We start from the raw sequence: 72,089 nt of genomic DNA on the forward strand, positions 1-72,089 counted from the left end.
TGAATTTACAGGCAATTACCCCTTTTTGAAAATGGCATAATTAATTGCACCAGAGAAAGAGAGAGAGAGAGATACATGTGTAAAAATTGATGATGCAGACGGTTGGTGTCGACGGTAGAGGAGATGTCGGCGGCGTAAGCTTGGTGCAAGAAAGAGAGGGAGGCGGGGGAATTGCGTTGGTGGAGACAAAGGATGGGATGCTGGGGAGGCGACGGGAATTGGGGGGGGGGGTGTTGGTGGGGAGGGGGGAGGGAGGGTTTTTGATATATTTTTTTTTTATTTTTAGTTTTTATAATTTAAATTTCAAACCTTTAGATTCTTGTTAATAAAATGGAATAATAGAGGGGTATTTTAGTAAGAGTGCTCACAATTAATATATTATTATTATTTTTGTGGTTATAATAAGCTTTTAGTTAAGTGAGATGATTGTTTTAATATTTGCCTAAGAAAACATGTAGTAGTTGGTTACGTGAAGTAGCTAGAATTTTATAAATCAACAAGCAAAATTATATTTTTATTTTTAAAAATAAAATTGGACAAATAAATATTTTTATATAAAAAATAAAAATAAATACAAAATAAAACCAAATAATAATAATAATAATAATAATAATAATAATAATAATAATAATAATAATAATAATAATAATAATAAAAAATAGTCGAGCAATAGTCAGACATACTTGACCTTAGGTCTGCCACTGGCCACTGCCTGGTTACACGTATTATTTGAAACTATTCCCTCCATTTCATTGATAATGACTCATTACTTTTCGGCACAATTATTAAAGGATAAAAGTAATAAAAAGTGGTGGAGCCCACAATTTGTGTGATAGAAGGTGCTTTCTTTTTTTGGAATATGTCAATATCAATGGAACAGACGAAAAAAGAAAGTGAGTTATTATCAACGGGGCGGAGGGAGTATAATATATAGAAATTTTAGTAATCTAAAGAGTTTAGTGTATGTGAGGATTATTTTGTATTTTTTCCAATAATAAATTTGAAAAATAAAATATTACATCATAACCTGTAATTCAGTGTCTTTACTAATTGAGAAGGTTTCCTCAAATCAAAAGTTATAGATTCTAATTGCGCTTTTATAGGTCTGTGTAATACCCCGTTTTCTCATAGCCAAGTTTAGAGTAATTTTGAACTTAGAAATTAAGATAATTCACGCCGAATAAAGAAAATGAATTTATTTTAATTCCAACAAATGATTTGCAAATTTTTTTGTAAATTTTGCTTATTTAAATTCTTATGCATTGCATATTTATTTAAAGGGTTAATAGCCGAAAAATACACGAACTATCACTGAATTTATAAATTGCACATGACCTTTAAAAATAGCTCCAAAATACATCACCTTTTAATTTTATTTTAATTTGCACACACGTTGACCAACACATTAATCGGTGTTGACGTGGCTCCCGGAATTTGCAGACGTGGACGACCGGCGAGGGTATTAATATGACGTCGTTTTGTCAATTTTTTTAAATAAAAAAATAAAAAATAAAGAAACAACAACAGAAACACACAAATTTGCAAACCCTATCTAAATTAAAAAAAAAAAAAAAAAAAAAAAAAAAAAAAAAACTACGCCGACCCGCCACCTCTCCCAGTCAAAATTCGAATTGTGGAAGGGAATCCTGAAGCAGTCTCGGAGGAAGGTGCGCTCTTCATGGATGAGGACGACGGGGATGGGGGAATTCTTGAACACATTGAGAAAGGCGATACAGGCGAGGCTGAATCGGAGGGCGAAGTGAGTGAGAGGACCGAGTCGGGGTTGAGGGGGCGAGGCGGCGGAAATCGTTGGGGAAGAGAAAGTTGAGTGAGAGGATCTCAGTCTCGTGCTTCGATTTCTCCGGCAAATGGACAATAATTAGTCTCATTTTTCCCCCAAAAACTCTAGATCCCCAAATCTGGTGGAGGGCGGCAAATCGATGAAGGAGGAGGGTTTGCAAGGGGGCGAGGCGGCGAAAATAGTTGGGGAAGAGGAAGTTGCGTCGGCGGGGCTGCTTCGGTGGCCTCGAATGCTCGGTGGTCGGGAGAGGAAGAAAGGTCGACAGAGAGATTTGCAATGAAATCAGAGGTCGCATGGTGGCGAAGGTGGCTTGATGCTGCTGTCGGCGCGATCTCCGAAGAATAGAAGGAGTGATGGCTGGGATTGGAGATCTAGGGTGGGTTTGGGAAAATGAAGAGGTGGCGCTGCCACTAGAGATACAGTCGGCGGTTAGGGTCTGTGCGTGTGTAGGTCGTGAGAGAGAGGGGAGACAGATAAGGATGAAGAGTGTCAATGGTGGTGAGGGGGACGACGGCGGTCGCCGCTGCTAGAGAAGAAAGGGGTGCCGGGAAGAAAGAAAGTGTCTGTGCGTGTATTCTGAATGTGTGTGTGTGTGTGTTGCATGTGTTGTGCGTGTGTAAGGTTAAAGAATGAATGAAGTTTCTCATGCCACCGTGTTAAAAATGCCATGTGTATTGGCACATAATTTTAATAATAGTCCATGTCATTGCCGGTCAACGCTAATTTTAATCGGATTTCTGACCGTGTGCAAATTGCAATTAAATCAATAGTTCGTGTATTGTGAAGCTATTTTTTAAGGTCATGTGCAAAATGCAAATTCGGTGATAGTTCGTGTATTTTTCGGCTATTAACCCTTATTTAAATTGAGTATTAAGCATTTAAATGAGCTATTTATTTAGCGAACCGTGAGAAATTATTTCATTTCCGATAATACAACCTTAAAGAATTTTATTTGTCCAAAGAACACTCAACTCACCTATACCATATGCTCCTATGAGTCACCCTACATGCCCCAGCTTTTGCCCATCCATTGGCAGTCACCAACCCCCCTAACGCATTGAGCTACACCTCGGCCAAATTTCCCATCTTCATTCCACACAATTTACTTCACATTTCTCTCTAGAATAAAAAGGCCCCATAGTTGATTATCCAAACACATTCAGAGAACCTAATTCAAGCAATCCGCCGCAACAAAGGCTTTGTGAATTAAGGGGATTAGCGCTGCTTTTCCAAGTTAGGTTTCTTTTTTTTTTTTGGTCAGAAAAAAAACTTGTATTAAAAATAAATGGGGGTCGGCACCAGAGATGCCAAAGATCCCAAAAAAAAAACACATACAGCACTACAATCCACCAAACATAAGAAACGTCTGAAGCCCACAAAATCAGAAGAGGCCCGACGAGATCAAAAGACAGAGAAGCTACATTTTCCAACTAAAACCATCTCCAAAGATCACGCAATTTCGGCTACTGACAGAAGCCGCCATCCATCCCAACTTCTTAGGAAAATTCCTCCACCTCTCTATCTGTTTATCATCCCTCCTAGAACGAGATGCAGTCTGCCAACGGAAAATTCCGTGAGCACCAGACATCAAAACTAACACCCACATCAACCACCTTAAAGATTTTAGCCCAACTCCATGATCTACCCTTCACCTCCAACACCAATCTGTTTACATCACACACAATACCTTCAAATCTACTCTTATTTCTTTTTTCGCACATGAGCCAAATAGTAGCAGCCCATAACATCTGTAGGAACTTGCGGCACTTCTTCCCTCTACCAAGATAACAGAACATCATGCAATGCTTCACAACACTCCTTGGCCGAACTGTACTAATACCAATCCAGCTTTGAATAGAGTTCCATATCATCGCAGCTTTCGGGCAGCATAGGAAAAGATGATCCGCCGTTTCTTCCGTTGAAATGCAAGCATTGCACCAAGTTTCTTCCACAGTCAACTTCATGTTTCTCTTGAGGAGGTTGTCACATGTTGCAAGCCTATTTTTCAAACATCTCCACACCGTTACTCTAACCTTGTGTGGGGCCGCCACCTTCCAGATCTTAACAATTGTATCTTGCGAGCCAACACTTGGTGTATCCTCCGACTCTTTTGTAGCGATGACAGCATAAGCAGATTTGATTGTGTATGTCCCAAGAGAATTTGCATTCCAGCGCCATCTATCATTCAAATCTGGTTGCAGCACAACACTTGAAATAAGCACCGATAAATCGTTAAGCAATTATTTCTCCCACTCGAACAACTGCCTTATCCACCTAAACTCACACACCCACGTCCCCTCCACCCAGTTCTCGGACTTCTCAATCGACACATCTCTATCAACACACAAACGAAAGAGCCTCGAGTAAACATACCTAAGAGGTTTAGCCCCCAACCATCTATCACCCCAAAATTTTGTATCTCTCCTGTTACCAATACAACGGGATAGATTTTGTAAGAACCAGCCCCTACTCGCTCTCCCTCCCAGGTTAAGTATCTTCGGCAGGGCCGGCCCTGGGCCTAGGCGAGGGGTGCACCCGCCTAGGGCCCAGGGCAAAATAGGGCCCCCAATTTTTATTTTTATTTAATTATTATATAGTAATAAAATATTTTCAGATATGTATTGGGCCCCAATTATAAAAAAATTTGCATTAGAAGTAGCCCAATCTCCATTTCCAATTATAAAAAAAAGTTGGCCCAGGCCCAGCCGCCCACCACAAGTCCACAACCATCTTTTCTTCTTTCCAATTTCACACGTTTCCTCACTTCTCCTCTTTTTTTTTATTTTTTTGACTTTGTCAGATTTTCTTTTCTTCTCCCCCACAACTCCCAACGTCTCTTTCACTCTTTGTCTTTGCAATCCCAAAGAAAAGGAATTAAGGAAAAGCCACCCCTGGTCCCCATCGATCAAAAAATTACTTTGCTAATCTAAATTATCTGCTTCTAATTTCTTGCACCGGCCGCGCGGCAACCACCAGAAAAAGGCGGCCCACCGCCACCGGTCACCACTGCTGTGCTGTGACAGTTTATTTTCTTTTATTTTCCAGGTTCCATTGTTCCTTTTAACTCCTCTAGTGTTATATTATTTGATATCAATTATAATATGTTGCCAAGAAAACATTTATCCGGAAGTGAAAAAAGAAAAAAAAGAAAAAGAGATGATGATCTAAGGAAATCACAACAAGGAGCTCTTGATAAATTTGTTTTGAAAAAGGATGGTTCTTCTTCTCATGATAATTTGAATCGATCAAGTGAGAATTTAGACAATGAGGAAAATAAAATTGATGATTCTATTGACCATAATTTTGTGCCAAATGTGTCTAATATTGAAGAAGAAGAATAAGAAGAAGAAGAATAAGAAGAAGAAGAAGAAATTATTACTCCTACTCAAGAAAAAGAGACCATTCCTCATATTGATATCTATGATCCTAGAAATTGGAATAATCTTGATACCAAAGCAATAGACATTTTAGTTGAAAAAGGCCCTATAAGAGAAATGAATTGTGAGTTTCCCGTAGATAAAAATTCTAGACATTTTTCATATGCATATTATTCTAGAAAGCTTAGTAATGGTGAGACTAGTGATAGAAAATGGTTGGTTTATTGCAAATATGTTGATAAAGTATATTGATTTTGTTGTAAGTTGTTCAAATCTATTAGTAACGTGAGTTTGTTGGCAAATGAAGGATTAAATGATTGGAAACATATTAGCCAAAGACTCCAACAACATGAACTTAGTGTTGAACATATGTCTAATATGAAGACTTGGAATGAATTGAGAATGAGATTGAATACAAATGAAACCATTGATAAATATGTGCAAGATGAAATTATGAAAGAGAAAGAGCGTTGGAGACAAGTTCTACATAGAATATTTTCTGTTGTGAAATGTCTAGCTAAACATAATCTTGCCTTTCGTGGTTCCAATGAAAAATTATATCAAGATAGCAATGGTAATTTTTTGGGATTGATTGAAATGATTGCAGAATTTGATGTGATAATGCAAGACCATGTTAGAAGGATTCAAGATCGTGAAATTCATTATCATTACCTTGGGCATAAAATTCAAAATGAATTTATTTCTCTTTTAGCTGAAAGTGTTAAAAGCTCTATTATTAAGATCATTAAAAAGGCAAAATATTTTTCAATAATACTTGATTGTACTCCTGATGTGAGTCATCAAGAACAAATGACTATTATAATTAGATGTGTGAATATGTCGGATAATAAAATTAAAATTGAGGAGTTCTTTTTAGAGTTTTTAAAAGTTGATGATACAACTGGACTAGGACTTTTTAATGAACTGCAAAATGTTTTGAAGTCCCTTGATCTTAATGTTGAAGATGTGAGAGGCCAGGGTTATGATAATGGTTCCAATATGAAAGGAAAACATCAAGGTGTTCAAAAATGATTTCTTGAAATAAATCCTAGAGCTTTATATATGCCTTGTGCTTGTCATAGTCTTAATCTTACTCTTGGTGATATGACACATTCTTGTGTTAAAGCTATTTCATTTTTTGGAGTTATTCAACGCATATATTCATTGTTTTCGGGTTCTACAAAAAGATGGAGTATTTTGCTTGATAATGTGCCCGGTTTAACTGTGAAATACTTGTCTAATACGCGTTGGGAGAGTCGAATTAAAAGTGTTAAAGCTATTAGATTTCAATGTCCACAAATAAGATTAGCTTTGTTAAAATTATATGAATCTTGTGATAATGATGCGAAAACAAAGAGTGAAGCAGAAAGTTTGGTTAATGCTTTAGAAAGTTTTGAGTTTTTGTTTGGCATGGTGATTTGGTATGAAATTCTTTTTGCTGTTAATATGGTAAGCAAAAAGTTACAATCTAAGTCTATGTGCATCGATGCTACTATGAAGCAATTGGAAGGTGTATTATCATTTTTTGAAAAGTATAGAGAAGAAGGTTTTATATCAAGTATGAATGTGGCTAAAAGTGTTGCACTTGAAATGGATGTAGAACCTATCTTTCCTATTAAACGTCGTATGATTAGGAAAAAGTACTTTGGTGAGAATAATGAAGACGAAGAAGATCATTCACCTGAAGAGTTATTCAGAACTAGATACTTTTTGGTTGTTGTGGATATGGCAATTGTTTCTTTAAAGAATAGATTTGAGGAATTGAAAACTTTTGAAGGTATTTTCGGTTTTTTATATGATTCAAATAAGTTAAAGTCATTAGGTGAGAAAGATTTAAGAGATTCTTGTGTTAATTTTCACTCTACCTTTTGTCATGAGAATTTATCTGATATTGATTTAGATGATCTTTACTCAGAATTGAAAGTGTTGCAATTGACTTTGCCTACTAATTTATTGTCTGCCATTGAGATTCTTACATTTGTCAAATCTGCAGATTGCTATCCGAATGTCTCGATTGCTTATAGAATTTTATTAACCGTTCCTGTGACCGTAGCATCTGCCGAAAGAAGCTTTTCAAAGCTTAAATTAATAAAAACCTATCTGAGGTCATCAATGTCACAAGAAAGGTTGAACGGTTTGGCAATTTTGGCTATTGAGAAAGATATGTTAGAACATATTAACATTGATGTAATTATTAATGATTTTGCATCTGCAAAAGCTCGAAGAAAACGCTTTTTATGATATTGACATTTTTGTATATATTTATTGTATAAAGGGCCCTTTTATCTTATTTTGCCTAGGGCCCCTAAAATGTCAGGAACGGGGCTGATCTTCGGCTACCCCCCCACCACACCCGGATTAAGTCAGAGTTTCCTTTTCTCCCATCCGTCGATTTTTCTCCGTAGTTTCTCTACAACGCCATTCCAATCAATAACACTATTGCTACGTCCTCCGACCATGACCTCCAGATATTTGAACGGTAGAGCAGTCACTTTGCAATTTAGCACCTCCGCCATTCGTCGTACCTTTGCGTTATCCAGCACTCGCAATTCATCGATCAATCGAGGTTCTCTTATGACCTAACACGTTGTTTGAGAATTGTGTACACTTGTTAGTTGTTTCGGTAGGTTGATCTCCATCGGGCACTAATTCATGTAAGAGGCGTTATAAGGTGCTTGGCTGGATGTGTTCCGGAGCATCTATCATGTAAGGCATGTCTGGGTAGCGTTCTAATCTCAATTCAACTTGTCTGAGTTACGTCTTCATGGCAAGTATCATGGGAGTAAGCTATTTGTCGGTGGCTAAAAGGTTCGGGATCACAATGAGTAACTAAACAGAGTGTGACAATGGCGCCAATGAAAGAAATGATTTTGCATGCTTAGAAAAACTTTTATTTTAAAATCTTCTAAGTTATGTTTCAAATGATTGGATAAACTGCTCTTAGGAAAATATGAAATGTTTTAAAAATGCTTGCCCTGAGTACATTAGTACTTAGCCTAAATATTTTCAAATATTTTCAGGTTAACTGACTGGTGCTGATAGAACTGAGCTGAGGCTAGGGTTGAATTTCCTATTTAGACTTCCGCTGTAGCAGTTGCTTTTATTAAATTATGTGAAATAAACGCCCGAAACCATTAATTCTCAACCGCATGTATGCTCACCAATTATTACTTGTAATTAACTTTCAGATCTAAAATAAGTGAAGTTTTATGAGTGATCATAACCCATTATTTATCATCCCTCCCATCATCCAAGAATTTCGCAAAGCGTCACCACAACTTCTATTATTCTTTTGTATGAACAACGGAGGCCCGAAGTTTACTCCACACCTGCGGGCCGTCCTTGAGCCCGAAAATTTGCTCGAAATCTACGCAAAGATCAGATTCCAAAGTGCCCATTTTAACTGCTAAACAACGACAACGACCGAAAAAAAAACTACTATAAGATTAGTTATACGAATTTCAGTTTTTTTTCCTTTTTTAGTTTCCATTCTGCAATTTGCACTTCCCCGTTTTCTCGTTTTCTGCATTCACAGCTCCAACAGAGAGAGAGAGAGAACGGATATTTAGAGAGAGAAAGAAGGGTTTCTGTGGGTGGAAGGAGAAAGTGCAAGAACCAAGCTCCTCTTTCTTCTTTCACCCATCTTGGAATACCCTGAAAGCCTCTCTGATCTCTGTTTTTTCAAAATTCTGTGCAATTGCTGAATCCATTTCTGTTATAACTATTTTTTTTTTTGTTTTTCCTTTTTTTAGTCAGAGCCATCTCTATTTATTGCTTGCGCCAGCATTTTGCTGGAATTTGTGAGTTGGATTCTGCTTTTTCAGCATTCTTCCTTTTGAGTTTCATATCTGAAGCTTATGGTAGATCTGCTAACCTGATAACTATAAATTCTACTTGCTTCTTACACTTTACAATTGTCACCAAAACATAGTTAGTTTTAACTTTTAGTATCCTGTTGTTTTCCCTGATTCCCGTTTACATTTGAAGTCCTGAGCCAAGATTTGGTTTTTATTGGTGTCTTGAAATTGAATTCTTGATACAGTTACAGATAATCATCTTCTAAATATTTTAGACGAGGCCCACAATTGGGGTTTGGTGGGCTTCGTCTTAGACAGTATGAAATCATTCTTGACGTAGATTCGGAGATCCCTTTTCCTCTTTTTTAACAAGGAGAGGGTGAAGAAGAGAGGGTTTTTTTAATATATATTTACTATACATTTTTTTAACCAGGCTCATTGCTTTCCCATTATTGGTGGTCTAAGTTTTCTTGACCACCCCCCTTTTAATATTGTCCATATTTATATATATCTGTGTGTGATTGGAGTCTAGATCCTGTTTGTCAAATGTTGTTCTTCTTGTTCACCTGCTGCTTCTCTTTCATCTTTTTCTATAAGTCACTTGCCATCAAGCCACTCCCACCATGGGCTCATGAGATGAGACTGCTGTCTCTCTGTTTTTGGAAGGACCTTTCATTTTTGCGGTTGATCAAGTCAATTAAAAGCACCATTTTTGGTGTGATTTCCTTACTTTTAGCTTCAAGAATGTCACCTAGGAAGAACTCTAGTCCAAAGGTGGAGAGCATCGAGATGGCATCAGACATGTCTGTCTTGGATTTGCCTGACCTTGTGCTAGAGACCATTCTTGAGAAGCTCCCTCCGGAGGGGCTTTGTAGGATGGCCACTGTGTGTACTTCTTTGAGAGAGAGGTGCATTAGTGATCACTTGTGGGAGAAGCACATGAAAAATAAATGGTCTAAAATTGTTGGCTCTGCTGCATATAGGGAGTGGCAATGGTATATTGTTTCGGGGAAAGGTCCAGTCTTTTCGAATCAAGGCAAACAGAACAGCCTTGTTGGCTATCTAACTCAGCTATGGCCAATCATGTTGATCCGGTCCAGTTTTAGCAGTGGTACCAAGAAGAGCAACTTCCTTCCAGTTGATTCCACCATGTCTTGGTATATTGCGCTTGAGTCTGGCAAGTTTTGGTTCCCCGCGCAGGTCTACAACCGTGAGGTATGGATGTTGTGAATAGTCGATTTCTTATTTGAATGCCTTTGGTGGAGAGATGATGATGAGGTTTTGTAGAAATGAACTGTCTGTTGGGCATGATTTGCAGAATGGCCATGTTGGATTTATGTTATCATGCTACGATGCTGAGCTTTGCTATGATCAGCGAACCAACACTTTCAAGGCCAGGTAAGCGGAGATACGTTCACCAACCAAGCATAAATGTTTCACATATTTGATTAGACTTTGGCATTTAACTGTCTTAGGGATTCTGTCGTTAATCTTATAGAGTATAAGGGAGATATTTTTTATCTTGCTGATTTTGGAGTATGTAGTTTTTGTTCACATTTAAAAAGTTCTTGGGGAAGACAGCAGTTTTTGTGTGATCTGGAATTGTCAATCTTTGTTTTTTGGGATTATTTTATTTTCATATTGTTAAAGTTTGTCTAGATGTTGATGAACAGATATCCGCCACATGGAAGGAGAGCAAGTCCAACAGAAAGTGGTATAACATGGGATAGGCTTCGAGCCCCCCCTGTCGATACTTCTCCACATGATCTTCATGTATCTGATTGTTTACATGAGTTACGGCCTGGGAATCACGTTGAAATCCAATGGAGAAGAAATAAAGAATTTCCATATGGTATTGTTCAGACTATACCTAAATAATACTGTTCTTTAATTACACATCCACTCCATATATGAGTAGTAATGGCCTATGCGTTTGTTTGTAGCAAGATAAATCCAATCTTTTCCCTCTATTTTAAAATGCTGTTAGTGGGCTTCTCCATTTTCTTAAGAGTGAGGAACTAGGTGGAGCATTAGATTGATTTGGGTTGTTCAAAATCTTCTAGCAAACTTCATGAAAGAAAACCTATATATTCACAAGATCAAAAACTGAAAAAGCAAGTGCATTTTCTTCCTATAAAAGTTCCATTCCTCAAAATTGACTTTTTCCTAATGATCTTAGCACCTATATTCTTTGTCAGATCTTGGAATTTAAAACACTATTAGTGAGATTACACCACTGTCTTAAAATGGAAGGTCAATATTGGTTCTTGTTCGATAGAAATTTTTGTCAACTTTGGTAGGTTGTATAGTTTTCATAGTATAATCTCTTCTTAATATATGACCAGATCCATTGAATACTTAAATCCACTTTTACTGATGTCTTACCTATATACAGGTTGGTGGTATGGTGTTGTAGGCCACTTGGAAACATGTGATGGGATTCCCAATTACTGCCAGTGTCATGATAGTGGTGAGTTGCTACTATGTATTCCATGAAGAAGTTGTCATTTAATATGATGCGATATATCATGTTAGCAATTGAGGATCCAATCAAAATTAGACAAACACGAGGTGGGCGGTGGCTGGTTATTGTTAGTTTTGCTGACCTTAACCACTTTGGAATGAAGCATTTTCTTTGATTTAGGAATGTGTTCATACATTTATCATAAAAATATATTATCCACTGTAAGTAGGCCCTTTCTTGACTCCCATTTTTTCGACATGCGGGTCTACCTATTACTCACAAATTTGTCATATTCTCCTCCAACAAAGCCAGAAGTGCTGCTAAAGTAGCACTTTTACTACCAGCCAAGCAGAAAAGGACTTAGTTTTACTCAGCAACGGGCTTAAAAGATAAACGAAACTTCTTTTACCATCGGTATTGAAATTCCAAGTTATCTACATCTGCAGTTATTTGCTTTTTTCAACTGTTTGATTCACCTCTTAGTGTTCGATACATACGTGCTTTATGTGTGTGTGTGTGTGTGAATCTTCATCTTTGGTTTATTTAGTGTTTGAAACCCTTTGTGATATAGATCATAGTATGAAACTATTTGAAGTGGTACAAGTAAAAGTGACCTCAGATATGTGGACTGCCCTCTTCAATATTTATCATAATACAATTGTGTCCATATGGGATGTTGGCTCGTGATAGTGGTAGAAGTGCATGCCTTAGTGGTTTGTGATGACATCTAGCAATGAGGGTTTGACTATATTTTCTGATTTCTTAAGGCTTAACGGACTCTTTATTGGCTACTTTGCTGGGGAAGTAGAGAGCAACACAAGACACTCAGAAAAATTTCTTCTTTATATATGGTGCCTATTGTCCAGTACCCTTGGTTGTAATTTTGTACTGCTCGTTTTAACCAAAGGTTCTTTTGAATAATGATTTGTGCTGCAGACACGGTGGTGCTGGAGTTCAATCAGTACAGTCGCGGCTCGCGTTGGAGAACAACAACCGTAGATAGGAAACACCACAGGGAAGAGGGAAATGAGGCCGATGGATTTTATGGTGGGATCCGGAAATTGTGCTGCAATGAAGAGATATCGATGTGGAAGAAGATCTGGCCTACTGAAGTATTGGAATAAGAAACCTTATTTTCAGCACTCGACGAGGGATTTTTGCTAAGTAGCAGGGTCCAAAACCGGACCAAATTTTCCCCCTTCTATTTCAAAGGAAATAGTCCCATGAAACGATGGATAAGCTGTTGCAACTGTGCATATTGCCTCCATTTGATTACAGATAAATGTCGGATAAAAGGCCCTCAATACTAAGCTTGTTTAGGCTCCTTGTAGGAAGCTTATATTTTTGTGAACTCACCCTCACTTTCATTGGGGGCTGAAATGTGCATCAAAGATCATAAACAATGAAGAATTGGCAAATGTAATTTGAATGGTGTAATTTTGTTCCATTGTCATTTATATATTAGAAACACTAATTTTTTACAAGGGAAAACTCAGGAAATTACAACTTTCTGGATTTGAAGGTTATAATTGATTGATATCTGATACAGTGAAGGAGAAAGTCCGATGAGGGGCGTCTTACCCTAAGCAAAATGCCATGGAGGGCTTGTACGGCACGACTGCCATCTTCGCATTAGCAGGTATCTTCTTCTTTGTATTGCCATGGCCATTTCCTTTAAAACTGAAGCTCAATCTGCCAAAATAACTGAGGCTCCGCGCTTCTGTGCTCGTCTTTGTCTGCTTTGTTCCACTGTTTCCTCTTCCAAATGATGCATACCTCACTAGTAACCCTTTGAGTTTCTGGACTTTACTTGCCTCTGCATTTCCACGTTTCTTGCCAACGTGTTTTGCTGCAGGTAAAGGAGGCTTGTCCGAGCCACTCGAAGGTCTAACTGGTTGTCTGAAGAAGAAACTCCCCGAGCTCTTGGGGCTGAGCCCGTGCCTGGTCTGGTCTCGGACCCATCTTGCATACGCTGAGCCCTTGAAGTCCAGTGGTCCGCTGTAGCTTGATGTAAGCGCTGGCATTGGCTCCACGAGGCTGTTTCCACATGAAAGATTTTGACTATGACTCTGAGCATCATCATCAGTGACAGTAGTTGAGCTTCTAGACAGAGCCCTGAACGGGGAGTATGATCTCGAGCGCCTGTGGTGGCTGTTTCGTCCTCTCTTTTCCTCCTTCACCTTCTCCAGCGCCACCAGGAAAGGATCAAAATCGTCGTTCCATGAACTCTTCCGTGCAAACGGGATCCTGCACACCGTTGTTGGGGACCTAGGCGACGAGAGAGGGGACTTATGCAGTCTTGGAGGGAGCTTGAGGGGCATGACTAGGCCATTGAGGAAGAGCTCATCAGCAAATGCCATGGCAGGAAGTGAATCCCCACGGTCGTGGCCATGATCACCACTCACCGGGGACTCACTCCCCTCGCTCAACCGCTTGCTGGTTCCAAACTCAAACTCATCAACGCTTGAGCTCAGATAACCGTCACCGGCCTTGAACACAGCCCGTCGGGGGCTGGCCGGGGCGCTGTAGTACAACTCCATGCTGTGGCTTCTGCTGTTTCCACTTGGGCTGTTTGGAGCAGTCATATAGAGGCAAGGTGAGTTTGAGGCTTCATTTTTGAATTCCATCTTTTTATTTTTATTTTATTGTGCTAAATCTTTTAAAACAGCACACAATTTGGAGAGTGGAGGAAAACAAGAAAGTGATTTTTCCTCACAACATGAGAATTAGTGAGTTTAGCAAAGTGTGTTTTGGTTGTCCTGTGTTTCTGGCCCTGAATTTAAGGGGGTTTTTTTTTCCAACTCACATGTTTGACTCTTTACTTGTAAAATAATCTTCAAAGTAGGAATCAAGCTCCTCAAAAAAAGAAAAGAAAAAAATAGAGGAAAAATGAAAATTATATACTTGTTTGTGTCCTGAGCAACCAATGGCCAAAAAAGTATTCCAAAAGTAAACATCATTTTCACTAGTGGGGTGTGACATTTAGAATTTTCAATCCATGGACTAAGTAGGGAGTAGGGGCTAGATGCATTGGATTAATTTGTTATCTTTCTATGGGTTATCCACTTAAATCAATTTATCGATGTGTAACAATCATCATGTGACACATACTTGTACAATTTTAGACCTAAATCACCGATGCTATGGGGTTGATTAGTCAATTCTTGAGCATTGTGTTATCTCTTACTTATTTAATTAATTGTTACAATAGTACTGTTATCTCCTATTTTGACTCTATTAACATGTGTATTGCCTATAAATATCATTTTATACAAGTGCTATATATATATATATATATCGATAATACGAGAATATGTGATAAAACAATATTTTATGCAAGTATAATATTGAATATTACAGTACCTTGACTTCTTTCCTCAAAGTATATGACCTTATGTTTGTCTCCGACTTGACTTATACTTATACACTGCTAACTATATTCCTCGATCCTTGGCCGTGTTATTTTCCTGCAGCAAATAATGCCAATTTTGAGCAATATTTCAACTTTCTCCTTGCTTAATTATGGTTCAATATTAAGCATTTCTCATATATTTTAGTTTCTTAATATTGAAGCAATGGAGTTTTACTTAATCCAAGACTAAACAAACAGATTTTTTTTTTTTTTTTTCTGGTAAAAAATAAATGAATATTTTAAAAAATCGTGTTACGATAAATTTCGACTTGAAATGAGACCTTAGCCTCAAATAATTAAATAAAAGCCCATTTCCCGTGATTGACAATTATGTGGACTTGCTTTTGATTTGGAATTGAGCTTGGAAAGCCTTTCCCTGCGTGGGATTTTAACCGGAGACACGGGCTTAGCTTTAAAAGCCTTTTTCCAAAACTCCAATTTCAAAAAACTCCAATTTGGAGGGAGTTGATGTGAGTTGTTGCGGTGGAATTGGCGGGGAAGAGGTGGAGGTGCGCGATGAGGGTGGGGTCGGACGCGGAGCTGAGCGGGTGGCCCAGGGGAAGAGGAGGGAGAGGTCGAGGGTGGAGATGGAGGAGCGCGCAGCAGCGGCGCGGCACTAACGGCACTATGTGACGTTGAATGTTGGGGAGGGGGAGGAGGTTCACGGTATTGGGGGCTGTATTTTAATTATTTTTGAATTAATTTTTTTAAATGTAATCAAATACACTTAATACAGTAAACATCAATTCTTTAAATCTCATCCTAAAAGAACTGCATTTTTTAAATCACTAGGACGTCCATTCGTGCGGTGCACGACAAATATTAAAATTAAATGATATATTTAAATAAATAAATATAAATATTAAAAAATTAAAATATAAACAAATATAAAATATATTTTTTAAATAAAATAAAAAAAATCTATATCAATTACTCAATAAAATCCTAAAATTGAAAATGTAAATTTTCCTTGGATAAAGTATAATAATAATTTTAGTTATTAAACAAAATTAAAAGTATGTGATAATAAAATTAGCATTACACATTTTTATTATATTATAGAGTATTACGTGACATAATAAATATATAAATATTTTCATACACAAACATATAAAAAGTTGTAATTTTTTAATGATGAAATAGAAAATAAAATATTTTAAATTTTAAAATTTTCATAACTTATCCATTTTAAATTAATTTTTGATGATTTTTATACTATATTAAATTTAAGATGCATATTGATATTTTTTTTCCTAAAACATATTTGATGATATTTAGAAAAGAATTAAAATATAGAAAGAAAAGTAAAAGAAAAAATAGTAGGAAAGAGAGAGTGAGAAAAAAAGAGGAAAAAAATGGAGGAAAGAAATATAGATTGACAATATGCAAATCTGATTAAGATGCAATGTAACTTATTTTTTTTTCTTTCGTTTTTCAATAGTTTATCATCTTACATTTATTTAGTACAATGATAAATGAAAAAATAAGGGTGAAAATATTTATAAATCATTTTATCATCTATATGTCTCTTATATTTAATTTTGATATATATTGAGTATTTTATCAGTAGTTAAACTATATAATTATTAGAAAGAAAAAATAACACAATTTTGTTTTCTTGAAAAGATATCAGCTTTTTAACTTGCGGTAATATCCATTATTAGTGGAAAGAGAATATAATGAGCCTAGGAAAAGCCGAAAATATGTTGCAGTTACTGAACTGAAATTTAAAAAAGAGCGGTAAAATATTACCGTTTAACTCACGTTTTATATATAATATAGATGTGCCCAAAAGAATTGTTGTGGGACGGGGGAAGTATTATTTTAAGAGTGATGCTAATCGGACAAATTTGTCTAAAGAAAATGCTTATTTTGGTTGACCCATTTTTCAATTAGATTTGTAATTAAAAACAATATATCTAAAGTGACTATTTTACCCTTTATTAACTCCAACTCCAACTCCAAAAGATTCCTCCCCTCATTTCCTCATGCAACGATTCATCTAAAAGTTAAAAAGTTGGAAAACATGTTTCAATGCAGTAACGTAAGATCCAAGATATTAAAATCTCTAGAAATTAAAAATTTATCTTCTGGTAGAGCCCGCTGCCAACTTTAACGTCTAAAACCCACCTGCATTAAAAACCCAGAAAATTAAGAACGAACAAGCATTAACATCTGAAAGAAAAAAAAAAAAAAAGTTCATCTACAATTATATATAGACTGAGTGGGTTTCTTATTTAAAATAACTATAATACACTTCTTTATATCCCAAGACTCTCAAATATTGGATGCCATATATCTTACAACACTCTTCCAACATTCTCAAATCATCATATAGCTATCACATCTCAAGTCAAAAAAAAAAAAAAAAAAAAAAACAACAACAACATTTTTCCATGGCTGATGAAGCTGCAAAGAGTAAATGCTTTAATGCTTGAGTTATTTGAACCAATGGACAACGATATGGAAAATGAGGTGCCATATGCAGCAACTAATTTTGTCGAAGAAGAAACCGACCAAGATCAACAACTAATACTACTGGATGATAACAATAACTCATTTGAAGTTGATACAGTTACAATATCAGATGCTACTCATTTTGAAGGTAATAACTTATTTACAGATTTTAAATGCATGATATTTTTCTATCATTTTATCATCTATGAAGCAACAAATTTGGAATTGGTTTAGTATAATTTTGTTGGTAGTTGCCGCATATATTATAATCTGTACTATTAGTATAATTATTAGTTTCACCATTCCTTTACAAACTTCTATTGTAATATGTTAGTTTTATAATATTATATCATGGATCTAAAAAAAATCACAAAAAAGGAGATTATATTTTATTGTTGCTTGTGTATTTAAACAAAATATAATTGTCACACCCCAATTCTTGAAACAATAACTATAACTGGGGTACGACTAATCATCTAAATGAACAAGGGAGAATCCTTGTGAAATCCGAATAAAATGGATAACAATCGGGCTTAGCCCCTTTGGATGAAGAAAGACAGGTATTCAAGTGATACGAATCAATCAACAAACATAACAACTTCAGGATCACAAGTTTAGTGTCATGCTTCAGATAACCAACATTTACTGATCGAAATACTTGAGAGTTAATAGTTTAGGCTCAACAAAAGATAATTTTTTTAGAGTTACAACATAATAGGTCTTAAGTTAAGGAACAAAAGACAGATACTGGCTAGTTCTACAGCGGAAGTCAAAATAAGGAGTTGAACTCTAGCCTCAGCTCTACCCCGTCATCACCTGCCGTTAACCTGAAAAACATTTGAAAGTATTTTTGGGCTAAGTACTAATGTACTTAGTGGGCTGCAACTTTAAAAATATTTCATAATCTGAAGAACAGTTTATCCAATCATACTTGACATGACTTAGAAGGTTTTAAAGTGAAAGAACTTCTAAGCATGTTAAAACATTTCATTTATATAGATATATATATATACTTAGTTTGCGCGCAGATGTCACACTCATTTCTGTTACTCGCTGTGATCCCGGACCTCTAGCCACCGACGGATCCGTTTATCCCATTTACTTGAACTGAGGGCGTAACCCAGACAAGTTTACTTTTGACCTCGGGACGATACCCAGGCAGGCCCTTACATTCTATGCTTCGGAACACATCCAGCAAGCATCCTTATAACGCCTCTTAGTTAGTGCCCGAATGGAGATCAACCCACCGAGTCAGCTAACGGTGTACACAATTCTCAAATAACGTGTTAGGCCATAAGAGAACCTCAATTGATTTGTTGTGGCGAGCCTTAAACAGAGCAGAGTGCACATAAACATTTTATTGGATAAACAGTTTATATATCACGAAACATTTAAGCTCATTAGCTCAATCATACATTTGGAAAATAAGCCCACCTGTATAGGCAATGCCTGTCGTTTAACCTTATCTCTGAATCGGAATAGCAGTGCTAATCCTCCTCACGTTCAAAGCCTACAAGAAATCTATTCTCAATAGGTCTCCTTGAATCTACTCTTAAGTCGTGGTGAAGTGCTTAACATTCTATGATTCACTTAGCCGGGTTTTCAAAATTTAATGAATAAATAATTGAAAACAATTCTCTTGAGTTAAGAACACCAACAATATTCTTACTCAACTTCCTTAAATAATTGGAATTATAATTAAAACCAATTAAATCATAAATACTTTTATTGCAAAATAAATGCAATTTCATGTCATGCTTAGCATATAATAGGTAGTTACTTAAAATATGCACATAATAATAATATAATATTATTATACAAATTAAAATAATTAATCAAACTTATTAAGTCTAATTAATTAAAATAGTGCAGTCCATTTAAAAGAATAAGCTGCACAGCCCAAAACCCCTTCAAAATCGGCCCAAAAGGAAGCCCAGCCGAAATAAATAAAAATAAAGGCCCAACAGCCCAACTGACTCGGCCCACAACTCAAAGCCCAACCCTAGCCCAGCACCCTTTTCTCCCCCTCCCTCATCAGTCACGCCCCATCACATATCAGTCTCTCTCTCTCTCGACTGATCGACATTCCCTCTTTCGACTGCTCAAAATCGCCCCCCCTCTCTCAGCCATAAGTCCCGCCGTCGGAGCTCCCTCCGGCGAGGCAGCCGTCGACCGGCCTCCTTCCTTGGCAACGACGATAGGTACCGCCGCCGCCTCCCTCCGCTCAGACCCAGTACACCCCTCTCCTCCTCGGCGACGACGAAAACGCCGCCGCTTCCCTCGACCTCTCTCTCTCTTGGTCCGTTTCCGGCGACTGCAGCAGCAAGCTACCGCCGACCGCGACTCCCATCTCTCCCTCCGTCCGTGGCCGAGCGACAGCGGCAGAGCCGCCGCGCCCTGGCCTCCCTCTGTGAAAACCCAACCACCGCCCCAACTCCTCTCTCTCTCTCTCTCTGTGACAGTGGCGAACCACTACCACCACCACCACCACCACCGGACGGACAACAGCGACGAGATGCCGTCGCCCTCTCCTTCCCCACTCTTCACCGACAAGCAGCAGCAAGAGCCGTCCGCCGGAGCCCTAGGCTCAGCCTTCGATTCTCTATCTTTTCCAGCCAGACCGACAGTGGCGCCGAGCCACCGCCGTCGACCTTCTGCCCAGACTACATAGACAAAGCTCAAAACTTTTCTTTCTTCTTTTATAAATCATGCTCTGATGTAAATGTATGAATACATGAATGTCATTTTCTTGAAATGCTTGAAACGTGTTGCTGGGAATACGTAGTGTGTGATTATTGAATGGCTGGAAATCTTAACATGATATCAATTTGGGTTGCTCGATTGAAATGTGAAATAAAGCAACAAGGAAGTTAAAGTTTGAACCTTTAGAAGTTCAGTCAAATTCTAAAATGGTTGGCTGCTGAGTTTGCTTGGTTGCTCTGCTCTTGAAATTTGTTTGGGGGTGATGGAACGAAGGGAGTGTATGAGATGAGAGAAGGGAACTTGGCTGTTGTATACTTGGATTGCAGATGAGGGAAAAATCCTTCGTGCATTACATGTAATACATGAGTCCGTTAGGATCATGCCACGTGTCATGGCAAACTTGTAATTAACATATAGTTATGTATTAAAAATAATTCAAAATTTCTCCCTAACCATGGTTTCGGATAGGGCCCACTGTCCTTTTTCGTGTCAGCAGCACTCTTCTCCATGAAAACCGATGCAAAACCTTGATTCGAAGCCGGATTTTCGTGTTGTAGAAAAAAACACGCCGATGAAAGCATATTCACGTAGGGCTAATCGTCGTGAGTCGATAGGTGGTCGGATTTTCTGAAATGGTGCCAAAAAAAAAAGTCCCCGACATTGGTCCAAAATCTTGTGAAGCCATTGATGAACGCATCGTCGCCGGAAACACGCCGGTGAAGGTAGATATGGACTCAGCTGATGAAGGGCTATCTGAATCTGGGGCTAGAATTTGAAATGGCCGGAAAAAAAAAAATCCCCGGCGTTTGTCTCGAAATAAACGCCAGCAAGAGAGAGGTTAAAGCATTCTTATGGAGAACTGCAATGTCTGCAATGTCAGAATATGTACAATAAAAAAAATAAGAAGAAAAATTATTTGTGAAGAAGAAGAAGTTCCAAGAAAAAGAAAGAAAAAAGAAGAAGAAGAAGAAGAAGAGGACGGGGCGTTACAGTAGAAGGAGAAGCGGCGCGTTAAACATAAATAAGAATTAGGGCAACACTTTCTTTAATCACATTATTTATATAATTTATTTTAAGACTGCAGCCTGCACGTGAAAATTTATTCCAACAGTGGCCCATGAAGTAAAATTTTTAATTACAATGTATACACTTTTTTTCTTTAATTAGGGCCCACGGTTTTAGGGCCCATGGCGGCTGGGAAGAACGACTCCGCCGATAGGATCAAGGGGCCCTGGAGTCCGGCCGAGGACAACCACCTGCGGGAACTGGTGCAGCAGCACGGCGCCAGGAATTGGTCGCTCATAAGCAAGTCCATTCAGGGGAGATCGGGGAAGTCGTGCCGCCTGAGGTGGTGCAACCAGCTCTCGCCGGAGGTCGAGCACCGCCCGTTCACGCCGGAGGCCATAATTAGCCAGATTAATCATTAATTAGCGGGTGACTGCGTTTTTTCCGTTGTTGGATATTAAATTTTGAGTTAATTCTATGCGACAGTACAACGTAAAGCGCCTCAAAGAATAAATTGCGTGAAGAGTGATGAGAATTGGTGTAAATTTTTTCTGGAACAACTTTCAGTTTTTCGCCTCATCTTGTCAATTTTAGTTTGATTAGTTTTGTTTGAGTGGTTGTACCTTGCAACTGCAAGCACAAGAGTAGGACTGTGGTAAGCCAATGTTGGGTGGTTGGATTTTGAGTTTGAGCTAAAATGTTATTTACTTGTTTTTGGGTTTTTAATTCAGCATAGGGATGACGGAGACGAAGGAGATTGGGGGGGGGGGATTAGTTTTGTAGTTGGGTTTGAGTTAATCTCAATTTAGTAATTAGGTTTTTTATTTTTTTTGTCAATGAGATTTAAATTTTATTTATTTATTTATTTATATTTTTATTAAGGGAAAAGTAGTACATTTATATAAAAAAATAATTAAAATAAATATATTTTTATTTTTTTGGTTGATATTAACTTTTTGTTAAGTACTAAAATGGTTATTTAGAGAAAACTTAAAAATATTCTAAATAAAAACATATACATAATACTTGATTTGAGAATCCCCAATAGAATTTTCACAAAGAAACAATAGGGCCAAATGGCCCTATTCAACATACAACATCAAATTTTGTCCACCATTTGAAAAAACATAAATTTTGGCCATTTTTTGTATGTCATGACTATTCTACCCCTCTCTATCTCCTCTCTCTTTCTCATCTCCCCCTCTCTCTCTCCAGCGGCTCCTATCTCTTTCTCATCTCCCTCTCTCTCTCTCTCTCTCTCTCTCTCTCTCTCTCCAGCGGCTGCGCGGCAGCGGCACCGAGCTTGGAGAATTCGTCGGAGCTCTCGCGGCGGTGGTGGAGGAGATCCTCCCCCTCTCTCTCTCCAGCGGCTGTCGCTCACTCCTCTCTCTTTCTCATCTCTCTCTCTCTCTTTCTCCAGCGCGCGGCGGCGGTAGATCTGGTCTGATGAGGCGGCGGCGGTGGATCTGATCTGATCGTTGCGCCGCCTCCTCCATCGGCAGATCTGATCTCCGCCTCCTTCGATTTCAGCCATGGCAGATCTGATCTGATCTGATCTGTGCTGATCTGATCTGTGCTGCACGTATGGCACTTATGGCACTATTAGTGCCATAAGTGCCATAAGTGCACACTTCCCCCTAGGGTTTAGATGTTCTATTTAGGGTTTAGATGTTCCATTTAGGGTTTAAATGATGTTGTTGTTTCTGTATTTGTGCTGCACGTATGGCACTTATGGCACTATTAGTGCCATAAGTGCCCAAATGACCATTTTACTTAGTTTTATTTTGAATTTTCGTTGGCACTTATGGCACTAATAGTGCCATAAGTGCCAAAATGACTATTTTACTTGGTTTTATTTTGGATTTCCGATGGCACTTATGGCACTATTAGTGCCATAAGTGCCATCTTGGCACTTATGGCACTAATAGTGCCATAAGTGCCTAACCCGACCCGGCACGCGACCCGCGTACCTGATCCTACCCAGTCCGCCTCATTAAGGGCAAAAACGTCCAAATCAATAAAAATGGCCAAAATTTGTGTTTTTTCAATGTGTGGCCATAAATTGTGTTTTATGCTTCATTTTGGCTACTTCAAAATTTTACTCTTTCACAAATCATACTTGAATTTGAAAAAAGTTAATATCAACCAAAAATTTATAAGTTTACTTACATCTCAAATATAAGTTTAAAATTTATAATTATATTTTGATATTTTTGAAATAACAAGTGAATCATTTACTTACATCTCAAATAAATAAAAGTTGTTGTTAACATAAACTCAAAATAATATAAATATAAAATTTCAAAATGTATTGTAAAAGTAAATTGAAAAATAGAAAATTAAATTATTAACAAAATCTGAAAAATAAGAAATAAAATGAAAATAAGGCAGTTCTCGAAAATCGTGACCCACCATACATGAATTGGAGAATCTCCAATTGAATTTCAACTAATCACACTTGAATTTGAGAATCCCCAATTGAATTTCCACTAATCATACTTGAATTTTAGAATTCTCAATTAAATTTTCACTAATCATTCTCGAATTTGAGAATCCCCAATTGAATTTCCACTAATTATACTTGACTAGTATGTGCCCGCTCGTGCGATGCACGACCATCATCGAAATTGAACGATAATTTAAATAAATAAATAAAAATGTTAAACATAATATATATATATATATAAGTAAATATAAACATAAATGATCTCAATAAAAAATAAATTATTCACAATATAATCTCAATAAAAATATCAATCCGAAAACATTCAAATTTTCAATTATTGAAATAGCAATTAATTGATTTAATTGATAATGTGTATAAATTTATAAATAAATAAATTATGAAATATCAAAAGCAAGTATAGATGATAATGAGTATCATTATGGATCATATAATATTCTAAGATGTACAAAACTATTTATTTACATATAGTATAACTGTAGTTTAATATAGTTTTCGAATGCATATTTATGAGGTAATTTTGTTTATGCTCAAATTTTAAAATAAAGTTACAATGTATACATTTTTTTTTTCAATTGGAAAGTGAAAAAATAAAGGGTTTAACATGAGATATGTGTCGTTCATTTTCCAAAATAAAATGTATACAATTTCAGTAAATTTAAATAAATGTGCTACTAAAAAATTAAACTCTTCAATTTACTTTTATTTTTTATTTTTAAAGAAAATCGATAATGGTTCTCTAATTACTGATTTTCCAATGAGTAATTTTGAAGCTTAAAAATTCGATTTTTAAGATATACTATATATTAGTTATTTATCTACAAATTTATATTAATATAAAGTTGACCTTTAAAAAAATATTTTTAAGCTAAAGATTTCTAAAATGAACAAATATAAGTTTCATCATTGTAATTGCATTAAACTGATATAATAAAAATATAAATAGTAAAATATAAAAAATACTGATCTATAGTAAAAACATAAAAAATAAAATAAAAAAAATATGGAAAAAGGAATGAAAGAACCGTGAATTTTAAAAAATGAGAAATGAGAGAGGAGATGATAGAGGAGAGAAGAGAGAGGAGAGAGAAAAAAATAATTTGGTGACTTTAAACTATAATAACTTATTGGTTTTAAATTTATTTTTTATAATTTTTACATCAAATTAAAGATATCGTCATTATCTTTAATTTAACATCCATATTGAATATTTTTTTATAAATTAAAGTTGATGAATTTAAAAGAAAATCAAATTGAATAAATATATTTGAATAGTGTTTTCTAAGTAATTAATATATTTTGTTGAATTAGTGTGAAATAAATTAGTAATGCATTGCACGTAAAAAAATGCAGTTTTTAGTGCATGCTCCATTTTTTTAGACGTGGGATTTGTAAGTTGTAATTTAATTTAAGTTAGTTTAATCCATTTTTTGTGTATATATAATATGACATTATTTTTTGAAGGAATCACAAAATCGCCATTCAAATCAATTTGAAATTGATTTGAAATCAATTTCAAATTGAAAACTGCTCTTTTAATATAGTATAGATTTTGAGAATCCCCAATTGAATTTCCACTAATCATACATGAATTTGAGAATCCTCAATTGAATTTCAACTAATCATACTTGAATTTGAGAATCCCCAATTGAATTTCCACTAATCATACTTGAATTTGAGAATCCCCAATTGAAATTCTTCTAATCATACTTGAATTTGAGAATCCCCAATTGATTTCCCACTAATCGTACTTGAATTTGAGAATCCCCAATAGAATTTCCACTAATCATACTTGAATTTGAGAATCCTTAATTGAAATTCTTCTAATCATACTTGAATTTGAGAATCCTCAATTGAATTTCAACTAATCATACTAGAATTTGAGAATCTCCAATTGAATTTCCACTAATCATACTTGAATTTGAGAATCCTCAATTGAAATTGTTCTAATCATACTTGAATTTTAGAATCCCGAATTGAATTTCCACTAATCATACTTGAATTTTAGAATTCGCAATTAAATTTTCACTAATCATTCTTGAATTTGAGAATCCCCAATTTAATTTCCACTAATTATACTTGATTTTGAGAATCCCCAGTTGAATTTCCACTAATCATACTTCTATTTGAGAATCTTCAATTGAATTTCAACTAATCATACTTGAATATGAGAATCCCCAATTGAATTTCAACTAATCAAACTTGAATTTTAGAATCCCCAATTGAATTTCAACTAATCATAATTGAATTTGAGAATTCCCAATTGGATTTCTACTAATTATACTTGAATTTGAGAATCCCCAAATGAAATTCTTCTAATCATACTAGAATTTGAGAATCCCCAATTGAATTTCAACTAATCGTACTAGAATTTGAGAATCCCCAATTGAATTTTCACTAATCATACTTGAATTTTAGAATTCCCAATTAAATTTTCACTAATCATTCTCGAATTTGAGAATCCCCAATTGAATTTCCACCAATTATACTTGAATCTGAGAATCCCCAATTGAATTTTCACTAATCAAACTTGAGTTTTAGAATCCCCAATTGAATTTCAACTAATCATACTTGAATTTGAGAATCCCCAATTGAATTTTTTCTAATCATACTTGAATTTGAGAAACCCCAATTGAATTTCAACTAACCATACTAGAATTTGAGAATCTCCAATTGAATTTCAACTAATCGTACTAGAATTTGAGAATCCCCAATTGAATTTCCACTAATCATACTTGAATTTTAGAATTCCCAATTAAATTTTCACTAATCATTCTCGAATTTGAGAATCCCCAATTGAATTTCCACCAATTATACTTGAATCTGAGAATCCCCAATTGAATTTTCACTAATCAAACTTGAGTTTTAGAATCCCCAATTGAATTTCAACTAATCATACTTGAATTTGAGAATCCCCAATTGAATTTTTTCTAATCATACTTGAATTTGAGAAACCCCAATTGAATTTCAACTAACCATACTAGAATTTGAGATTCTCCAATTGAATTTCAACTAATCACACTTGAATTGGAGAATCTGCAATTGAATTTCAACTAGTCATACTTGAATTTGAGAATAATCAATTGAAATTCTTCTAATCATACTTGAATTTTAGAATCTCCTATTGAATTTCCACTAATCATACTTGAATTTGAGAATCATCAATTGAAATTCTTCTAATCATACTTGAATTTGAGAATCCTCAATTCAATTTTCACTAATCATACTTGAATTTGAGAATCCCCAATTGAATTTCCACTAATCTTTCTCGAATTTGAGAATCCCCAATTGAATTTCAACTAATCATACTTGAATCTGAGAATCTCCAATTGAATTTTCACTAATCAAACTTGAATTTTAGAATCCCCAATTGAATTTCAACTAATCATACTTGAATTTGAGAATCACCAATTGAATTTTCACTAATCAAACTTGAATTTTAAAATCCCCAATTGAATTTCTACTAATTATACTTGAATTTGAGAATCCCCAATTGAATTTCCACTAATCATACTTGAATTTTAGAATCCCCAATTGAATTTCAACTAATCATACTTGAATTTGAGAATCCCCAATTTAATTTTCACTAATCATACTCGAATTTGAGAATCCCCAATTGAATTTTCACTATTCATACTTGATTTTGAAAATCCCAATTGAATTTTCACTAATCATACTTGAATTTGAGAATCCTCAATTGAATTTCCACTAATCATACTTGAATTTGAGAATCTCCAATTGAAATTCTTCTAATCATACTTGAATTTGAGAATCCCCAATTGAATTTCTACTAATCATACTTGATTTTGAGAATCCTCAATTGAATTTCCACTAATCATATTCGAATTTGAGAATCTCCAATTAAATTTCAACTAATCTTACTCGAATTTGAGAATCCCCAATTGAAATTCCACTAATCATATTTGATATTCTTGAAATAACTAGTGAATCGTTTACTTACATCTCAAATATAAGTTTAAAATTTATAACATCTAAAATATAAGTTTAAAATTTATAACATCTCAAATATAAATTTAAAATTTATACTTTTATTTTTATATTCATGAAATAACAAGTGAATCATTTACTAACATTATAAATATAGTTTAAAATTTATACTTTTATTTTGATATTTATAAAATAACAAGTGATGCATTTACTTACATCTCAAATATAAGTTTAAAACTTATACTTATAATTTGATATTCTTGAAATAACTAGTGAATCGTTTACTTACATCTCAAATATAAGTTTAAAATTTATAACATCTCAAATATAAATTTAAAATTTATACTTTTATTTTGATATTCATGAAATAACAAGTGAATCATTTACTAACATTATAAATATAGTTTAAAATTTATACTTATATTTTGATATTCATAAAATAAGAAGTGAAGCATTTGCTTACATCTCAAATATAAGTTTAAAACTTATACTTATAATTTGGTATTTTAGAAATAACTAGTAAATCGTTTACTTACATCTCAAATATAAGTTTAAATAATTTATAATTATATTTTGATGTTTTTGAAATAACAAGTGAATCATTTACTTACATCTCAAATATAAGTTTCAAACTTATACTTATAATTCGATATTCATGAAATAATAAGTGAATTAAAATTAAGATTAAAATTTTTATTACAATAAAATTAAAATTCAATTTTCTAATTGTGAGTTAGTTTCGAATGATTTCGAATGAGCAATTATAAAATCGAATAATGGCTATTTTCATTATCTCCACTACGAGTAATTAATGTCCTATGTTATGTATCTCAAGTTCATTTTTTTTAACCTACAAACTGAATACATACATATACATATATATGTACATTTAATTATTTATATTATCATTACACAACCATAATTACAAGTGCTTAATTATGCAAAGTTAAAAAAAATAAGTACAACATTTCCTAATAAATAAAAGTTGTTGTTAACATAAACTCAAAATAGTATAAATATACAATTTCAAAATATATTGTAAAAGTAAATAGAAAAATAGAAAATTAAATTATTAACAAAATCTGGAAAAAAAAGCAATAAAATGAAAAGAATGCAGTTCTCGAAAATCGTGTCCTACCATAGTTGTTAAGTTGACTGTGGTAAAGTAATTTATAGCATTAAAACTAAATAAAAAATACACTCAAAAGCACTTTACACTTGGCAGCATCTGAGCGGGCCTCATGTATTGCATTACAAGCAGGATGGACTCTCCCGCAGATGAGGGATTGGATTGCCTGCAAAGGCATTAGCTAAAAAGTTGGATAGCATAGTGTAGGGTGGCTGATGGGATGTATGCTTTTAGCTAACTTTTGGGGTTGATTGGACAAATAAAATCCCTCAGGATAAAATTGTCGAAACTGTAGAAATTCTTCAGGGTTGGCTAATTAAAAGCTCGTGAAAATGCTTGAATGCTAAATTAAATAAATATGCAATGCATATAAATTTAATAACTAAATTTACAAATGCTTTTGTAAACCACTTTTGTTGGAATTAAAATAAATTTATTTTCTTTATCCGGCGTGAATCATCTTAAATCTAAGTTCAAAATTATTCTAAACTTAGCTCGAGGAAACGGGGTATTACAATAATATATGCTCGGCTGATGTCTCTTGAGTTAAATATAAAGTGATGTTTTTCGGTTATATATATTGCGACTAGCTATATCTTTTTCAGTTAAATAAAAAAATTATAATGCGAGTAGCTCGATTGGGTTGGGACATTTAATATAAAAAATATTGATATATTTGTTAGTACCGTATTAAGTATGAATAATTATCATAATATAATTATTTTTATATGTAGATAAAATAGTTACAGTTAAATGATGAAACCCACTAATTAAATTGACGTGTTCAGTTTATAATTTGTTGTAGTATTATTTTACTAAATGCCAACCTATATTATTTGATTAATTTTATACTTATTTTGAAGGTGATAACATAATATAATTATTTTTATATGTCGATAAAATAGTTACAGTTAATTGATGAAACCCACTAACTAAATTGATGTGTTCAGTTTATAATTTGTTGTATTATTTTACTAAATTTCAACCTATATTATTTGATTAATTTTATACTTATTTTGAAGGTGATGACATATTTTATGAGATGCTGCAAACTGGTCCAAGGCCTGGAATAATATTTGAAAGCGAAAAGGATCTATTGGATTCCTACAAAGCTTATGCTAAGGCTAAGGGTCTCGGCATTGCAATACAAGATCGAGAAGGAGAAATAAATATCTACAGTACACGTGTGAAAGGGGACGATAGTCGGAGAGTAAAAAATTTAGTAAGAGAATGGACTGCCCTGCTCGTATAAATGCAATAAACAAGGGTGATGGTGTTTGGGTGATTGGGAAAGTATTCAACGAGCACAATCATGAACTTGAGCCAGGAATGTCTGAGTTTATGCCAGCTCACAGGCACTTGTCAAGCGAACTGAAGAAATAGTTAGAAACACATGATCGTGTCGGGATGCGACTATCTAAGAGTATAAGAATGATGGAAATATTTACCGGGGGGCCATCTAATTTGGGAGCAACGGTCAAAGATTGTAGGAATTATGTTGAAGAGAGGAGAAGGTTACGACTAGGCGTAGGAGACACCGTGGCCATTCAGAAGTTGTTCAAGTCGTGTCAAAAGAATGATAAGGATTTCTTTTATTTGATAGATGTCGACAATGACTCTAGACTCCGCAATGTATTGTGGATACATCCTCGTAGTAGAGCTGCATATGAGGATTTTTCACGACATTGTGAGCTTTGATACAATATACCTTGTGAATCAATATAACATGCCATTCGGAAGTATTGTTGGCGTAAATCATCACCATCACTCAATCCTGCTCGGATGTTGTCTCTTGACAGACGAAACAACAGATTCATTCAAGTGGTTTTTTGTCACAGCCCGCAATCCCTAAGGATGGCTTAACCGGGGTTATGACTCGGGAAGGGGATTAAGAAGCGGGGAAAGAAAGGGGCATTTACTTAACAATCAAACATTTTACGAAATGAGACATTTATTATATAACACTAAGATCATAATTGATCACTTGGGCAAAAACAAGACATTCGTTCAGGAAGGCCCGTTGAAGTGGATTACCCAACAAAAGAGTATCATACTTAAAATAAAACATTAACATAATCAGAGTATCTTGCAGCGGAAATACGTGTGAATTATACATATGAAGATGTATACTCAAGGTTACATTATTATTTTATGTCAAAAGGGTACATCCGCTCAACTCCACTCCATTCCATCACCCGCTCAACCTGCACATTAGGGAAAACAACATGCAGGGCTGAGTAAAAATACTCAGTGAACATATGCCGGAAACATAACATTATATATAATTTATTGTACTGCCAACAGTAACACACAGGGTTTTACTTGAAGGACCCGTGCTTACTAAACATTTTCTTTCATTTCATAAAGTTGGATGCGCATCCCATTTTCAGTCTATATGATCCATATCTGTTCCTTTTACGCGCCGGGAAGGAGGCCTCCTTCCACGGACGCTAAGACCGGTCGCAAGCGACACACAGTCTCCATGAGTGTACACGTTAACCCTTACTAGCAAACCTTCGTCTAGCGTAGGGTCCGAATTCGATTTCCTTTATAGTTGGCGAACCAACACAGATAGAATACATATATAAAACACAAATATTTTTGACAGACAATCATTCATAAACATTTCATTTCATAAGAACCATTTATCATTTGAAATAATACAGTCATATCATGTCAATCATTTCATTTCGTATAAGAGGCCTGTATGCAGGGGATCTCTATATACGTGTTTTAAGAAAGCCCACCTTATTCGTTCCCACAACGGGCGTAGAGTTACTTCCCTCTTTAGCTATCACTCCCCGCCTGGACCTTTATTGACGAAGAATCGATAAGTTCGAGAAGAAGTCGTGAAGAAAAGAAAATAGGTCTCTGAACTAAACTATCTCCTTTAATTATTTTAGGGTTCTAGCATCCATATTAATCTTATCTCGTCAAAACCTTAAACTCATAACTATCATTTAGGTTCGAAACTATTTATTCGAACATCAACATGCGCATTAATCATAACTCGTTCTATTTATGTCATCAAGTCAAATATTCCGTCATTTAAAAACAAATCCTATAATATCACATAGATAAATTATATCATCATAGATCATGCTTTCTCATATTTAAAATCATTTAATCATTTTCAAATAATCCATATTAATAAGTCATTTGAAAAGAATTAATTTAAATAAGAGTTTAACTCAAAATATTTTATTTTAAAAACCATTTATAAATACTTGAAATAAAGAACTCCATTTAAATAATGAATTTAAAGGTCAATATATAATTAAATTAATCAAGCTCAATTTAAATTAATAATTAAGAGCTCAAATAATTTAAATAGATATAAGCCCAAATTAATTAGACAAATTAAGTCCATTATATTTTATTAACCAAGAGCCCAAACATTTAAATCTAAGCCCATCAATTAATTAAATAAGGCCCAAACACTTAATAAAATCGGCCCAAGTCTCGGCCCAACAACAATTAATAAAATCGGCCCAAGAGGGAGCCCAACAACAATTAATAAAATCGGCCCAAGAGGGAGCCCAACAACAAGCCAACCCTATCCCCTTCTCTTCCTCCCTTCATCAAACGCAGACACACAAACACACACACAAGCCTCTCTCTCTAACTCTCGGCTCTCTCCCGGCTCTCTCTGCTCTCTCTCTGCTTGGTCGAGTGCGGCGCCGCCTCCGGCGCGCCGCCTCGCCGAGCGCCTCCCTTCCCTTCTCTCATCTCTTCCTTCTTTCCCTCTGGCCCTCTCTTCCCCTGCGTTTCTCTCTCTCTCTTTCAGCCTCCTTTCTCTACCTCTCTCACTCTATCTCGCCGGAAGCCAGCCGCACGCCGCCGCCTTGGGTGTTCACGGCCATCGCCTGGCCGTGGAAGAGCACGGCCGCCGCCTGCCCGCCCTGATTCTCTCTCTCGGTTTCTAGATCTCTAGATCGGAACAGGGCATGCGCCCTCTCTGCCGGAGTCCAAGCCAGGCCGCCGTCTCTTCGTCCTCCATCGCCGCCGTTCGTCGTCGGATTCGCTGTGAGGAGCCGAGCACCATCTCACAAAGGTAAGCCCCCGGATCTCCCCTCTTGTTCTCCCCTTTTTTTTTAAAAAATTAAAAACTGAAATCCCTCCTCTCTTTCTCTCTTGGCAGAACGGAGACCACGGCAGGTTCACCGCCGCCGCTCCGTCGCCGGCGACGAGCCACCGCGGCTGCCGCCTCCCTCTGATCTCGACTCACACACACAAAACAGGGGTCCAAGCCTCATTTTCAGTAAAAAAAATATATAGGATTATTCTCATACTGTAACTACTCAATTGTAAAGTGTACTCAAGCATATATTCATGTAAATATGAATTTCTTTTCTTCCAATATAAGCTCTCTCTAATTTCAGTTCATATATAGCATATCTTGTAAACACATAAAGAAATATTCAGTAATTGTATGTGGCTTTGGTGGTTCTCTGCACAGGTTAAATGAAATAAGCTTAAGGAGAAAAACCTTAAGATTCTGGTGTATGTTGTTGTCGGAACTTGCTGCAGGAATTTAGAAATGGTGAAGTTGTGAGGTTTGGGTGAAGAATGGTGAAGGCGTGGGGTTGGCTTTAAAGAAGAATGAGGGTGGAAATTCTTGGTATGAACATGGAAATTCTCTTCAGCTACTTTGTATGACTGAAGAACGTTTTTCAGCATGCGTAGTAAATTCTTCAGCATGCTTAGGATTCAGCATGCTTAGGATTTATTCAAATTTAATCATAAAAAAAATCTAAGAGATTAATACATTAATTATATGGTTCCAAACTCATTTAAATACATTGACACATATAAGACTAATTTTTATTTGAAGTATAAAATCCATTTGGGCTTGTCAATTTAATAAATTAACTAACCACATGGATCAACTTTAATAATTAATAAAAATTCATTTTTAACATTTCAAGGTTAAATCCTCATTAATAAATTAATGGACTCAAAATATATTTTGAGTGCATCGTCTACTGGAAACAAAAATAAAATAACTCATCACGTATATAAATCATCAAATTCATATAAGTCTGTATTTTATTAATGGATGCCGAACCCTAATTATCATAATAAATCCTTAAATCAGTCATTATAAGAATTTAATCATCAAAAATTCGGGAGAATTTAATCATCAAAAATTCGGGTCATTACATACTATCCCCCTTAAAAGAAATTTCGTCCCGAAATTTGTACCTCAGGAAACAACTCTGGGTACTTCTCTTTCATGGTAGACTCGGGTTCCCATGTTGCCTCTTCTTGACCATGATGTCTCCATAAGACCTTAACTATTGGTATCGATTTATTCCTTAGTATCTGAACCTTCCGATCTAAAATAGATTCGGGTCTTTCCTCATAACTCATATCTGGACTAAGGACAATGTCGTTTCTATGGATTACATGCTTTGGATCGTAAACATACTTCCTTAACTGCGATACGTGGAATACATTGTGCACATTCCCAAGGCTTGGCGGCAACGCCAACCTGTAGGCTACATGGCCTATTCGTTCTAGTATCTCATATGGTCCTATGAAACGTGGCTTGAGTTTACCCTTCACACCGAATCTAACGATTCCTCTTGATGGAGAAACCTTCAGAAAAACTTTTTCTCCATCTTCAAACTGTAGGTCCGTTCGGCGTTTGTCAGCATATGACTTCTGTCTATCCTGGGCCTCCTTGATTATTTGTCTGATTTGACGGATGATCTCAATCATCTCGCCTACTGTATCAGGCCCTAGGATTCTTCTTTCGCCCACTTCATCCCAGTAAAGTGGCGATCTACATTTCTTCCCGTACAATGCCTCATAAGGTGCCATAGCGATAGTGGCTTGATGACTGTTATTATATGCAAACTCGATAAGCGGTAAAACATGTTCCCAACTTTCACCCCGGTCTAGCACGACCGTTCTTAACATATCTTCTAGTGTCTGAATTGTTCTTTCAGACTGACCATCTGTTTGTGGGTGAAAAGCTGTACTAAAATTTAACCTCGTTCCCAGTTCCTTCTGCAAGCTTATCCAGAATCTAGATGTAAACTTGGAATCCCTATCTGATGTAATTGTCCTTGGTACTCCGTGCAAACGTATAATCTCTTTGACATAAAGTTGGGCTAACTTATCTGATCCATGAGTGATTGGGATTGGTATAAAGTGTGCACACTTCGTAAGTCTGTCAACAATGACCCATATAGCCGTGTTACCTCGTTTTGATCTTGGTAGTCCTGTGACGAAGTCCATTGCAATATCATCCCATTTCCATTTTGGTATATCCAAAAGGTTGTAACTCACCATAGGGTCTTTGGTGCAAAGCCTTCACTTGCTGACAAGTAAGACATCTTTCAACAAACGAGGCCACATCTCGTTTCATTCCTTCCCACCAGAAATTCTGTTTTAGGTCCTGATACATCTTAGTACTTCCTGGGTGGGCAGTGTAAGGAGTGTCATGAGCTTCGCTCATTATCTTATTCCTAAGTTCATCGTCATGTGGGATGCATATCCTCCCTTCAAAGAAGATAGCATTGTCTGATTCCTCATGGTAATTCTTGAGTTCTCCCTTCCTTATCTTTCCTCGTAGATTCTCCATCTTTTCGTCCTTCCTTTGTGCTTCTACCACTATTTTTCTCAAACTGGGTATTGTCGCAACAACACTCGTTATTGTATTAGGTGGTTTAATCACTTCTATCATCATCTTGTCAAAGTTTTTAATGAGTTCATCTTCTCTCGTGAGAAGGTATCCTAATTTAGACGAGACTTTACGACTTAATGCATCGGCTACTACATTAGCCTTGCCTGGGTGGTAGTTTATACCACAATCATAATCCTTTACTAGTTCGAGCCATCTTCTTTGCCTCATGTTCAGATCCCTTTGCTCGAAAAAATATTTCAGGCTTTTATGATCGGTGAATATCTCACACCTAACTCCGTATAGGTGATGTCTCCAGATTTTCAGTGCATGCACCACTGCAGCTAATTCTAAATCATAGGTTGGATAATTCAGTTCATGTGGTCTAAGTTGTCGCGATGCATACGCTATCACCTTTCCCTCTTGCATTAACACATAACCTAGTCCATTTTTCGACGCATCCGTATAGATCACATATTCCTTGTCTGGTTCTGGAACTGCTAGAACTGGTGCAGTAGTTAGCCTGTCCTTAAGCTGCTGAAAATTCCTCTCGCACTCATCAGTCCAAGTATACTTGATTCCTTTCCTAAGTAACTGCGTCATTGGTCTTGCTATTTTTGAAAATCCCTCAATGAATCATCGATAATAGCCAGCCAATCCTAAGAAACTTCTTATCTCATTTGGAGTTGTTGGTGACCTCCATCCTTGCACCGCTTCCACCTTAGCGGGGTCCACTTTGATTCCTTCTGATGACACGATGTGTCCCAAAAATGTAACTTCTTTAAGCTAAAACTCACACTTGCTGAATTTGGCGTAAAGTCGTTCATCCCTTAGTGTTTGCAAGATAGTCCTTAAGTGTTGTTGATGTTCCTCCTCGTTCTTGGAATAGATGAGGACGTCATCTATGAATACTAAGACAAACTTGTCTAAGTAAGGGTGAAATACTCTATTCATGAGGTCCATGAATACAGCTGGCGCATTTGTTAACCCGAAAGGCACAACTACAAACTCATAGTGGCCATATCTTGTTCGAAACGCCGTCTTAGGTATATCTTCTTGTCTGACCTTTAACTGATGATACCCAGACCTTAAATCAATTTTTGAAAACACGCTCGCGCCCTTGAGTTGATCAAACAAGTCGTCTATCCTTGGCAAAGGATATTTATTCTTGAGCGTTAGCTTATTCAGCTCTCTGTAATCGATGCACATTCTCAAAGTGCCGTCTTTCTTCTTGACAAACAAAACTGGCGATCCCCATGGAGATACACTAGGTCTGATGAAACCTAGGTCCAATAATTCCTGTAATTGGATCTTTAGTTCCTCCAATTCCCTTGGAGCCATCCTGTAGGGTGCTTTTGAAACTGGTGCTGATCCTGGTTCCAAGTCAATGGTAAATTCCACTTGCCTATTTGGTGGTAGTCCTGGCAAGTTATCTGGAAAAACGTCATTGTATTCTCGTACAACTTCCACATCTTCGATTGTTTTTTTTCTGTTCCAGCTTCTCCGTTTAGGTATACAAGAAAAGCTCTACAGTCTTTCTTGTTCATCATCTTTCTCGCTTGTAGGGCTGAAATGACTGGTATGTTCCTACCCATACTTATCCCGTGAAAACTCAAAGCGTCTTTTCCTGGATATTTGAATGAGATCTCCCGTTCCTTGCATAAAATCGTGGCATAGTTCTCTGCTGGCCAATCCATTCCTAGGATTAAGTCCACGTCCCACATTGGTATAACATGCAAGTTGTTCGCTACAACCTTAAGTGACCCTATGTTCAAATCTAAGTTCGAGCAAACGTGTGTAACTGTCGTCACCCCTCCTATTGGTGAAGAAATTCTCATATCCTGATTAGCTTTTCCTGTTTAAGTTCTAGAGTGTCGACGCATGCACTTGCAATGAAAGAATGTGAAGCACCCGTGTCAAACAAAAGTACAACAGGTGTTTTGAGTAACATGCCCATACCTGCCAGGTTTCCTTGGTTATTTCCCTGATTGTTCTTGTGCAGGGCGTAGGCTCTAGCTTGAGGAGGTTGTGGTGGGCGAGGTGCAAGTTGATGTTGACGTGGTGGATATGGCAGTTGCTGGCCCTGAATGGCTCTGAGTGGTTGGGCTTGGCCCGACTGATTCGGCCTTCCCATTCCTCCTGGCGCCTTGCCTTGACAATTCTTAGCAAAATGGCCCTTCTGACCACATTTAAAGCAGGTATTACTGCCAGCCAGACATACACCATGATGTTGTTTGGAGCACTTTGGGCACACAGGTGCCCTGAGTTGACCCTGATTGTTTCCAACGGGTCCTGGGTGAGTCTGTTGTCCTTGTCCTTGTGGCACCATGTTTCCCTGCCAAGGCCTCTTATCGTCCTGACTGTTATAGTAGCCTCTGTTGTTATTGTTGTTACCTTCCCATTTTCTCTTTCCTCGATCATTTGCTCCCTGAGCTTGAGTTTGAGCTGGGCGATCCTCGGGCATAGCTGCCTCGACATCCAAAGCTCTGCTGAGCGCCTCAGAGTAAGTAAGATCACCGTGACTGGCGAGTGCCATTTTTATCTCGTGTCTAAGACCAGAACGAAACTTCTCCGACATCTTTTCATCAGTATCCACCTGTTGTGGAGCATAGCGGGACATGTCGCAGAAAACACGATCATACTCTGTTACAGACATCTTGTTTTGCTTTAGGTTGTAGAATTCAGTTTCCTTTCTCTTGCGGTAGCTTTTTGGAATGTACTTGTCATATATTTCTGTCTTAAAGTCTTCCCAAGACAAATTTGCCAACTGTTGAGGAGTCATTGCTTTTCTTTTGGCCTCCCACCAAAAATCCGCAGACCCAGTCAGCTGGAACGCAACACATGACAAACGTTCTTGTGCATTACAATGGAGGAAATCGAAAATCCTCTCCATCGCCCTAATCCAATGTTCAGCATCCACTGGACTCCCAACCCCATTAAATGAAGGCGGACTTTGTTTGAGGAAAAGTTCCTCAACCCTTCGTGGCGGTTCAATTTCTACATCTACTGGGTTTCTTGGGGCACGTCTAGGAGGCATTCTGTGATTCAAAGATAAAAGATCCTTAGTATATTCCTTATAACATATTCCTCTTGATCTAATCATGAAAGCATCATAACAAAACATGTAAATCCTTATTGATCACAAGAGGTTACTAGGACAACTCAACAATTGTAAGGGCTCAATTCTTGAACGATATCAAAACAAAGTGTTGTAGAAAAATTTGTTTGAGATACTCAAATGAATAACCAGATGGTAGAAAGGAGTAACTACTAGGTCGAATAAAATGACCTAGAGTGAGAACACATCTGATTTTTAAACTGAAGTTGAAATACAGGGATTTATAAACCCAAAAGACGTCTACTGAGATTTGGATCATGTGGACTGGCCAGGTCCAACATAATCACTTCCCAGTTACACGGGAAACATCATCCCGAACTTGGTAATTCTGGGTCTTCTAAATTCTCATCATACTATACATAACAAAACTTAAGTTCGTAACAGTAAGCTAATAGCTGAAGCATAGGGTCCTATCTCTTAGACTTATATTCTGAACGTTCAACATTCTTACATAAGTAGACATATTACAACATAGTAATGTAACAGTCAAACCATATTCTTTCTACAACTTATCATGAAACGAAGTCAATTTGATATTCTGTCATGTGTGAACTTTCGAACGTAGAGACTATGCTTAAAACCTTCGTGGTGTAACGTCCATCTTGAAGTTGTCTCATGTCACCTTTCGTTGACTTACTTTCAACGTGGTACGTATCCTTTCAGTCTATCTTTGAGTTTCAAAGAAACTACAGTCTCCCGAAGGAAACCAAAACATTCGTGATGTTCAGTCATTTTCTGATTCGTCATTCTCAAGCATCTAGGTTATAGTGATACCCTATAAATCCATCAATCTATGTTCTTTTGCAAATGTGATCATAAAACTTATAACAATCTACATTCCTTGAAAACGTGTTCATTATCATTCATTTCTCGAATCGTATCAACATAGTACGTATCAAATCTGTCATACCAACGTAAATCATTCAACATTCATTCATAGCATATCTTTCACAATCATGATCTTGCAACAGTTTAAAATCATAACACTATTAAAAGATTGAAACCACAGTTACCTTTTTACTGATTGAGCGTGATGCAATGGAGCGTTGAGCGGTGTCATAAGATTCATTTAAGTCAAATGACTCGATCTAGACTTGGCTTTTGAAGGAAAATTTTTGGGCCAGAGCAAACGAACTGCTCTGATACCATTCTGTCACAGCCCGCAATCCCTAAGGATGGCTTAACCGGGGTTATGACTCGGGAAGGGGATTAAGAAGCGGGGAAAGAAAGGGGCATTTACTTAACAATCAAACATTTTACGAAATGAGACATTTATTATATAACACTAAGATCATAACTGATCACTTGGGCAAAAACAAGACATTCGTTCAGGAAGGCCCGTTGAAGTGGATTACCCAACAAAAGAGTATCATACTTAAAATAAAACATTAACATAATCAGAGTATCTTGCAGCGGAAATACGTGTGAATTATACATATGAAGATGTATACTCAAGGTTACATTATTATTTTATGTCAAAAGGGTACATCCGCTCAACTCCACTCCATTCCATCACCCGCTCAACCTGCACATTAGGGAAAACAACATGCAGGGCTGAGTAAAAATACTCAGTGAACATATGCCGGAAACATAACATTATATATAATTTATTGTACTGCCAACAGTAACACACAGGGTTTTACTTGAAGGACCCGTGCTTACTAAACATTTTCTTTCATTTCATAAAGTTGGATGCGCATCCCATTTTCAGTCTATATGATCCATATCTGTTCCTTTTACGCGCCGGGAAGGAGGCCTCCTTCCACGGACGCTAAGACCGGTCGCAAGCGACACACAGTCTCCATGAGTGTACACGTTAACCCTTACTAGCAAACCTTCGTCTAGCGTAGGGTCCGAATTCGATTTCCTTTATAGTTGGCGAACCAACACAGATAGAATACATATATAAAACACAAATATTTTTGACAGACAATCATTCATAAACATTTCATTTCATAAGAACCATTTATCATTTGAAATAATACAGTCATATCATGTCAATCATTTCATTTCGTATAAGAGGCCTGTATGCAGGGGATCTCTATATACGTGTTTTAAGAAAGCCCACCTTATTCGTTCCCACAACGGGCGTAGAGTTACTTCCCTCTTTAGCTATCACTCCCCGCCTGGACCTTTATTGACGAAGAATCGATAAGTTCGAGAAGAAGTCGTGAAGAAAAGAAAATAGGTCTCTGAACTAAACTATCTCCTTTAATTATTTTAGGGTTCTAGCATCCATATTAATCTTATCTCGTCAAAACCTTAAACTCATAACTATCATTTAGGTTCGAAACTATTTATTCGAACATCAACATGCGCATTAATCATAACTCGTTCTATTTATGTCATCAAGTCAAATATTCCGTCATTTAAAAACAAATCCTATAATATCACATAGATAAATTATATCATCATAGATCATGCTTTCTCATATTTAAAATCATTTAATCATTTTCAAATAATCCATATTAATAAGTCATTTGAAAAGAATTAATTTAAATAAGAGTTTAACTCAAAATATTTTATTTTAAAAACCATTTATAAATACTTGAAATAAAGAACTCCATTTAAATAATGAATTTAAAGGTCAATATATAATTAAATTAATCAAGCTCAATTTAAATTAATAATTAAGAGCTCAAATAATTTAAATAGATATAAGCCCAAATTAATTAGACAAATTAAGTCCATTATATTTTATTAACCAAGAGCCCAAACATTTAAATCTAAGCCCATCAATTAATTAAATAAGGCCCAAACACTTAATAAAATCGGCCCAAGTCTCGGCCCAACAACAATTAATAAAATCGGCCCAAGAGGGAGCCCAACAACAATTAATAAAATCGGCCCAAGAGGGAGCCCAACAACAAGCCAACCCTATCCCCTTCTCTTCCTCCCTTCATCAAACGCAGACACACAAACACACACACAAGCCTCTCTCTCTAACTCTCGGCTCTCTCCCGGCTCTCTCTGCTATTTAGATATCAGAACAACGAACGAATTAAATCTACGGATTTAATTTAGATTCATTTTATAATTTATCGGTTTTAGTGAGAAATCACATGTCGAAATACGAGATTTATTTAAATAAACAGTATCAAGCATATACGAGCACACGATCCATCTTACAGTTACAGAATCACCGAGACAGAGAAAATACATCAATAATTCTCCTCTACATTTTTTTTCCTTTCTTTTTCTTCTCTTTTTCTTTCCATTAATTTTGTTCCCCACTCCATCAACTCCACTACCCTATGCTCCCCACCATCTCCACTACCTTTGCTTCCCATCAACTCCAACACTTCACCCATTCCTTCCATTTCGCACCAGCAATCACAAAGAGAAGGAAGACTTGGCTTAACTACTTTGCCAAGATTTCAAGCTGCTCCAGTCCAGTAGTACCCCAACACTCGAAGCTAGAGTTTATTGGGTGAAAAACCGTGCATGAGGTAAGGCAGCGAATCTGCCATAAGCACACTGCTCCGGCAGTGTTTTGCAAGGCGATTCCAGCCATCCAAACGGTTCCAAAAAATTCCCAAATTAATTGTGTATCATCTTTCATACATTTTCTATATTTTGGTAAAATTTCAGAATATTTAGAGCTCGCATGATTTATTTATGAATTTGTAAACATCACTGCCCATCTGGAATACATTTTTGGTAAACAATCTTTGGGAGATCATAAGTAAAGTTTCACTCGGTGAAAACCTTTGAAACTTGAATATGTCACTCTAGACTCCCGTATCTTTCTTTTGACATCGGCCTCACCATTTTTGAGTAAGGGAAACAACCGGTATAAATTCTTGAAATCTAGTTCTTATTCCATGTACCATCCAGTAGATTTTACAAACCTACGACTTTGAGGTGGAAAAGGCCGACTTAAATATTTGATTCTCAAGCCTATCTTTCTACTGAATATTCACTGACATGTTGGGAACTTACTTGTTCAGTTGTAGAATTTTTGGTGAAGCTTAAAGTGGTTTTTTCCGATTTATGTTCTGAATCTGCCAAACTTGAACTCTTTTTGTGCACTGAACTTTAGATAGTCATATCTTCTAAACCATGCAGGTTCTTAGAGTAAATCCAATTGGAGAGTGTTATGATCTCTCCCTAGTTTCCAGATTGACCTTTGGGGTTCCCAGTGGAGTTTTGTAAAGGGAGATATGAATTTTTAAAGAAAGCCCACTGACTTGGTTGTAATCTGGAAATATGAAATTTATAGATTTTTGCTTGTTAAATACCCATCTTTGAGAGGGCATATCTTGCTCGTTTGAATTGTTTTTCATTCGATTCAAATTGGAGAATGATCCTTCAAATGTCTAGTTTCCAGAATGTCTTTTGGAGCCTCATTTGGAGATCCGAGGTAGATTTGGTGTCTGTTGTAAAACAACCCCTTAAGAGCTCAAGTTGTTGAATTATTTTCTATGTATCAAAGTTTATTTTAAAGGATGTTTCGTGAAAGATTTAGTATATGTGCGTAACAAGTTTGGGACTATTTATTTTAAATGAGGTCCGTTCTTTATTTAAATTAGGATGGACTTTTAATGAATATTTTTGGGATTAAACAATTATTTCTTGATTTATATAAATTATTTTTAAGGACTTATAAATATGAATTTCGTAGGCCTACTGACCTACTGTGATCGACGGTTTGTCGATGTCTAACAGCTTTGAAAATTTTATAGCAAGTCCCTACATGAGTCTTGAGTACCCTGGTAAAATTTCAAGCCATTCCAACTTCGTATGATACTTCTTTAAAATGTAAAACCTAAACTGCACATTACTACTGAGAATTTCAGAGAACAGAGAAAAGAGTCATTTATTTCAGTAGCTTCCTGGGTGATCTAGCTTTCCAAATTTTTATGGTATTAACCTTATTGTGTTATTTAGATATCCACCAAAGTTGAGCCCAGTTTGACAACGTTTACTATTTTTCAAAAATACAAGTTTTCGATTGTTCAAAACTGCCGAACATGGTAGATCGTGGTAAAAACGTCATATCTCTCAAACCACTTGGAGTTTTCGACTCTATTTTTTTTTTATATGAAACTAGACTCGAAGATCTTTCTTTCGGTATGAGTCTCGAGTCCAGGAGATGTCGGAGTCAGAACAGATTAAATTTTGAAGTTGAGTCAGTGTAAAAGCAGAGCATGTTTTGATGATGTTTGATTGTGATTCTTATGTGCCTTATGTTGAGCCTTTTTATTTTATTTTATTTTTATTTATTTTATAACATTACTTGTTCTTATTTATTAAGCCCGATTAATTATGAGATTATAAAGCGAATAAGTTGAAGTATTTATTTTCTATTGACTACGAGGAGCGGGGTTTATTTAATTGACGGATTAGAACACCCCGAAGAGAACGGATTAATTTTTGTTAATTATCCGGCTTCATGAGACGAGACTTAGCTTTTGTTTAAATCTGATAGCCTGGATTAACAATAGAAATTCCTTGATTATTATCTCAGAATAATAGTTCATGCATACGAGATTCATGCATAGTTTAATTACGCATTCTCATTTAATTGAGAATTTTCCCTCGATTTAAAGTCTTACGTTATTTTCTCGGATTAAAGGTCGAGCGCAAGAATAAGAGCTCGTCAAGGAGTCACTAATCTGTAGCAAAGCTTTGCTATCAGGTGGGCATTACTTTCATATATATCAAATGAGTTTAAATGTTACGTTCAAGCAAGTTATTTCATGACTAAATTAATTGAAGTTATTTCAAATATTGTCTTGCCATAAAATGTTTAAATTTCAGTATGATATCTATCTGATGTGACTTTAATCATGTAATCGAATTCGGGTCTTGAGCAGTTGATATCTATCCTGCCAGGGCTAGTGTACACCAGTGACCGTGAGTCATCTAGCGGGTTGGCCGGTCAAGTGACCGTGAGAGGTGGCCACCTCTCCGGCACACAGTTCCAGATATGATAGATTACAAAAGAACTTAGTCTGCAGACGAACTTTAAGAATCACAAATGAATTTAGTAAGCTTGGGCCTTTTTAGAGAAAAACTCCCTTGCTGTACTGTTTATGATGGCATGACAATTTACAACTTTACGAAGCATGTTATATTTCATAGTAGGCATATGTGCCCACTGAGTACTTTTGTACTCAGCCCTGCATATATTTCTAAATGTGCAGGTTGAGCAGCTGCCGATGGTGATGAAGTGACGAGCGGGACTCTTTTGTCTTATTATGTATTAATGAACTCTAGGGTTACATGTCTTCATACATGTAATCAGAACCTTATTCCGCTGCGTACTCAGAAGTTTTATGTTATTTTGGATAAGTCGGAGTTATCCGAACTTACTAGTTATTTGAGTCTATACGACTAAAACTCCGTTATATTATAAATATCCCTGTTGTTAACAATGATACTGCGATCCTTTCTTGTTTGATTATTCCCCTTTCTACCCCGCTTCTAATCTCTCTCCATTAGTCACGGTTTCCCCGGCTTAATTATCCTTAATTATGTCCGGTCGTGACATAGTGGTATCAGAGCAGTTCATTTGCTCTGAACCCTAGAGTTAGCCCATTTTTCTAGTATGATCACTAGTATATATGAGTCAGTCAGCCAAAGCTCATCACTTCATCACATCGTCATGCTCAGCAAGAAAGAAGGTGGTAATGATTTTAAAACATTGAGAAGTTCACGTTTTATATGAATGTACTGATGCTTACATTCAAGTTTTATGCTTTATTGATTGATTAGATATCTCAATGAACTTAGATGCGTTAAGAATGCATGATCACTGTTACGAGAAGAACAATAGAAGCTAGAAACTCAGTTATATTTCACTATAGCCATGGTGAAGAGCTAAGAAAGAAAAAGAGAATCCCATGAAAGCAGTGCAAGCGGAGTGCCACGCACGAATCACTGAAGCAGGCATTGTTCTTCATTCAGGTTGTTCACGAGTGACAGAACACCGAATCGACTATTGCCTTATTTGATGATAGATCACGTGAGTCATTGCTCGTAGCGACGAGTGTGACTTATGTAATCAGCTAGCTATCGCATAATGAGCTAAGACTCATTACTAACTCTCGATTATCACCAGTTATGGCATGAAGAGAACCTTCATGATTTATGTTTGAACTTCAGAGTCGGACTCATATGCAGTTATAACACTTTGTGTATGATGTTATAGCATCGCGATTAGAACTGCCAGCTTACAGTTTCAGATATTCAGAACCTTTATGATTACAATTACCTATTATATTACACGTGAGCATGATTTAGAATCCCTATTGATTACGATCACCTGCTACAAATCGAAAGGAGGATAGGTGCCATGGGTAACTAGAAGTTACCAACCATTATGATTGACTAGAAAAATCTATACAAGTGCGTAAGACGGGAGGAGTTCCTGAAAATGGTTTGGAGTTTAACAAGAGCTAGAAATATCGACAATGGTTCGATGTTAAAGTTAAGAGATTGAGATTATGATGAGAGACTAAGCAGGTTAAGTATGCATACCTTAGTCGATCAGAGACATTCCCCAGTTAGAACATTTTAGACCAAACATTCACTTTAGTAGCCAGAATGCAAGCATTGACTAAGGTCATTCCATGACTTAGAATTACACATGGGGACACATACCCTATAAAGGTGCTCAGATGAGCAAAAGCTATTTCCTTATTGAATGCGTGATGATTCAGAAGGTCTTTTGCAATAACACGGAAGAGTGCTTCAAATTATATGGTTGCATTTCAAGCGCTATGTGAAGGAACACTAAGTACTAGAAGTACTACATTAAGATCATATAGAGGAACATTATTGAGTAAGGTCGAGCCTACCTTATTTCACCTATAGAAGATGTTTAAGGATTGCATTAAACTAGGAGGCAGACTCCAAGTTTGAGAAGCTCTAGAATATTCTCAAGGACATGTTCAAGATATTAAGAAGAAAGTAGTGATTTTAGACCAAATATACCTTTTGCAGCCAAGGAATAAGAGTTTCCAAGTTCGGAAAAGTATTTCCGAGTGACAGAGAAGTAGTTATGTCGGACCTGGCCAGTCCACATGGCCAAAATCTCAGTAGTCGTCATATATGGGTCTTTAAACCTATATATTTTAAACCTTCATCTGAAAAGCCAAACGGGTTCAGACTATTAGGTCATTTCGTTTCGACCTTTCAGTCAATTCATTTCTACCCTATGGTTATTCATTTTCAATTATTTGGCAAATTATTGAAACACTTTGCCTAATTGCCATTTGTGATTTGAATCATTGCGATATACTAGCTATTGGTAGATTTTCTGTGACCCAAGGACAAGCAGATACTCATCAGATTAAATCAGTCAAACACGTATGCTTCAACCCAAAGGTCAAGCACGTAATGCATACAGACATTCTCTTGTGCATTTAGTAGGACGTTATCTGTGTACTTCGAAAACGATGATCATTTCGATGCTTTTGTATGCCCCTACATTGGCTTAGTTATTTTGACAAGTATTAGTACGAAAATGCTGGTTCATAGGGCATTTCGGAACTGAGCTCTTTCATGATGACCTTGCTAGATAGCTAGTTCATCGTGTATAATGCTTGGATAGATCACCAGATCTATATTCAATTGTTGATGAAATAGTCCTCATTGATACTAATTTCCCATGTCTATGTAGCGACCCTATCAGTCTTTTGCGGCAAGTCACTTCCGCTATGTTATTTATATACTTTCATGAGGAAGAGTATGAGCGAGATTTGAGAATCAAGAAAACAATTTACAGAATCGATGATATGCATCTGTGTATTACATTGGTGACTATATGTCGACTAATCGGAATGCCAACAAAGCAAAGGCGTCCGAGAGAAGTTGGATAGAACGATAAGAACAATAGTATGCCTTGTGTTGTTGCATTAACAACTTGTGTTTTGACCTAATAGAATGCCACCAAAACGAGGACGAACAAGAGGAGGGGGCATGATTCCCCGAAATGAAAGAAGAGACCCAGAAACAGGGCCAGAACCAGAAACCGAAATAGTTCAACCACCTGTTCAGCCAAAACGATAGATTGAAGAATTATTCTTGCGACAGAACCCACCTACCTTCAACGGGACAGGAGACCCGGCAGAAGCTGAAACTTGGGTTCGCGCTATTGAACGCATTTTCAACTTCCTGCGTTGCACCGACCAAGAACGTCTGACTTGTATGTCCTTTCAGTTGACTGGGTCAGCTGATTTCTGGTGGGAAGCAAGGATGAAAACGATGACAGCAGAGCAGTTAGAAAACCTGACTTGGGAACAATTCAAAGCCGGTATATATGACAAGTATATACCCAAGAGCTACCGCAAGAAAAAGGAGGCTGAATTTTACAATCTGAAACAAGGGAAGATGTCGGTAACTCAATACGATAGGATGTTCTGCGATATGTCTATATATGCGCCGGAACAAGTTGACACAGATGAGAAGATGGCTGAAAAGTTTTGTGCCGGTCTGAGGCACGAGATTAGGATGGCTTTGGCAAGCCACGGAGGATTGTCTTACACTGAGTCGCTCAGCCGAGCGTTAGACATTGAGGCAGCCATGCCTGGAGAAAGACTTGCAATTGTACCTGCGCCAGCACCTCCACAGGATCAAAATCATAATCAGAATTTTAAAGGAAAAAGGAGATAGGACAACAGTAAACCGAACCAAGACGAGAATAGGCCATGGCAGGGACGGGTCTTCCAGTCACAGGGCTATGGAAGCCAGGGCGCACCGAAACAGATGGGAAATAACCAACAGAGGGCCCCACATTGCCCCAAATGTAACAAAAGTCATGTGGGAATCTATAAGGCCGGCAGTGATAGTTGTTATATCTGCAACCAGAAGGGGGCACTATGCAAACCGGTGCCCGAATAAGCAACATGGAACGGGTTCAAGACCAAACCCACCTATCTAGGCTCCACCTCTGCGAGCAATTCAAGCTTTGCCCCAACCATATCCAAGGCAGCAACCACAGTATCAACAGCCACAGCAGCACCAACAGCTACAGTACCAACCACAACCTCAACAACCGTATCAGCAACAGGCCCGCCAACAACAGCAGTGACAACAGAAATAACATGAAAAGCCTCGTCATGCTAGAGCCTATGCTATGAGGCAGAAGCAGCCCGAGAACAACCAGGGAAACTTGGCAGGTATGGGCATGCTACTCAATACTCCTGTTGTAGTTCTATTTGATACGGGCGCATCGCATACTTTCATTTCAAGTACATGTGTCGACACATTAAAATTTAAAATGGAAAGAGCTGAACATGAGTTGAGTATATCATCACCTATAGGAGGGATGACGACAGTAGATCATGTGTGCTTGAACCTAGAACTGAATATAGGGTCACTCAAGATTGTAGTGAACAACTCGTATGTTATACCGATGGGAGATGTGGACATAATCCTAGGAATGGACTGGCTAGCCGAGAACTATGCCAGCATCATTTGTAACGAAAGACGGATATCGTTTCGACCCCCAGGAAGGGAGCCGTCACATTTCCACGGAATTAGTATGGGAAGAAGAAAGATGATCATCTCCGCCCTGCAAGCAACGAAAATGATGAAGAAGGGATACTCAGCTTACCTCGTATACTTGCACGGAGAACTGGGTACTGAAAAGAGTATAGAAGATGTAGCAATTGTACGGGACTTTTCAGATGTATTTCCAGAGATTCTGCCAGGGCCACCACCGGACAGACCAATTGAGTTTACCATTGATTTGGAGCCCGGGGCAGCTCCCATTTCGAAGGCACCGTACCGGATGGCTCCTAAAGAGTTGGAAGAACTCAAGATACAACTGCAAGAACTTTTGGAACTTGGATTCATTAGGCCAAGTGTATCACCTTGGGGTACACCCGTACTTTTCGTGAAGAAAAAGGATGGCACATTGCGAATGTGCATAGACTATAGGGAACTGAACAAAGTGACACTAAAGAACAAATATCCTTTACCAAGGATAGATGACCTCTTCGACCAGCTCAAGGAAGCAAGCGTGTTCTCGAAGATTAATTTGCGGTCTGGTTTTCACCAGCTGAAGATTCGACCAGAAGACGTACCTAAGACGGCATTTCGAACTAGGTATGGCCACTACGAATTTGTAGTTGTGCCATTCGGACTAACCAATGCGCCAGCCGTGTTCATGGACCTCATGAATCGAGTGTTCCATCCGTACTTAGACAAATTTGTCTTGGTATTCATAGATGACATCCTGATATACTCGAAGAATGAGAAAGACCATGAGGAACATCTGAGAATTGTTCTAGAAACGTTGAGGACGGAGCGCCTTTATGCCAAATTCAGCAAGTGCGAGTTTTGGCTCAACGAAGTCACGTTTTTAGGACATATTATGTCATCAGAAGGGATTAAAGTGGACCCTGAAAAAGTGCAAGAAGTGCGCGAATGGAGATCGCCTACTAACCCTAATGAGATAAGAAGTTTCTTAGGATTGGCAGGTTATTATCGGAGATTTATGGAAGGATTTTCAAAAATTGCAAGGCCAATGACACAACTACTCAGGAAGGGAATAAAATTCTCTTGAACAGAGGAGTGCGAGAAGAGCTTCCAAGAACTTAAGGAGAAATTAACTACGACACCGGTGTTAACCGTCCCAACAGCTGACAAGGATTATGTGATCTACACAGACGCGTCCAAAAATGGACTTGGCTGCGTGCTGATGCAAGAAGGAAGAGTGATAGCATATGCGTCACGACAGCTTAGGCCACATGAACTGAATTACCCGACTCATGATCTGGAGTTAGCTGCAGTGGTGCACGCACTAAAGATTTGGAGACACCACCTATATGGAGTTAGGTGTGAGATATTCACAGACCACAAAAGCCTGAAGTACTTTTTCGAGCAAAAGGACCTTAACATGAGACAAAGGAGGTGGCTCGAACTAGTGAAGGATTATGACTGCGGTATTAACTACCACCCGGGTAAGGCCAATGTAGTAGCTGATGCATTGAGCCGTAAAACTCAATCTAGGTTGGGATGCCTCGTCACCCAAAAGAATGAGCTCATCAATGAATTTGGAAAAATGAGCATAGAAGTGGTTAAACCACCAGGGACGATAGCAAGCGTTGTTGCAACAATACCTAGCTTGAGAAAGATGATTGTAGAAGCACAAAGAAAAGACGAGAAAATGGAGAAACTACGGAAAACAGTAAGGAAATGAGGAGTCAAGAATTATCAAGAAGCATCAGATAATGCTATCCTCTTTGAGGGAAGGATATGCATCCCCCACAATAATGAGCTTAAGGATAAAATCATGAGTGAGGCTCATGATACCCCTTATACTGCCCACCCCGGGAGTACTAAGATGTATCAAGATCTAAAGAAGCATTTTTGGTGGGAAGGCATGAAAAGAGACATAGCATCCTTTGTAGAGAGATGCCTAGCTTGCCAATAAGTGAAGGCCCTACACCAAAGGCCATATGGAAAGCTACAACCATTGGAAATCCCAGAATGGAAGTGGGAGCACATAGCAATGAATTTTGTGACCAGTTTGCCCAAAACAAAGAGAGGAAACACTGCCATTTGGGTAATAGTGGGTCGACTCACAAAATGTGCTCATTTTATACCAATACCGATCACACACGGGTCAGACAAGCTAGCTCAGTTGTATGTTCGAGAGATTGTACGCTTACACGGTGTACCCGTGTCAATCACATCAGATAGAGACTCGAAGTTCACATCTAGATTTTGGATGAGCTTACAGAAGGAGTTAGGCACGAGGCTAAATTTCAGCACCGCCTTCCACCCGCAGACAGATGGGCAGTCTGAAAGGACAATTCAGACCCTTGAAGATATGTTGAGAACAGTGGTGTTAGACAGAGGTGGAAGTTGGGAAGCAGTGCTGCCGTTGATTGAATTTGCCTATAATAACAGTTACCAGGCAACTATCGATATGGCACCATATGAGGCATTATATGGAAGAAAATGTAGATCACCGCTTTATTGGGATGAAGTGGGTGAGAGAAAAGTTTTAGGACCAGACATGGTCAATGAGATGGTTGAGATAGTCCGCCAGATCAGAGGGCGAATAAAAGAGGCACAAGATAGACAGAAATCTTACGCTGATGCACGTCGAACTGAGTTATGTTTTGAAATAGGAGACAAGGTCTTCCTAAAGGTATCTCCTACCAAGGGGATAACTAGGTTGGTGTCAAGGGAAAACTTAGGCCCCGATTCGTAGGACCTTATGAGATTTTGGAGAGAATAGGCCCAGTAGCCTATAGGTTGGTTCACAATGTTTTCCACGTATCACAACTCAGAAAATACGTTTTCGATCCAAAGCACATAATCCACCAAGAAGAGATCATCATTTGCCCAGACTTGAGCTATGAAGAGAGACCAGAGGTCATTCTAGATCGAAAAGTACAACAACTCAGGAATAAGGCAATCACATCAGTGAAAGTCTTATGGAGACACCACGGACAAGAGGAAGCCACGTGGGAGCTTGAAGACAAAATGAAGGAGAAATACCCCGAACTGTTTTAGAAGAAATATGCAAATTTCGGGACGAAATTTTTGTTAAGAGGGGTAGTATGTAGTGACCCGCTCTTTTATATATTTTAAATCCAGTAATGAGTGTTTATTTTTGTTCATCAGTGAATGAAAACGGTTTTTATCCTAATATGAATTCAGCTTATGATCCTGAATTTATATTGTTAAAGCAGTTAATGATATTATTTCAGAGTTATAACTGACTTAGCAAAGTCACGTTATTTATTTAAGCGAGATGAAATTTGATTTTATTTTTACTCAGATCGTGAATTATTTCCGACTCAGGAAGTTAATTAAATCTGCGGATTTAATTTAGATATCAGAACAACGAACGAATTAAATCTACGGATTTAATTTAGATTCATTTTATAATTTATCGGTTTTAGTGAGAAATCACATGTCGAAATACGAGATTTATTTAAATAAACAGTATCAAGCATATACGAGCACACGATCCATCTTACAGTTACAGAATCACCGAGACAGAGAAAATACATCAATAATTCTCCTCTACATTTTTTTTCCTTTCTTTTTCTTCTCTTTTTCTTTCCATTAATTTTGTTCCCCACTCCATCAACTCCACTACCCTATGCTCCCCACCATCTCCACTACCTTTGCTTCCCATCAACTCCAACACTTCACCCATTCCTTCCATTTCGCACCAGCAATCACAAAGAGAAGGAAGACTTGGCTTAACTACTTTGCCAAGATTTCAAGCTGCTCCAGTCCAGTAGTACCCCAACACTCGAAGCTAGAGTTTATTGGGTGAAAAACCGTGCATGAGGTAAGGCAGCGAATCTGCCATAAGCACACTGCTCCGGCAGTGTTTTGCAAGGCGATTCCAGCCATCCAAACGGTTCCAAAAAATTCCCAAATTAATTGTGTATCATCTTTCATACATTTTCTATATTTTGGTAAAATTTCAGAATATTTAGAGCTCGCATGATTTATTTATGAATTTGTAAACATCACTGCCCATCTGGAATACATTTTTGGTAAACAATCTTTGGGAGATCATAAGTAAAGTTTCACTTGGTGAAAACCTTTGAAACTTGAATATGTCACTCTAGACTCCCGTATCTTTCTTTTGACATCGGCCTCACCATTTTTGAGTAAGGGAAACAACCGGTATAAATTCTTGAAATCTAGTTCTTATTCCATGTACCATCCAGTAGATTTTACAAACCTACGACTTTGAGGTGGAAAAGGCCGACTTAAATATTTGATTCTCAAGCCTATCTTTCTACTGAATATTCACTGACATGTTGGGAACTTACTTGTTCAGTTGTAGAATTTTTGGTGAAGCTTAAAGTGGTTTTTCCGATTTATGTTCTGAATCTGCCAAACTTGAACTCTTTTTGTGCACTGAACTTTAGATAGTCATATCTTCTAAACCATGAAGGTTCTTAGAGTAAATCCAATTGGAGAGTGTTATGATCTCTCCCTAGTTTCCAGATTGACCTTTGGGGTTCCCAGTGGAGTTTTGTAAAGGGAGATATGAATTTTTAAAGAAAGCCCACTGACTTGGTTGTAATCTGGAAATATGAAATTTATAGATTTTTGCTTGTTAAATACCCATCTTTGAGAGGGCATATCTTGCTCGTTTGAATTGTTTTTCATTCGATTCAAATTGGAGAATGATCCTTCAAATGTCTAGTTTCCAGAATGTCTTTTGGAGCCTCATTTGGAGATCCGAGGTAGATTTGGTGTCTGTTGTAAAACAACCCCTTAAGAGCTCAAGTTGTTGAATTATTTTCTATGTATCAAAGTTTATTTTAAAGGATGTTTCGTGAAAGATTTAGTATATGTGCGTAACAAGTTTGGGACTATTTATTTTAAATGAGGTCCGTTCTTTATTTAAATTAGGATGGACTTTTAATGAATATTTTTGGGATTAAACAATTATTTCTTGATTTATATAAATTATTTTTAAGGACTTATAAATATGAATTTCGTAGGCCTACTGACCTACTGTGATCGACGGTTTGTCGATGTCTAACAGCTTTGAAAATTTTATAGCAAGTCCCTACATGAGTCTTGAGTACCCTGGTAAAATTTCAAGCCATTCCAACTTCGTATGATACTTCTTTAAAATGTAAAACCTAAACTGCACATTACTACTGAGAATTTCAGAGAACAGAGAAAAGAGTCATTTATTTCAGTAGCTTCCTGGGTGATCTAGCTTTCCAAATTTTTATGGTATTAACCTTATTGTGTTATTTAGATATCCACCAAAGTTGAGCCCAGTTTGACAACGTTTACTATTTTTCAAAAATACAAGTTTTCGATTGTTCAAAACTGCCGAACATGGTAGATCGTGGTAAAAACGTCATATCTCTCAAACCACTTGGAGTTTTCGACTCTATTTTTTTTTATATGAAACTAGACTCGAAGATCTTTCTTTCGGTATGAGTCTCGAGTCCAGGAGATGTCGGAGTCAGAACAGATTAAATTTTGAAGTTGAGTCAGTGTAAAAGCAGAGCATGTTTTGATGATGTTTGATTGTGATTCTTATGTGCCTTATGTTGAGCCTTTTTATTTTATTTTATTTTTTTTTATTTTATAACATTACTTGTTCTTATTTATTAAGCCCGATTAATTATGAGATTATAAAGCGAATAAGTTGAAGTATTTATTTTCTATTGACTACGAGGAGCGGGGTTTATTTAATTGACGGATTAGAACACCCCGAAGAGAACGGATTAATTTTTGTTAATTATCCGGCTTCATGAGACGAGACTTAGCTTTTGTTTAAATCTGATAGCCTGGATTAACAATAGAAATTCCCTGATTATTATCTCAGAATAATAGTTCATGCATACGAGATTCATGCATAGTTTAATTACGCATTCTCATTTAATTGAGAATTTTCCCTCGATTTAAAGTCTTACGTTATTTTCTCGGATTAAAGGTCGAGCGCAAGAATAAGAGCTCGTCAAGGAGTCACTAATCTGTAGCAAAGCTTTGCTATCAGGTGGGCATTACTTTCATATATATCAAATGAGTTTAAATGTTACGTTCAAGCAAGTTATTTCATGACTAAATTAATTGAAGTTATTTCAAATATTGTCTTGCCATAAAATGTTTAAATTTCAGTATGATATCTATCTGATGTGACTTTAATCATGTAATCGAATTCGGGTCTTGAGCAGTTGATAGCTATCCTGCCAGGGCTAGTGTACACCAGTGACCGTGAGTCATCTAGCGGGTTGGCCGGTCAAGTGACCGTGAGAGGTGGCCACCTCTCCGGCACACAGTTCCAGATATGATAGATTACAAAAGAACTTAGTCTGCAGACGAACTTTAAGAATCACAAATGAATTTAGTAAGCTTGGGCCTTTTTAGAGAAAAACTCCCTTGCTGTACTGTTTATGATGGCATGACAATTTACAACTTTACGAAGCATGTTATATTTCATAGTAGGCATATGTGCCCACTGAGTACTTTTGTACTCAGCCCTGCATATATTTCTAAATGTGCAGGTTGAGCAGCTGCCGATGGTGATGAAGTGACGAGCGGGACTCTTTTGTCTTATTATGTATTAATGAACTCTAGGGTTACATGTCTTCATACATGTAATCAGAACCTTATTCCGCTGCGTACTCAGAAGTTTTATGTTATTTTGGATAAGTCGGAGTTATCCGAACTTACTAGTTATTTGAGTCTATACGACTAAAACTCCGTTATATTATAAATATCCCTGTTGTTAACAATGATACTGCGATCCTTTCTTGTTTGATTATTCCCCTTTCTACCCCGCTTCTAATCTCTCTCCATTAGTCACGGTTTCCCCGGCTTAATTATCCTTAATTATGTCCGGTCGTGACAATTCCGTCATTTAAAAACAAATCCTATAATATCACATAGATAAATTATATCATCATAGATCATGCTTTCTCATATTTAAAATCATTTAATCATTTTCAAATAATCCATATTAATAAGTCATTTGAAAAGAATTAATTTAAATAAGAGTTTAACTCAAAATATTTTATTTTAAAAACCATTTATAAATACTTGAAATAAAGAACTCCATTTAAATAATGAATTTAAACGTCAATATATAATTAAATTAATCAAGCTCAATTTAAATTAATAATTAAGAGCTCAAATAATTTAAATAGATATAAGCCCAAATTAATTAGACAAATTAAGTCCATTATATTTTATTAACCAAGAGCCCAAACATTTAAATCTAAGCCCATCAATTAATTAAATAAGGCCCAAACACTTAATAAAATCGGCCCAAGTCTCGGCCCAACAACAATTAATAAAATCGGCCCAAGAGGGAGCCCAACAACAATTAATAAAATCGGCCCAAGAGGGAGCCCAACAACAAGCCAACCCTATCCCCTTCTCTTCCTCCCTTCATCAAACGCAGACACACAAACACACACACAAGCCTCTCTCTCTAACTCTCGGCTCTCTCCCGGCTCTCTCTGCTCTCTCTCTGCTTGGTCGAGTGCGGCGCCGCCTCCGGCGCGCCGCCTCGCCGAGCGCCTCCCTTCCCTTCTCTCATCTCTTCCTTCTTTCCCTCTGGCCCTCTCTTCCCCTGCGTTTCTCTCTCTCTCTTTCAGCCTCCTTTCTCTACCTCTCTCACTCTGTCTCGCCGGAAGCCAGCCGCACGCCGCCGCCTTGGGTGTTCACGGCCATCGACTGGCCGTGGAAGAGCACGGCCGCCGCCTGCCCGCCCTGATTCTCTCTCTCGGTTTCTAGATCTCTAGATCGGAACAGGGCATGCGCCCTCTCTGCCGGAGTCCAAGCCAGGCCGCCGTCTCTTCGTCCTCCATCGCCGCCGTTCGTCGTCGGATTCGCTGTGAGGAGCCGAGCACCATCTCACAAAGGTAAGCCCCCGGATCTCCCCTCTTGTTCTCCCCTTTTTTTTAAAAAAATTAAAAACTGAAATCCCTCCTCTCTTTCTCTCTTGGCAGAACGGAGACCACGGCAGGTTCACCGCCGCCGCTCCGTCGCCGGCGACGAGCCACCGCGGCTGCCGCCTCCCTCTGATCTCGACTCACACACACAAAACAGGGGTCCAAGCCTCATTTTCAGTAAAAAAAATATATAGGATTATTCTCATACTGTAACTACTCAATTGTAAAGTGTACTCAAGCATATATTCATGTAAATATGAATTTCTTTTCTTCCAATATAAGCTCTCTCTAATTTCAGTTCATATATAGCATATCTTGTAAACACATAAAGAAATATTCAGTAATTGTATGTGGCTTTGGTGGTTCTCTGCACAGGTTAAATGAAATAAGCTTAAGGAGAAAAACCTTAAGATTCTGGTGTATGTTGTTGTCGGAACTTGCTGCAGGAATTTAGAAATGGTGAAGTTGTGAGGTTTGGGTGAAGAATGGTGAAGGCGTGGGGTTGGCTTTAAAGAAGAATGAGGGTGGAAATTCTTGGTATGAACATGGAAATTCTCTTCAGCTACTTTGTATGACTGAAGAACGTTTTTCAGCATGCGTAGTAAATTCTTCAGCATGCTTAGGATTCAGCATGCTTAGGATTTATTCAAATTTAATCATAAAAAAAATCTAAGAGATTAATACATTAATTATATGGTTCCAAACTCATTTAAATACATTGACACATATAAGACTAATTTTTATTTGAAGTATAAAATCCATTTGGGCTTGTCAATTTAATAAATTAACTAACCACATGGATCAACTTTAATAATTAATAAAAATTCATTTTTAACATTTCAAGGTTAAATCCTCATTAATAAATTAATGGACTCAAAATATATTTTGAGTGCATCGTCTACTGGAAACAAAAATAAAATAACTCATCACGTATATAAATCATCAAATTCATATAAGTCTGTATTTTATTAATGGATGCCGAACCCTAATTATCATAATAAATCCTTAAATCAGTCATTATAAGAATTTAATCATCAAAAATTCGGGAGAATTTAATCATCAAAAATTCGGGTCATTACATTTTTCAGAATTGGCTTGAGGCAATGAAAGGGGTTAAGCCTATGGCAATTTTAACTTATCAAGATGAAAGTATCATAATTGCTTTAAGGGAAATCATGCCTGAAAGCATCCACCGCTTTTGCATATGGCATATAGTGAAAAAGATAAGTGAAAAGTTCAAAGAAGTTTCTGATATTACAGCAGCAAAATATGATTTCAATAAAATGTTATATGACAGTGTGAGCATTTCTGAATTTGAATCGAGGTGGGAAGCCTTTAAGATCAAGCACAGTTTACATAATAGTAAGTGGTTGAAGAAACTGTTTGATGAAAGAGAGAGTTGGGTGCCCGTATATTCTAATCATATTTTTTGGGCCGGTATGTCTTCCACTCAAAGAAGTGAGTCAATGCATGCTTTCTTTGATCATTATATTACATACAGGAGCACTTTGAAGACATTCGTGGAGCAATATGAAATTGCAATAAATGAGAAGTTTCGAAAATAGCTTAGGGCTCAATATTTGTCTAAGTGCAGGCCTATTATATGTATTTCGTCTTTCAAGTGGGAAGGCCAATTTGCAAGAGTATACACCAACAACATTATGGTGTTAGTTCAGGATGAAATTAAAAAATTATGGAATTGCAATCTCAAGCAACTTGCCATTGTGGGTGGTGCACACGAGAGGTATGAAATTTGTGAACAAGGCACTTTGAATGATTAGTATGATAAAGAATACAATTTTGTAGTTGAGTATCGGCCCGTTGGAGAATATGTTCAATGCAATTGTAGAAAATTTGAATGTAAGGGCATTTTATGTTGCCAAATAATGAAGGTTTTAGGCCACAAAAAGATTGATGTGGTTAATGAAAGATATGTACTACGAAGATGGCAGAAGGACATGTACATGCCACATTTCAATGTTGCTTTTGCAGGTGGGTACCCAATGATGACTGAGGAGTATCGAAGATATCATGAGATGGAAAATGAATTTCATATTTGCAACGACTTGGCCATTGATTCCATTGATAATATCAATTTTGTCAAACAAAAGATTAGGGAAATAACAAGTGAGCTTAAGAGTTGGACTCATATCAGTGCGTAGAAATTGAAAACGAAGACAATACTATTTCGAATCCAGAGATGAAGCGTCGCATAGGAAGGCCAAGAGAACTTCGATTCGAGAGTCTAGCTGAAAAGAACACATTTCATGGCACAAAGTCGAGAGGTAGAGGTTCGACTAATTGGGGTCGAGGTCGACAAAATTCTCAAGCTAGTGGTCTTTGAGTTGTTGTGGATTTACACTCGTTAAATTGTATGAATTGGTATTGATCTTTTAATTATGAAATTTGTCGTAATATTATTACTGTGGTGTTTAAATTTTGTCAAATTATTCCATTTTACAAATTAAAGGAACAACAAATAGTTAGCTCATCAATTTGCAAATATATGTTACAAAAGAAAAGTACCGTATATTAATATGTTAACCTATAAAAATAATCTACTACTATAGTCTACAGATATAGTATTATTAAAACTAATATGAAGTGATAAAAAATTGAAATACAAAGTCCGAAGCACTATTTTGCGTGTAACAAAATTTAATTGCTATTGAATATATAATATTATATGCAAACTTATGAAAAGTGACGCTTGGTTATTGGACCGTTTAGACCGTTTAGAGAATGAATGCTTCATTTTTTTTAATAAAGAATGAATGATTCATTAATATTGTAATTTTCATTGGACCGTTATTTCATAATAATTATCACGCGTGTTATTATTTTCATCAACTCCCAATGTTATATATGTTTAGTCTATCAAGCATTTTTTAAATTTGCTTCCTTAAAACAAATTACTATTAAATTTGAATACGAACTAAAATGAAGAAAGAATAAAAGTATCAAAAAATGTTTGCATGCATAATATTATTTTGTTTAATTTTTCACACAGAATTTCTCATTTTATGCTAAGAAAAGAAACTTGAATAAGAGAATAAGCTGGAATATTTTTACTTCAAATAATAGTAATATTTATATCAAAATAAATATTATCATACTTACAATAATAATATATTTTTTAATTTCATAGTTTCAATTTTTCTGTTTAATATATAAAATTGTCTTGTGACTTAAAATATATGATATTAATATATACATTAATTTTTCATTGGACCGTTATTTCATAATAATTATCACACGTATTAAAAGATGATTATCATCAACTCCCAGTGTTATATACGTTTAGTCTATCAAGCATTTATTAAATTTGTTTCCTTAAAACAAATTACTACTATTAAATTTGAATATAAACCAAAATGAAGAAAGAATAAAAGTGTCAAAAAATGTCTGCATGCATAATATTATTTTGTTTAATTTTTCATACATAATTTCTCATTTTATGCTAATTAAGAAAAGAAACTTTAATAAGAGAATAATAAGCTGGAATATTTTACTTCAAATAATAGTAATATTGATATCCAAATCAATTTCATACTTACAATAATAATATATTTTTTAATTTCATAGTGTTAGGTCCGGAGGGTCTCGAATAGGTGTATGGGGGGGGGGAATACACCTATAGGCTATTTTTCTCTAAATCAGTGGGATCTCAAGATAGATATCAAAACGAAACTTTACACGCAAACTTAGACGCCTGTTAACTGAAAGAAATTTTGACCAAATAGGGTTGACGGCTGATACTGAAATACTCTTCAGTAATGAGTTATCAGTTAAGTCATTGGAACTTAACTGATGCACGTTAAGGCTTCAGTCGAGTTTGCTAAAACAGAGATGTTACAAGTCTTCCTGACTATCAGAGGATAGATCAGTCAGACTGATAACATACGCAACGGAAATAACTTTGTTTCGAAATAGCCTTTGTTGAGCACGTTGTTAGTCTTAGATTTCTCTTTGCATTTAATCAGTATTCAGTTTATCAATTGAAAGAGCACAAATAAGAATGTAAAACTGAAAGTTGTAAATAACACAGAGATTTTTACGTGGTTCGGAAAACACTTCCTACATCCACGGTCTGTTGATCAGACCAACAACTTTACTCTGCAAGTGCTTAGCCGGGTGCACTGCAAACCGAAACTGTGTGCTTAGCCTGGTGCACACTACCGAATCAACTGAAGATCCAATCTTCAGTACCAACACTTCACTCGTGCTGGATTTCTCACTCCTAGCACGAACCTGCACTAGGATCTCACGGAGTCAGAGTACCTTCCTGAACTCATTTTCAACTCAAACACTCGATTCTATCTGTCGAAGGGAGGTTTGAAATCTTACCAACTAAACTTCAAAGAACAAGTTCTTTGGAGTTAGTTTTGACCTAGGCTTTGGGTAAACAGAGGTTTGCCTAAGGTCTAAGAGAATGTATGTAATCAGCAGTGACTGATTTTTGGCTTTGGTATTCTCTTCTTAGATTCAAGCTTTGGAGAGATTTAAGCTTTTGGCTGAGAAACAATTTTGGCAGAGTTTCAGCTTATGTTGTTGAATCGGTGAAGATTGAAGTGATCCTCGAGCGCTATTTATAGGAGAGGTCTTGAATAGATCCGTTGGCGGAGAACGTCTTCAAGATTTCTTCCGTTGGAGAGCTTTTTGAATTTGGGCTAAGGCTTCAATCCTCGAGGTTCTTTGTTTGGTGAGAACGGCTATGTTGAAAAGCAGGAGATGCGACGTCTCTGATAAAGTAGCCACCAAATAGGAATGACCTCTGCAGAGAAAGGAGGATCCTGAGATCTCTGCATTTAATGCGGCTGTACTTTTGGAGTACGTGGTTTCCTTTGAACGTTGGAGGTTCAGTCCGAGGAAGAATGTTTAACTGATACTTGACTTTAGTATCAGTCCGCTGAATCCACGTGGCACGCATTAAGTAATCAGTTCCGGACTGATTCTTCAACTGATACTTCAGTTGGTAACTTCAATCTTCAGTCTTCAGTCCTTCGTCCTTCAGTCTTCAGTCTTCAGAACATCAAACTATACTAGAAAAAAACTCTAACACTTGAGTTCGAACAGTTCTAGTCTATTACAATTAAGGCCTATGGATTTTGGTATCATCAAAACAAGGATTAGGATATTTCAATATGTTCCCAATAATTTCCCCTTTTTGATGATGCCGAAACCACACAACAGTTCTTAATAAACAAAAGACTGAACTCAGAGCACAAGTTCTAAAACAGGATGAATACTATTCCCCCTTAACAATAGAACCTAAAAACTTGTACTAAGAGAAAGAACACAACAGTTCAAACACAGAACGAGGAGAAAACAAAAAAACATTAATCAGAGCCTGGACGAAGAGTCATTGTCTTCAGGTTGAGAAAAGAAGTTCTTTTCATTAAAAAGTAAAATTGATGAGACATCAGTTTGAATTACAGAGCAAGTAAAAAGAAACGTCTTAAGAAAACAGAATCAGAAAACTAAGGTTTCTGTCCATACAAGCTGGAGACTGCATTATTGATATTGTCGAGAGCGTCTGATTGGACATTAATATGTAGCTTCCAAATTTTGCAGATGCTTTCGACTTCTCTTCTGATGGAATCTCTGTTCACACCGTTTCTGGTTCTTGGAGGAGAGACAGTCTTCTTCAAAGAATTTGAAGTCGGAATCCTAGCATTTCTCTAAGTAGCCTGCATCTTCTCAACCATCGCTCTTTCAGGCCAATTGACAAGGAAGTATTTCCAAGCTTCAATTTGGAATTCTCTGCTCCTATCGAGATTTGCGAAGACAACCCATTTGGTGTAGCTTTCTTTCAGCTTTTCCCACCATTCATTCATGTCGGAAGGCATCCAACGATCTTGTCGTTCACATCTATCTATGTGGGATGCCAAGAGGCCTTCGCTGATATATTGAACTATTCTTTGTTCTTCTTGAAGCCTCTTTGGGAAGGGTTCTTTGGTCTCTTCGCCCATGGAGAGAGCTTTCTTGGCCTTTGGTTCTGAAGATGAGCTTTCTTCTCTTGGTCTCTTCCTGCTAAAATCTCTTGAGACAGAAGGAGCTTGCGCCGAGGTGTTGGTGGCGCCGGAGAAGATGGCTTGTGCCCTGGCAAAACTCTGTGCCAGATCTTTGGGTAAGGAAGGTTCCAAATACTCTTCCCCCTTTTTGGCATCATCACGAAGGAGAGAGCTAACCATCTTTTAAAGATCCTTGATGTCACTCAGAATTGATTGCATGAGCAAAGAGTTGGATGACTCTCGAACAGAGTTCAGCTCACTTTCGACTTTAGCTAAGCGAACGAGGATTGGTCGGAGTTCTTGCGCGATCATCAGTTGGGCATCTGTAGAAGTCATGAAGTCTGTCATGAACTCGATGCGCATGGTTCTGAGTTTATCTTGAATATCAAGAGGTTGCTGCTTGGATTTGATTTCAGCTTCCAGGACGAATTGATGAATGTCCTTGAGCTCTGTCTTAATCTTTGGTAAGTCGTCTTGAAGTAGGTCTCTTTGGAAGGTGAGATGACTGATTTCGGCTCGATTAATTCTTCTTTGGAGATCAATGAGGCGAGCATCGTGATTGATCATGTCGTCTTTGGCTTGAGCTTCAACAGCTGTGAGGTGCCTAAGGAACTTTGCGCCATAGATATCCGGTCGTTCCTTTTCATGCTTGAGTGTCTCGATTGCAAACTGCTGTTCGGCGATGACATCTAGCAGGGCATCAATCGGATTTTCAGTTCCTTCAGGTATGTTGAGCTGAGTTCTGATGGGTTCTCTCCTTTTCCACTCAGTTAAAAATCTATCAGTATCAACATCCGAGTCATATCGGATGACACCGAGTCGGCGAGAGATTTCGGCGATTTCCTCTGGTTGCTCAGGCGGAGCATTGATGACTTGTTCTGGTTGCTCAAGGGGAGCATTGACGATTTCTTCTGGTTGCTCAAGAGGGACATCGACGATTTGCTCTGGTTGCTCAAGAGGAGCAGGAGGTGCTTGTGCTGGTCCTTGGGAGATAGAGGCATCATCAGTGACTGAGGGAACATTGGCTGTGGTGACAGCATCAGTTGATGGAGCATAATGGAGAACTTCTTCTTCAGAGGGCGAGGGAGCAAACATACGCCCTTGACTGATGTTGAGGCCTTCTGAAAGAGTGGGCTCATCAGTGATGAAGATGGGTGGTGACGATGGTCGAGGGGTTTCTGTGATATCCTCAATTCGTCCTTTTGGAGACGAGGGATCAGCGTTATCAGCTGTCTTCATTTCTACTGCAGGCGGTGAGCAAGGAGGTGCAGCCTTATCACCATCACTGTGTTGAATATCCTCAAGGGAGGATGGCAGAACAGTTGAAGTTTCAATCAGCAACTGACTGATTGGATCAGTTATCAGTTGCTCTGGAGAAGTGATATCAGCTGCAGAGTCCGCTTGAGGAGCAGTCTCAGATGCAGGTGATTCTCGGAGAGGGATCTCAGGTATTGGATCTTGACGAAGTGGCGATGCAATAGGTAGAGCATCTAGAGACTCAGGGACTGTAGGCTCTTCAAAGATTGTGGATGTGGCACCATCGTGTTTGAGAGAAATTGTGCGTCCGGAGTAGCCTAGGGATTCAAGATAATCCATGGCAAATTTATCGAAGCCATAGATTACATCCCAAATTCTCGTGATTTGGAAGAGGCTGATCAAGGAGGCTTCTTCCATCTCAAATGAGTCTTCAGTTTTCGTGTTTTGAAGACTGTTGACCTGAGGGCAGGGAGCCGTCTTTAGGAATGTGTAGGTGAGAAGTCTATGAAGATTCTGGTAGACTTCTAAAGATGTATCAAAATCACCCAGAAGATATCGTAGGTGATTTGTTGCATCTTGTTGAGCTTCGGACTGCAGTGCCATGACTGCTTGGTTTTTATCAGATGAACCAGTAGGAGTTGGTTCAGAAGTGGTTTCCAAAATAGCTTTGCCTTTGGATTTAGGAGAGATAGGCTTCCTTGAGGCAGTTTTAGGCTTTGATTTGGGGAGAAGTTTGGATGTCGTTTTTGGAAGGGAGGAACGAGATCAACGTGGTATATTTGTGGGAATGGGATGATTTGAAGTGGAGGGTTCAGGGACTTCTGATTCAGTTGACTCAGGGGAGGAGAGATTGATTACCTTCGTTTTAGGGGAAGTTTTGGGTCCACCTTTTGCAACTTTGAGAAGTCGGTAGTGGTCTGAAAAAGGTAGTGTCTCCGGCCAATAGACAATAGGGAGATCCTTCGTCCCTTGAATGATAATTTGGGAAACCCTGTTTCCCTGTCGAAGAAGATTTGCCGGCTTTGTGTCTTGACGCTCGTTGAAGAGGTGTTTGAGATACGCCTCTTCCCAGTTGAAGGGTCCTTCCTTCAAAAGAGAAGCCAAAATGTTCTTCTGAGGCTGAGAAGCCTTGTCCGGTGTTCCTATCACGCCTATCCAGCATTTGAATTTCTTCATCGGTGAGAGGCCTTGCTGACTTTTGATCTTCATCAGCTGAGTCTTCATTCCTTGTGTCAGAGGGAACAGTCTGATGAGGTGGAGACTCAGGGTGAGCTTTAGCATCATTGATGTCATCTTCTTTGAGAAGACCTTTGGAGATTAGGTACAGCTTGAAGTTGGGAGACCAGTCATGGATTGCATCCCAGAGATTTGTGACTTTAAATTTTTCAAAGACGCTGCTCTCTAGAGCATCCATTTCAGCATCAGTGAGAACTTCGTCAATTCCCTGAAATTGAGATTTGGGCAAGGTCTTGACGAAGATGAAGAAAAAGTAGTTGACGAGGTCTTGAAACTCTTCAACATGCTCGGTTGCCATGAGTAAGGGAAAGGTGGTTGTGACACAGTGTTGAGCCACAAGTGTCACATAATTCTTGAGAAGAGCGAGCGGGGTCACTGAGGATGAGGATGCAGCATTGAGATCAGCAGGTTCTGCAAACTTGACCTTCTTGTTGAAGCCGTCCAGGCAGAAGTGGAAGAATCCTTTGAGAGGATGAAGGCTTTCTTCTGTATGATCTCTATCTTTGTCAGCTGCTTGTGACTCCTTCGACTGTCGTTCTTCTTGACGTTGTGAAGGAACGGTGGATGATGGCGATTGTTGATGAGTAGTTTCGGTGTCTGGAATTTGCACTTCCTCCGTAGTCTTTTGTGCAGTTTCTTCAGAATTCTCATTGGGTGGTTGTTGAGAAGAGTCAAGTAGGATCTTGACTGGGGATGAGGAACTGTCAAGGTTCCTTTTGACTGAACCTCGAGTTCTGTAGTGTGCCTCAGCAGTAGAACCAGGAGTTTCATAAACCAGGCTGGAGATCCCTTTGGTTGAGCTCTTCTGTCCTTCAAAGAGATGGATTGTTGAAGACACTTGAGTGGTGTTCTTCCAGAAACATTGAATTCCTTTCGTGCTGTGAAGGATCAAAGATGAAACTCTTGTTCCTTGACGAAGATGTCGAGAGGAATGAGTCTCTTTCTTTTCTTCAGCCAGGATTTGAAGATAGGCCTTTTCCTAGTTAAATGGGCCATCTTGAAGTAAAGCAATCAGTACCAATTTGTGTGGTCTTGAAAGATGACCAGGCGATCCAAGAATGCCAAACCAATATTTCTTGATCATTTTGGCAATTGGTCTGAGATGAGGATGCAGTCTTGACATGCTCAAGACATTTGTGATGTTGAGATCGAAGGATGCATCATTCATCAGTGTATCTCTCATGAGATCGGTGGCTTCATCATCCGTGAAGAATGGAGTTGGTCCTTCTGCTGGAAGATTGAACAGTTCTCTTGCTACTCGAGAGACGTTGACGGTGAACTTCGTTGATTCTGAAAGATCTTCATTGGTGAAGATATTGATATCCGCTGTGAAGTCACCAGTTGACTCATCAGTCTTAACGTTGTCATATAATTCTCTGATGGTTTGTTCATCGAGAAGAAATTCTGGCGAGCTTTGAAGAAACCTTGTCCATCCATGGCGTTCCAAGATCTCTTTAATCTTGACACGTTCAGTGAAACTCTGAAGAGCCTTGGATGTGACGATGGGCTCGTAACATACTGCTTGTTGAGAGACGAATTTTGTGGATCTTGCCATGTGTAGATTTTGAAATGAGAGGTTTCTGCAAAAATCTAGAAAATGTTCTCACAGAGATTGAACTGTGGAATTCACTGTAAGTCGTGGAGACAAAACACACACAAATGATTTCTTAGAGATTGAGTAAATATTTTTCAGAAAATGAAACAATTTTGAAGAGAATGTGGAAGATCGTGCACAAGGCGGTTTCAATAAACTTTTGAAATCCGTGCAAATGGAGACGAGGCACGTGGATCAATCCGCTTGTTAGTAAAAAGGGCGGGATCGTGCAAACGTGTGACAGCCATATTTAGACGGAATTTGTACGTGTCACTTAAGAGAAAATGAAGATGTAAACTTTATGACACATCAGCCTAGAAACAGTTTTCAGTCGAAAAAAGTAAAGGTACTCAGTCAATAAAACATATGAACTTGTTGAGAGAAACTTACACATTGACCATTACTTGATTAGTCGTTGACTATAGTGGAAGTTCCCCCTTAAATAGATGACTGGTTCTTCTTCAGTTACTTCATTGTTGACTGTTACTGCACGTTCTTCTCTTATTTCATCTTTCTTCTGAATTGAAGTGTTTCTTCATAAATCACTTCTTCAAATACTTCTGACGTCCTTTTGAAGTCAATCTCTGTTTCTTCAAGACATGGCAGAAGTTCTTGTTTCTGAGACTGAAGAAGTTTCAGTCTGTTGATCAGTCTGCGCTCTTGAACATTTCTTCGATCAGCTTCGTCTTCGTCTGAGACATAGCGCATGATTATCCTTCGAGCATCTTGCACATAGAGAGTCTCTTTGATGATCTGTCTATGCTCCCTAAGGAGATTTTCAAATCTCATTCTTAGGTCTTGATACTCTTGCCGAATTTGATCATATCTGCAAGTTCCTCCTGACTGTAAGTGGGTTGGACTCTGATTTTCTTCTGGAAAGATGAATCTGTCGTCGATGTCCGAATCCAATGGTCCAATCTCAAGTCCTCGAAAGAATATATGGATATAATCGCGGGAGGAGTCTTTCTTGATCCTGTTCATGATAAGAAGAAAAGAAGACACACAGGGTACAAGAAAGAAACACAGAACATGCAAACCTAAGAAAAATCTCGAGAAGAATTTGATCAAGGAAAATTACACTCTTCAGTAATGAGTTATCAGTTAAGGAAAACCTAAGACGCCTGTTAACTGAAAGAAATTTTGACCAAATAGGGTTGACGACTGATACTGAAATACTCTTCAGTAATGAGTTATCAGTTAAGTCATTGGAACTTAACTGATGCACGTTAAGGCTTCAGTCGAGTTTGCTAAAACAGAGATGTTACAAGTCTTCCTGACTATCAGAGGATAGATCGATCAGACTGATAACATACGCAGCGGAAATAACTTTGTTTCGAAATAGCCTTTGTTGAGCAAGTTGTTAGTCATAGGTTTCTCTTTGCATTTAATCAGTATTTAGTTTATCAATTGAAAGAGCACAAGTAAGAATGTAAAACTGAAAGCTGTAAATAACACAGAGATTTTTACGTGGTTCGGAAAACACTTCCTACATCCACGGTCGGTTGATCAGACCAACAACTTTACTCTGCAAGTGCTTAGCCGGGTGCATTGGAAACCGAAACTATGTGCTTAGCCTGGTGCACACCACCGAATCAACTGAAGATCCAATCTTCAGTACCAACACTTCACTCGTGCTGGATTTCTCACTCCTAGCACGAACCTGCACTAGGATCTCACGGAGTCAGAGTACCTTCCTGAACTCCTTTTCAACTCAAACACTCGATTCTATCTATCGAAGGGAGGTTTGAAATCTTACCAACTAAACTTCAAAGAACAAGTTATTTGGAGTTAGTTTTGACCTAGGCTTTGGGTAAACAGAAGTTTGCCTAAGGTCTAAGAGAATGTATGTAATCAGCAGTGACTGATTTTTGGCTTTGGTATTCTCTTCTTAGATTCAAGCTTTGGAGAGATTTAAGCCTTTGGCTGAGAAATAATTTTGGCAGAGTTTCAGCTTATGTTGTTGAATCGGTGAAGATTGAAGTGATCCTCGAGCGCTATTTATAGGAGAGGTCTTGAATAGATCCATTGGCGGAGAACGTCTTCAAGATTTCTTCCGTTGGAGAGCTTTTTGAATTTGGGCTGAGGCTTCAATCTTCGAGGTTTCTTGTTTGGTGAGAACGGCTATGTTGAAGAGCAGGAGATGCGACGTCTCTGATAAAGTAGCCACCAAATAGGAATGACCTCTACAGAGAAATGAGAATCCTGAGATCTCTGCATTTAATGCGGCTGTACTTTTGGAGTACGTGGCTTCCTTTGAACGTTGGAGGTTCAGTCCGAGGAAGAATGTTTAACTGATACTTAACTTTAGTATCAGTCCGCTGAATCCACGTGGCACACATTAAGTAATCAGTTCCGGACTGATTCTTCAACTGATACTTCAGTTGGTAACTTCAATCTTCAGTCTTCAGTCCTTCGTCCTTCAGTCTTCAGTCTTCAGAACAACAAACTATACTAGAAAAGAACTCTAACACTTGAGTTCGAACAGTTCTAGTCTATTACAATTAAGGCCTATGGATTTTGGTTTCATCAAAATAAGGATTAGGATATTTCAATAAGTTCCCAACACATAGTTTTAATTTTTCTGTTTAATATATAAAATTGTCTTGTGACTTAAAATATATGATATTAATATATTCATTAATATTGTAATTTTTCATTGGACCGTTAATTATGAAATGTAACAAATATTTACACACGTTAACAGATTTGTCTGTCATTAATGATCACGCATATTAAGAGACGGACACGCAAGGTAGATATCCGTCAGAATAAAACTCACGCGTATACATAAAATGAGATTCACGTACTTAGTTAAATTTTAGTCTATCAAGCATTTATTAAATTTGTTTCCTTAAAACAAATTACTATTAAATTTGAATACGAACCAGAATGAAGAAAGAATAAAATATTGAGAATCAAATGATTATTGCATGCATAATAATTGTTTTATTTTTCATGCATAAATTCTCATTTTTTTTGCTAAGAAAAGAAACTTGAATAAGAGAATAAATTAGAATATTTTACTCAAGGGCCAGTCTTGCATGCGGCGGTCGCACTCCAGTGCGACGGGTCCGTCCCGACCCGCGCCCGACCCGACCCGTGCCCAGATCCGAAATCCTGAATCCTAAATTATTACATTTGTTTATAATAATTATTACTTTTAATAAGCATGAAATATACATTTGTTCGCACAAATGTATACTTATATAAATATAGGCATTTACCTTCATTTAATATAAAGTATTATATTTTCTAAACCCTAAATTCTATAAACTAAACCCTAAACCCTGTAAACTAAACCCTAAGCCTGAACACTAAACCCTAAACCCTAAGCCTGAACACTAAACCCTAATAGGAGTATTTACTTTTAATAAGCATAAGATATACATTTGGTCGCACAAATATATACTTATATTAATATAAATATTTACCTTCATTCAATATAAAATATTATACATATCAATATACATTTATATGAACAAATGTATATATTATGTTTATTAAAAGTAACAATTATTATAAACAAATGTAATAATTAGGAGTATGGGTCAAACCCACGCGGGTCAGGGTTCCGGGTCAGGAGGGCGGGTTTGGAGCCGGGTCGACCCGTCGCACACCTGTGCGACGGTCGCACCCAAGAATTGGCATTTACTCAATTATTAAACGTCCAATTCGAGTTGGTCCAATCGAGCATCACAAATAAAATCCTCAATTCGAGTTGGTCCAATCGAGCATCACAAGTGAAACCCCCAATTCGAATTGATCAAATCAAGCATCACAAGTGAAACCTCCAATTCAAATTGGTCCAATCGAAGTGAAACCCCGAATTCAAATTGGTCCAATCGAGCATCACAAGTGAAATTGATCAAATCGAGCATCACAAGTGAAACCCCAAATTCAAATTGAGATTCAAATTCAACAAATTGAATTTTAATTATGAAACCCCCAATTCGAGTTGGTCCAATCAAGCATCACAAGTGAAACCCCCATTTCGAATTGATCAAATTGAGATTCACAAGTGAAGCTTCCAATTCAAATTGATCAAATTGAGCATCACAAGTGAAGCCTCCAATTCAAATTGATCAAATTGAATCTCAATTATGAAATCCCCAATTCGAATTCATCAAATTGATTGTCAATTTAAAATTCTCAATTCGAATTGATCCGATCAAGCATCACAAATCAAACCCCCAATTCTAATTGATCAAATTGAGATTCAATTTCAACAAATTGAATCTCAATTATGAAATTCTCAATATATATCTATACTATATTATAAAGGTAACTTTCGATTTCAAATTGATTTCAAATCAATTTTAAAATTGAGTGATGATCTTGTAGTTATAATAAAACTGAAGGGTTATTTGTAAATTGTTGGGGTCCCGGAGGATTAACTGAACAGGTGTATGGGGGGGATACATCTGTAGGCCATTTTTCGCAAAACAAAACAAACTTAACTAAATTTCAGTTGGAAATAGGTTGTAGACTGATATTGAACAACTTCAGTAATTTTGACATCAGTTGAGCACTTGGCTTTAACTGATATCCACGTAAGGCTTTAATCTAGAGTTTGTAAACAGAGTAGAGTTATTGATCTCACTGACTATCAGTTGAATAGTCAGTTAGACAAATAACTCAGCAGCGGAAATTTAAACTTAATGCGAATAGCCTTTAGAAAATGTTTGTCACTTGTAAAATCCCTAGTTACACTTTTCAGTTAATCCAGTTTAGTTGAAAACAGTTTTAGCACAAATAAAGAAATAACTAAAAGTAGATAAAGAACACAAGGATTTTTACGTGGTTCAGAAACAACATTCCTACTACACGGGCAAATGATTAGTCTGACAAACACTCTGGGCTAATGCATATAGGTGCACAACAAACCTACTAACCCGCTCTGGATTGGATTTATCGCTCACTTTTAGCACGCTTAGACACACTCATGCCCTATCAGTGCCTCGCTAAGATCTTTAGAGTCAGAACCTTGGTCTGAACTCCTTCTTGGCTTACCGGGTGCCAAGGAACCGATCTGTTTAGTTTACCTGGTACTAAACAACCACGCAAACACTCTTTTCTCTCATTTGAAAAGGGTGGTTTGGACTCTTCCAACTAAGATTACTGATAACAGGCTCTCAACTAATCTGTTATAGGCTAAAGATAAAACAAGAAAGGCCTAGTTTTCTAAGAGAGTTTAGGTAATCAGCTAGACGCATTTTACAACAATTAAGTACTCTCTTCTTCGATTCGAAATTCTATCTATGAAAATGCTGGCTCGTAAATTTGACAGAGCTTCAGCGTATGTCTTCGAATCGGTCTGCATTGC

General features: G+C 37.3%; 2 protein-coding genes, 1 long non-coding RNA gene and 1 pseudogene across 3 annotated transcripts; all 4 read left to right on the forward strand.

Annotated features, from left to right (window-relative positions):
• Positions 1 to 1,697: 1,697 nt before the first annotated feature.
• Positions 1,698 to 7,419, forward strand: LOC131005147 (uncharacterized; annotated as a pseudogene).
• A 943-nt stretch (positions 7,420 to 8,362) lies between these two features.
• On the forward strand, positions 8,363 to 12,930 carry LOC131016796 (F-box protein At2g32560-like). The gene is made up of 5 exons (XM_057945534.1): positions 8,363 to 10,190; positions 10,294 to 10,373; positions 10,649 to 10,827; positions 11,371 to 11,445; positions 12,376 to 12,930. The coding sequence occupies exons 1-5, from the start codon at positions 9,522 to 9,524 to the stop codon at positions 12,561 to 12,563; spliced, it is 1,191 nt and encodes a 396-aa protein (XP_057801517.1). The 5' UTR covers positions 8,363 to 9,521; the 3' UTR covers positions 12,564 to 12,930.
• A 4,372-nt stretch (positions 12,931 to 17,302) lies between these two features.
• Positions 17,303 to 21,438, forward strand: LOC131005157 (transcription factor MYB1-like). Its single transcript, XM_057931976.1, has 2 exons — positions 17,303 to 17,456; positions 21,179 to 21,438. The coding sequence occupies exons 1-2, from the start codon at positions 17,303 to 17,305 to the stop codon at positions 21,436 to 21,438; spliced, it is 414 nt and encodes a 137-aa protein (XP_057787959.1).
• Positions 21,439 to 43,767: 22,329 nt separating this feature from the next.
• LOC131016802 (uncharacterized) lies at positions 43,768 to 55,508 on the forward strand. The gene is made up of 2 exons (XR_009099220.1): positions 43,768 to 44,392; positions 54,766 to 55,508. It is a non-coding gene; the product is annotated as an uncharacterized LOC131016802 (long non-coding RNA).
• Positions 55,509 to 72,089: the final 16,581 nt, after the last annotated feature.

The sequence above is a fragment of the Salvia miltiorrhiza genome, chromosome 1 (assembly GCF_028751815.1).
Source record: "Salvia miltiorrhiza cultivar Shanhuang (shh) chromosome 1, IMPLAD_Smil_shh, whole genome shotgun sequence".
Lineage (NCBI taxonomy): Eukaryota > Viridiplantae > Streptophyta > Magnoliopsida > Lamiales > Lamiaceae > Salvia > Salvia miltiorrhiza.

What these genes read in the sequence shown, in the direction of transcription:
- LOC131005157 (XM_057931976.1), top strand. Translation starts at nt 17,303, where the DNA reads ATGGACAACGATATGGAAAATGAGGTGCCATATGCAGCAACTAATTTT. An exon ending in AGATGCTACTCATTTTGAAG is followed by an intron (nt 17,457 to 21,178) that starts GTAATAACTTAT and finishes TTCTTTAATTAG; the next exon opens with GGCCCACGGTTTTAGGGCCC.
- LOC131016796 (XM_057945534.1), top strand. Translation starts at nt 9,522, where the DNA reads ATGTTGTTCTTCTTGTTCACCTGCTGCTTCTCTTTCATCTTTTTCTAT. An exon ending in ACCAACACTTTCAAGGCCAG is followed by an intron (nt 10,374 to 10,648) that starts GTAAGCGGAGAT and finishes GTTGATGAACAG; the next exon opens with ATATCCGCCACATGGAAGGA. An exon ending in CTGCCAGTGTCATGATAGTG is followed by an intron (nt 11,446 to 12,375) that starts GTGAGTTGCTAC and finishes TTTGTGCTGCAG; the next exon opens with ACACGGTGGTGCTGGAGTTC.